We start from the raw sequence: 71,534 nt of genomic DNA on the forward strand, positions 1-71,534 counted from the left end.
TGTCAAGATAAATAACATCCGGGGTACAATAAATGACACAACCTAATTTGCATAACAAATCTTTGCCCAATAGATTAACTGGTGCGGATGGGCTGGGCAAAAAGGCATGCTGCTCAGAAATAGGTCCAATAGTAACTGACAAGGGTTGAGACACAGGGTGAGGGATAGACTGACCATTTTTTACCTATCGCATTCACAATTTCTGTGGAAACAGGAACATGGGAGAATTCTGAAACCCTTAAAGTAGAGTGGCAGGCACTGGTATCAACTAGGCAAGATACAGTTTTACAATTAACAAGGCACTGCAGGATGGGTCCAGACTGATCTAGGGGAATTAAGGGAGCGATGATGTCACAACCCTCCACTGTCCTATGTGGGGTTACTATACTGGTTTAGAGTTGGGGTTTGGTTGGGGAGAGTGGGAAGGAAAACGGCGGGGTTTGGGTCCGACCTGGTCGGTTGGGACACGTGGATTTCCAGTGACCAGTTTGTTTGCAATAATGGCACTCGTTTCCGTAGACCCATTGACCATGTTGCCGAGGTTGGGTATTTGTACTTGTCCCTTATTCGGTTGTCTTCCACCTCTGCCTCTTCCTCTCCCCCTGCCCCTGCCCCTTCCCCTTTGATTCCCGCTATGGTTTTGTAATTGTTGAATCTGAAGGACCATTAACTTGGTCTCGCTATCTTCTTTTGATTTTTCTAATTTCTTCTGGAAATGTTGTGCGGCAGCTAATAGTTCTGTCAAAGATTTTTCCTCCCAGCCGATCACTACCCATTGAATTTCACTTGAAATCTTGGGTGAAAGTCCTTGCCACAAGCCGTGGCTGCAGCCTTTGTTCGAGTTTTGCTCAGAATCGTTCATACCCGAGTGGAGTTCAAACACCTGCTTTAATCTCTGGAGGTAATCAGCTGGTTCTTCCCCTTTGTTTTGTTTGCACGCATTAATTTTGGTCCAATCAGCTATCCGTAGGCAAATTTTAAGTACTGTGTCTAGTAGTTGATTACGAGCGTCGGCTAACACTTTGTGGGTATCAGGCTCTTGGGCTGGCCAGCGGGCTGAGGTATGAGGTCTTTGAATGGTTTCTCGGGGAAGGATGGTACGCAAGCGTTGATTTAAATCTGCCCAAGTAGGGTCATAACAAGTTATAATAGTTTGGAGCTCTTTCTGGAATTTTACGGGATCTTCCCTGATTTTTGGAAATGCTCGAGCTAGCTTAAATAAGTCTGTCAGGGACCATGAGACATGCACAGTTACTAGGTCTGTCCCTTGTCCTGGAGGTTGCCGGAGCAGGAATAGTTTAGTCGGATCTGCAGTTAGTCGCAGCCCGAGGTCATATCCGGAGGAGTCGGGACTATGTTGAGGTTGACTAGTAATCACAAAAGTGGGTCCCGGGCTGGCAATCTGGGCAGATATACCCAAGTCAGGGCTGGTAGTAGAGTCAGGCAGACCTTCTTGTTCTTTATAAGCTGGTGGCTGTCTGAGTTGATTAGAACTAGCTGGCTGACCTGGGGTGCAGTAGGGATTGGGGACCATAGATCTAGAAGGTCCTCAGTTGTTTCTTGAAGATGCGGTACCCCTTCTAATGCTGGATACAGATTTCTAGGGCCCGAATTTGGGGGAGAGGCCAATTTCTCCTGTACCTCTTTCAATTGTTGTTTTAATTTTTCCTGGGAATCTTTAAGACTCTGAATTTGTGACTTATTATGTCTTTTTGAAGCTTCATCATTCCAGTCAAAAAATACATCCCATACATCCCAATGCCCTTCTCAAATACATTATTTTGTCTAGCTCAAAGGTTCCTGCCTCGGGGAATTGTTTGCTGGGACCATCTCTAGTGAAAAAATTCCATTTACCCAGAAACTTGCAAGTTTTGGGAGAATAGTGTATATACATATAACAGGCTGGGATTCCTTTAGAGGGAACTGGCACTTGTTTAGACTGTCCTGTTCCCATATTCACTCACACAAGACGCAGGAATGGCTTATTGAGGGATCTGTACCGCTTCGCTCTCAGCCCGCAATCTCCACTGCCGAGGTGAGGACGAATCCGATATTGGAACTCTTATTTAGCAGGAGGGGTTCGGGAAGGAGACAAGACACAAAAGGGGTCCTCCAAAGTCACAGGAGTCCAAACCCTAGGCCCGTCTAGTGACCGAAGCTAAGGAGTCTTGGACAACGGATCTAAGGAGGCTCATGATCCAGAAAAGGGGAGGGGGTGCCTTGTGGCTGCAAACTCTCCACCTATCCGTTGGGTCACTGGGTTCAGGCAAGTCCCCCTTGAAATTGACTCTCACCAGTCGGCGCCAACAAGGCTCACAGTGGAATCAAGGTGGCTGGAACTTGCCTTAGTCCAAGACCTGGTCAATGGCTCATTTTGTCAAACACAATCATTCGGGACTCACCCATTCGTCTTAGCACCCCTTAATGTGCTGCTGGGTGTAATGCTTCAGAACTGCCGAGGTGAGGACCTGATAGTGTCCTCAGCCCACGGTACGAACTACTAGATTCTCCATGCGTGCTTTTCAGAGACGGACGGACGGACGGACAGACATGCAGTTTTAAAGCTCACCTCGACCCTTAACAAGGTTCGGATCTTGCTCGGCTGTTCTCGCATAGGAAGACTACGGGTAGCCCTCCTCCAAAACCCCAAATAGAGATTTAAAAGGTCTCTTACCTTTTGAGCGGTGCCTGGGGTTCAGCAGGGAGCGGTTCACTGTCCTTCCTGGACGATACCAGCACTTGGAGATCCTAGTCACGGCACCAAATTGTCGTGGAAAGATCAAGATCACACAGCTTCTCTTTTAGGTCAAATCGAGCAGAGCTTTATTCTGACAGACACACACAGAGCTATGGCCATAGGGGAATCCTGGACAGCACAGGGTTTCTGTGCTGCTATCAGGAGTCTCCGTACAGATTTGAATGCCTGTGGCTTATATAGGATAGTTCTTCACATATTGATCACATAGTGGAGTTTTCTATTGCAAAACAAGTCTGACACACACTTCCTCATCTATTACACAAGTCTAACGGCTACCCCCTTAGCTGTTACAAGAATAGCTAGAAGCGATTACAAGAGCAGATAGTTGCAAAAACAGCTTTCAAAAAACAGCTTAAAGCGCAATCAACAGTTTTCAGTGGTTTTTTTCCATCCATAGGCATACTAACTTACATTTCCATCATTCATTTCAGTATAAGGCCCACCAGGCCTTGCTTTTGTGCTTCCACAGGATATTTACCTTGTGTATTTGAAGAATGTGATGTTGTCAATTTGTGTTTTAAGGGTTATAAACCTTTAACCTTTTTGAAACTAACACCTAATCTCGTTAAACAATTATTGTCTGACCTACTCTGCTGTCTCACCCCCCCATCATTTCCTACAGATCTGAACATTTAAATCGATAAAAATCAGAAAAAAAACTGACACATACAACTAATAACTTTGCACAACTTTGAACGCATAAATGATAAAAATCAGGGAAAAGGCTGACAAGTCAGGACTGATGTTATGAGTCAAAATGTTTAAAAAATAAAAATTGAATTCTGCCAAGTCTCACTGAAAGATCTCCCTCCCCTGCCCCTTGCACTCCCGGAGGTGCTGGCAGGATCCCGGAGTGCGTTCACAGGCATAGCTTGGGCCTCATCGGTGCACAGGCTGTGACCCTTTAAAACTCCTCCAGAGCACAGCTGACTCCCACTCCAGCTCCAGGACAGGCTTTGGCTGAAACCTTCAGCTTGCAGCATGAGCTGGGTGGCAGCTTTCTTCCAGTGTTCCTAGGGGAGGCCAGGATGTGTGTGAAAACAGCTTCCCCCTCCAAGTGGGATGGGGTGGGAGGGGGTGAAACAGTGCCCTTGGCTTAGAGGGACAGCGCAGACCCCAGACTGTATCTGCTCTGCCCAGCATTTGCTTTGCTCTTCCCCGTTCCTCTCCCTCACACTGCTGCCTGCTTGCTGACAGTACTTCTGGTTTCACAAGGTTTTTGGTTGATGGGTCAGTTGGTGTAACTGGTTTTAAAGCAAAATGTTTTCATTGAAAATCTTGTTTGGTTTTCATCTTAAATTTACACTTTTCAGCTGAAAGTTTTCAGTTGCCTAAAGGAGAAAATAAACGGGTTTGTGGTTTCTGATGAAAAGTTGACATTTTCGAAAAGAGAAATTTTTGTTTCTTCTGACTGTCTGTAGTTATTTGTGTAACTTAACAGTGAAATCCTTACCGAGTGCTGACAGCAATTCTGATTCATGTTCTTTAAATTTCCCTTGTATGCTAATCCCCACACATATATTTAATGGACATAGCACACTTACTGTACTGGCCTCTGTGGATTTTTCCCCAAGAGGTGATGAATCCGGTCGTCCAGCTCCAGGATTCTTCGGTCATTATCTATCTATCTATCTAGACACCAAGGACACAAGTGTGTAAGAGTCATCTCACCCCTCACTCTGAGCATGACTTGACAGAACTAGACTCAGCCCGGTTGCTCTCTGCAGCTGAGCAATGTGTAGCTGGCTTTGAGCGTCACTGGAATTAAAGGAGCGATGCTGCAGGAAGGTGATTTACCCATGTCTATTTCCTAAGGGCTTGTGGGACTCACTCCTGACAGACCTGAACAGCTCAGAAGCAGAGGCCCAGAGGCAAAACCTCATGGACTCATCCATTTTAAAGCCAAAAGGGATCGTTCTGCTCCCCTAGTCTGACCCCCTGCCTAGCACAGGCTCTAGGATTTCCCCCAGGGTTTCCCTGACTCCAGCCCAGATTCTGTGCTTTTTTGTGGGCCGGGATTACCAAGGGATTTGGGCACCAAAAGGTGGGACAGGTATATACTGGGATTTCCCAAAGCTCCTAAGTCTGCCAGGTAGCTAAATCCCATGGGCATCCAATGGGATTTAGGCATCTAACTTTCTGAGGTGTTACTGCAAATCTCACAAGGCAACTGTCAGCTTCTTTAGATGCCTAAACCCCTTTGTAATTCTGGCCCCAGGTCTCTCTTGGCATCTTCCAAGGCTTGGGCTTCTCTTGACTTTCAGAACTATGAAGACTGGGATTTGCAAAGGAACCTAAGGGAGAGTAAGGCATGCATGTGTCGGGGGCCTAACTCCCTTAGACCGCCTTGACAATCCCAGCCTACAACTATAACAAGGGCAGCCAGGCAAGAGGGGTTATAGAGAGGAGGTCAAGTCACCTGGAGCTGTTGTGATCTAAGCCCAGCTACGCAACTGAATCAGCTCAGCTCTCCGTGCCTCAGTTGCCCCAACTGTAGCCTGGAGGAGAAGACCTGGCACTGGAGGAATAATTCATGATGTATGGTGTAAATAAGGCCTTATGCAAAACTTAGTTTTATTTGAACTCTGATTGGGGTCTCCTAGCCCCCGTACAACCAGAGCAAGAGCCTTGTGTCCGGCAAGTGTAAATGGGAGTGGTTCACCCTTGGGCTTTGTCTGTGGGTCTGGGAGCCCAGGAGGGGGCCGGCCCTCACTCCCAGGCTGGGGTGGCCGCATGGCCAGAGTGAGACTGCTGTTAGCCCTGCCCTGGGGGACAGAGAGTGGGGGGCAATCGGAAGCTTTTAAAGTTTTAAAGTGTATTTTATATGCTTTGAAACATTTTATAAATTTCTTTATATTCTGGCCCAGCCCCTCCTGACAGGCCCGTGGCCTCCCCCTCCCTCCCCACAACCAGACAGCCCCTCCAATCATATCTCTGACCCCCCACTCTCTAGACCGACCCCTCCAGCCAGCCCCATCCTCACCCCCCTAGTCAGGTCAGACCAGCCCGCCTACCCAGGCTCCTCTCTCCACTCTGGCCAGCTACTCCAGCCAGCCCCTGTGCCCCCCCTCCCTCCACTTTGTCAGCTCCTGTAGCTAGTATCCTTGCCTCCCTTCTCTCACCAGCCCCTACGACCTGACCCCTTGCCTCCAATTCTGGCCAGCCTGCAGAGCTGGGCCCCTCACTCCCCCGCTCACTCCAGCCAGACCTGTTTGCCCCCTACTCTGTTCTGCCTCCCCAGTCACTTCAGCCCCTCCATTCTGGGCAGTAACCCCCCAGCTGGATCCCTTCCCTTCCACTTTGGCCAGACTTCCCAACCAGTCCCCTTGTCCCCCCAACACTCTGGCCACTCCCTCTAGCAAGTCCACTCACCCCAAGATCCCACTGCATCCAGCATCTACCTGCACGCCCCAGCCTCACACTATTGAACAGGTCTAGAGTCCTTTTCTTTCTTTCTTTCTTTCTTCTTGCCAAATGATTCTTTCCTCCTTTATCCACAGTGGAACAGGAAGCCTCTGTCTTTTCTGCAGGGTTTTTCTTTATATCGTATAAAAGCAAATGGAGGAAGAACAGAGCAAATGCACCTTTCACACACATCAACACACAGCACCTAGACAAACAAGTGCTAACGATGTATCTGGAGCTCTCCATTTGTGACCGGCTGCAACATGGCCTGTAAGGAGCAGCAGCTGGTGTAGTAGTAAGTCAGAACTGAAGACATGAGGCTAGGATAACAGGCCAGATAGGGGGCCTGAGGCCCAGCTCAAGTAGTTGGGCACTGCTGTTATAAAGCAAAGTTAGCAGAAGTCAGGCTAGGAACCTTGCGCGCACACACAGCCAACATCTGCTGGCTTGCAGCGGGACTTGGGGTAGAGATGGCAATAGCCACTTTTTCATGTGCAACGCACTTTCTATGCTTAAGTTCACATACAAGTTGCACCCAGAGGCTGTCATTTTTGTTTCCTTGCTTTGTTTTCACCCCAAACATTTATTTTGATGAAAAATTGATTATTCTTTGTCTTAAAAGATAAATAAAAATATTGTGGAGCATTGTCCTTTCTTTTGATTAAACGAATGAAACTGTTTAGGGTTTGGGTTTTTGTTTGTTTTTGTTTGTTTTAAAAAACTGGAGGGAAAGATAGCTTGGAGCTTTTACTTTATCTACTCCTTTTCCGGTGAAAAAGTGTTTAAAAAAGAAACCAAAAACAAACAAACAAAAAAAAAAAAAAAACAGAAAAATTCCATGAAGAAATTTCTAACAAAATGAAATGTTTTTTTGTGGGTGGATGGAACAACTTTCTTTAATGAAAACTTTTTTTAAGTTTTAGAAATGAAAATTAAATCAGGATTTTTGTTGAGGGGGTGTTCTCCTTTTTCCTCCACCATTCTACTTTTGCAGCAAAATGGGAAAAATTGGGGGGAAAGCCTCAAAATGCAAACATCAAAAGAAAGAAATTGAAAATATGTTATTTTTAAAGAAGATTTTTAAAGAAGATTTCATTTGAAATTTTTATAGCAAAAACATAGCAATTTTCACCAGATCTAGATGCAGCTATTTGAACCTTCCTTGGCTGTCAATCCTTTTGGAGTAAAACTCCCACCCTGGCATTCCCAGCTAGCCAAGTTCATCTGGACATTAATGACTTGAACTCCAATGGTGCTTTCCTTTCCAAATGCATTTAGAAGCACAACATTAAAATGTACAGGTGCACTGTTTATGAAAAGGAAGACCATTATGTTCATCCTTTTTATTTAATATTAAGAATTTGGTAATAGAGAAATAACAACATATGACAGGAATAATTCACAGAACTGTCCTTTGGATTTAAGGATCCCTGACATTGTGCCTATACCATTATATCACATTGATTTGAAAGTGCTCAGAATGTATGTGTGTTCTCTAAAATTGCGTGTCACCGTTTGAATTTCCAAACACCACCAAGAAAAAAGAATAGAAAATTAGACAGTAATTATAAGTCTTATAGCTGGAGGTGTTTGGAAAATGGTAAAGAATTGAGGATGACATTTTTTAAATAAGTTTCATTTGGTAACTTTCCACAAGGAGCGATTTTCATGTATTTGAAACATTTTGGCATTTTTCTGCATTTTTGTTTTTTTCATGGTTTTTTGTTTGTTTTTCCACCTCTGCTTCCCCATTTCCCCTCCCTCACCTTTTCTTTCCAGTTATGTCCTCTTTCCATTTTGCCACCAAAATCGTGGGGGGAAATGGGAAAAGAAAAGAAGAAACCTCAACAATTAAAAAACAGTAACTGAAAAACTTTCATTTGGGGGTATCATCACATAGGATGGAAAAATAATGAAAAAATACACAATTTATACAAAATTCAAAAAATAGCTTACCTTTCCATGAACAAAAAAATCACATTAAAAACTGCCATCTGCTCTGCCAAAATGTGAGAGGAAGTCAGTCAGACATTCTCAGTATGTCATCTCTTTCTCACATGCTGTTTCAACTGGCCAGAGACATGGGGTGAAATCCAGCCTCTGTTGAAGCCAAGGGGAGATTTACCACTGATGTCAAGGGGGCCAAGATTTCATCTCATCAACCCTGTGTCCATCAAAATTGATAAACCAAAACATCTCATTTGCCATGTTGGGGCACTCGGCACTTGGGTCAGATCACAGTGCCCCAGGCACCCACAGAGATTTCCCTTTGTAGTGTTAATTCATCAGCAAGTAACACATGTAGGCCCAGTGCTGGTAACACTGAAGCCACTGAGAACTTGGCCTGTGATCTCAGTGGCATCTGGCTGAGAGCCCATTCCTTATGATTGCAATGTCTTTTTAGGTAGCTGAACGATGCCAAACATGGCAGAGTCTGAGCACTCCACAACCAACGATAAATGTAACCTTCCATCAGCCCTATGAAGTAGGGAGAGGGCTTGATCCTCTTGTTAAATAGAGGGAAACTGAGGCCCTGAAGGTTAGATCCCCAGATGCTGCAAATCCACCTATCTGTATTTCCTAGGTATTTACACAGGCCTCTTCACTGTGTTATCTGAGCATTCCTCAGTCATGAACAGACTTAAACATCACAATGCCCCAGTCAGGTTGAGAGGTGTTGTTATCCCTATTTTACAGGGGGGAAACCGAGGCAAAGGGACACTTAAGTAATCCACTTACTGGTGGATTCTCTGTACTGTGAAGTCTTTAACCCCTGATTTGAGCACTTCAATAACTGAGTCATAGACTAGGGGTCTATTACAGGAGTGGGTGGGTGCTGTTCTGTGGTCTGTGTTGTGCAGGAGGTCTGACTAGATGATCATATTGGTCCCTTTTGACCTTAAAATCTGCAAGTCTAATTTATGCAAAGTCAGACAAGGAGTTTGTGACTCCAGTGGAGTCACAGCTGATTTACGCCAGGTGGGGCTCTGGCTCCAAAAGAGTGACAGCTGGGTTCTACCAGCTGAAGATCCAATCCACAGTGTTTAAGATTGAAGTTTCCAACCTGCTTGGGGGATTTGGACACATAACTCCCACTCACTTTGGTTTGTGAACTTTAACCTAAGTGACCTACTTAGTGCCTCATACAGCGTCCATGGCAAAGACAGGAATTAAACATAGTTTTTAGCACAAGTGCATTAAACCCAAGATCAACCTCAATTTCTAGGCAGGAATCACTGTGTGTCGGTATCAACATCGTCATTAATGATCTGGACGATGGAATGGATTGCACCCTCAACAAGTTTGTGGATGACCCTAAGTTAGGGGGAGTGGTAGATACGCTGGAAGGTAGAGAGAGGATACAGAGTGACCTAGACAAATTGGAGGATTGGGCCAAAAAAAATCAGATGAGGTTCAACAAGGACAAGTGCAGAGTCCTGCATCTAGAACAGAAGAATCCCATGGACTGCTTCAGACTGGGGAAGGACTGGCTGGGCATCAGTTCTGCAGAAAAGGACCTGAGGGTTACAGTGAACAAGAAGCTGGACATGAGTCAAAAGTGCATCCTTGTTGCCAAGAAGACTAATGGCATATTGGGTTGCATTAGTAGAAGCATTGCCAGCAGATCGAGGGAAGTGGTTATTCCCTTCATTCGGCACTGTTGAGGCCTCATTTGGAGTATTGTGCTCAATTTTGTGTTTCCTTAAAAAATTAACCCCCACAATTTATAACGAACAGGAAGGATGTGGACAAATTGGCAAGAGTCCAGTGGAGGGCAACAAAAATGATTAGGGGGCTGGAGCACATGACTTATGAGGAGAGACTGAGGGAACTGGGCTTGTTTAGTCTGCAGAAGAGAAGAACGAAGGGGGATTTGATATCAGCCATTAACTACCTGAAAGGGGGTTCCAGGGAGGATGGAGCTAGGCTGTTTTCAGTGGCATTAGATGGCAGAACAAGGAGAAATGGTCTCAAGTTGCAGTGGGGGAGGTCTAGGTTGGATATTAGGAAAATATTTTTCACTAGGAGGGTGGTGAAGCACTGGAATGGGTTATCTAGGGAGGTGGTGGAATCTCCATCCTTAGAGGTTTTAAGACCTGGCTTGACAAATCCCTGGTTGGGGTGATTTAGTTGGGGTTGGTCCTGCTTTGAGCAGGGGAGTGGGACTAGATGACCTCTTGAGGTCCCTTCCAACCCTCATCTTCTGTGATTCTGTGAAAATGAATATCAAAGTTTTGTGTAATGCAGAAGGTGTTGGAAGGTGATTGGGTTGCCAATGGAGATAAGTTTTGTTGTTCCATATGCCTGTGTAAGTGAAGTGATGCTATGGGCTGTTACCAGTGTACTTTGGTGCAGCTAGATGGGGTCCAGGACTATCACCACAGAGTGAACATGTGCCTAGGGGGTGGGAGGCATAAGTTGCTTTGTGATGCAGTGAGAATGCTCAGCTCCATCCCGGGGCTGGCTTGGCAGGAGGTGCTGTGAGTCAGAACCCAGCAGAAATACCAGAGCTCTGCGGATGCGGTGCCTGGCCAGCAAGGGCAGCGTCAGGACCGTGTGCAGACACAGCACGGGAATGCCCTGGGGCGCTGCAGGTCACACCCACGGGAATAACAGGAGTAATTGATGTAAATCAGGACTGAGGCACAGAAGCAGCGCTGGGAAAGGAGCCAAGCCTGGGACAGCAGCGGGATTGTGGGTCAGGCTGGAGGGGCATCATCAGAGGTAAGTGGGTATAAATCCAGAGCTGGAATAATGGACGGGGCTGTGGGTTAGGGGCAGGACAGGACGTGGGCAGAGCTGAGGTGTGTGAGCAGAAAATCAGAGCCTGTCACAAGGCAGGTTCCCTGGCTCAGCTCTGTCCCTCAGGCCTGCAAACCTGGAATTGCCTTTTGCTCCCTGCCAAGGGATGTGCTGCCTCTGCTAAGCAAGTGGGAACCTGAGGTTTGTTTACATGTCAGTTTTACTGCAGCCCCTTCTCCCCCTGGCCTTGCCTCCGGAGGTGTGACTCTGATGGAATGTGTGAAGGCAGGGACGACCTTTCACAGGGCTGGGAATGAATTGGTTGACCCCTTACATGACCCCCATCAGGGGAGTATATGACAGGGACAAGCCCAGCCCCTCCTCTGTCTAATTTGAATCAATGCCTCGGCCTTTCCTTTCTAAGCAGCCCGGATGGGACTGCCACTGAGCCCTGCGTTTCCAGACAACATTTGCAGTCTAATGGCCCTCGCGGGACCCATTACAGTGAAGAGCAACTTTGTTTCTGCCACTGGCCTGGTAATTTCCAGAGAAGTTTGTCAGATCTCCAGGCAAGGCCCAGGTCTCAGCAGGGTTGAAGACTTCTCAGCATCTCATTAAGGCCTATGACATTATAACTCTTTGTGTTTGCTACTGTAAATCTCTACAGTGTCACAGGGGCTAATTGGAGAGATTTCACTTTACTAGCTATGTTGCTAATGGGATGGCTTTAACCAGCACATAACGAAGCAAGGTTTTGTTTCAGTTTTTTAAATTATTTTCTTCTAAGCAAAGCATCAGTGAGATGAACATGTTCCAGATGAAACTGATCAGGGCTCCTTCCCGCTGGGGATCTGTCACTGCAGATCTGTGATCAGACACATAGAAACAGCTGCATTCTTAAGGTCCAGCAGCTCCCACGCTATGGACAGACGGTTGATTGCCGCTTCTCTGCTCAGCCACCAGGGACAGAGACAGATCTTGTTAAAGTTTATCCCCTTGTCACGGCTGCAGGTAGCAGCGTGTTGCATTCACATTGCAATACCTTTATCGGCTCCAATTCCCACCGGCTTTGCCTGTGAAATTAGCTGCACACAGAGTGAGACGGGATGTTCCTTAGTTACCCAAAGTCAGGCTATAGCTTTACATTGAATTTAGCGCCTGTGACTGTGACGTGTTGCCACTCAGCAGCCCCTGCCCACTGACGTCCACTTGCCACAGAGATGGGTGTGTTCTGATGGGTAGCTAAGGGGAATGCAAACACATTTAGCCAGGTGGACAAAGAGATGTTTGAATAGATGGACAGTTTGTGAGGCAGATTCACACAGGGACAGGCAGATAGGCAGACCAACGGGTAGCATGGACAAACAGCAGAAGGAGGAAAAAATGGACAGACATCCTCATGGACAGAGACAACAAAAAAGACAATGAGGTGCCTGGCCAGATTATTATACAGAAGGAAGGTTTACTAGGAGGATGGTGAAGGATTTACTAGGAGGGCGGTGAAGCACTGGAATGGGTTACCTAGGGAGGTGGTGGAATCTCCATCCTTTGGGGTTTTAAGGCCCAGCTTGACCAAGCCCTGTCTGGGATGATTTAGTTGGGGTTGGTCCTGCTTTGAGCAGGGGGCTGGACTAGATACCTCCTGAGGCCCCTTCCAACCCTCACCTTCTATGAGTATGGAGGGATAGCTAGATAAAGAGCTGAATAGATCGATCGGTAAGGACACAAGCTCTCTGTCTCCCAGAAGGCAATGTACTTTAAAAGTGCCCCAAGGGGATCATTTCTATAGGTCAGAAGCCAGAAGTTTGTTCACACTCCGCATCTAACTTCCCTTGATGTGGCTTCTGAGCCAGCCAGTGGCGTGTTCCACAGGATTGTGGTTTGCATGTGCTGCTTGTCCAGCTAATAACAGACGAATGACCAGGGCTGTGAAATTGAGTCCTGGCTCCTGGGACTAACCAACTTTATTGGCAGTGTTCGGATCTGATTTTTTTTCTCGTGTCCTGAAGTCCAGGTAGCTTCATTCGGACCCATTGCAGCTACCAATTAAATTGTGACTGTGAAACAATTCACAGTGGCCTGGATACTGGCAATGCACAACTGCTGCCAGTGGTGCAGATGACCCCAGAGATATAACAGGCAGGGGTGCTTGAAACTCTACACTGCAATTCTTCAGTCCCGAAGCCCGAGACCTGTGATCCAATGTTAGCTGACCCAGGCCGGCCGCGGGTATTTTATTCCTGGGTAAATACATCCTAAAAGTGAGAAGATCTCTTAAAGTAAGGCACCATAATGGAATATGGAAAACACCCAACGGCCTCAACCCAAGAACTTCCCCATCAGTCGGTCCCCATATGCCTATATTCTTGTTGCCAGTGATCACTAACGGCGTGCCAGGCCAGAGGTCCTTGATTGACTTTGCTGCTCACCCATTTGCCGAAAGGCATCGTTAGCAATTTTAGAAAGTGACTGGGGACACCCCCAGGGGAGTTGGTCTCGTGAGCTGCATCTGAGCAGCAGTGACGCTAGTTCTGGGCACTTTAAAGTTACAGGGGCTGAATTCAGAAATGAGAAGAACCTGCCCCGAGAACCAGAACTGAGCGTGACGCTCCCGGGGTGGTGCCGTGGGGCTGAAATTCTAAGGTGAGGGCACTGTGTATGATGAACGTGGAGGTTCCTTATAGTTGTACATGACGGGAAACCACTTTGAGTGGGTCCATGGGGAGCCGTGGTCTGGGTCAATCACAGTCTCTACAGGACAGGTAACACTGTGTTCACACGGGCAGGGAGCGTATGTGGTCCTGACTCAACAAGACATTCAATGTGTGCCAAAACCTTAGCATGGGAGCGGGCCCGTTGATGTCAATGAGCCCAGTTATATGCTGAGCCTAGGCACATGCTTGGATTCTGTAATGACGCAGGGTCTGTCTCTCTTAGATACAGCATATGAATTGCATGCACATTCTCTGCGCTCTGTGTAGGGACAAACAATGGAGATCCTAATGTCACAGCTGTCCTTCCTTCCCTCTGTCTTGGGAGAAGATGAGAATCTAGTTCAGAGCCCCTCAGAATTTGCAGGTAACGCTCCAAGTCCAGGCTGCGCTGTCTGGGCTCAGACCTAGAACTGTTCTGAATTTTTGTGTTTTCTGGTTTGTCATGGAAAATTTTGACAAAAATATTTTTGCCATAAAAAATGTCAGCAGAACATGTTGTTTTTCTGTCAATCCCTCCTCAATCCCCACTTGAAAAAACAACCTTGAAAACAAAAACTATTTCCATTTCCTCTTGAACCTACCCCCACACTTCCCCCCACAAGGCAGATTGGAAAATCTTATTCTCCATGTCTTGGGGTTTGTGTAGACAAACACTTAGGACTTGTCAACGCCGCACAATTAAGTCGACCTATGTTAAGTCAGCCTGCAACCACCGCAATAATCATTGCATGTCCACGCTACCCTTCTTCTGCCGGTGGTGCGCATCCTCCCCAGGAGGGCTTGCACTGACTTCAGTGGGGCAGTCTTGGGGGATGACAGCATGAACTGCCAGCCCAGCTGCAGGGTTCAATTTCACAGCAGGGAGCCTACCAGCAGTGACATTGACATTCTTGTCAGTTTTGTGGCAGGGGCTGTGAGCCAGGGGGCACCAGGGGCTCCAGCTGCCAGCACGGCGGGGCCCACAGCTGGACCGCCCCTGCCCTGGGGCATGAATTTAAACATAGGGACCCTACCAGCAGTGAACTGACATGTTGTCAGTTTCACGACTGTGGCTGTCAGCCCATGCTGACATCCAACAAAGCATGCAAGTAACGCAGTGTCTATACAGATACTGCATTGCCCGAACTACATTGACCTAAGCCTTACGCCTCTCGCCGAAGTGGATTTATTAGATGGGCCTAATGGGTGACTTACAGGAGCGGGAGGAACACTGTAGTGTGTCCGGTTACACAGTTAGGTTGACATAAGACATCTTACATCAAGCTATCTCTGCAGTATAGGGTAGGGCTTAGTTTGCAGCAAGCCAGGGTGTAAATCTACCCCTCACTAGCATGCCACACATTACATGTCCCTGTAGACTGAGCGGCTGTGCACTAAAATTCCCTAGTGCTCTTACATCTACTCCTGCTTCAAAGTGCAGTGAACGGGTGAATAAAAATGCATTAAGGAGTTTGATTCATTCAGCAACCTCTCATTAAAAACAAAAAGCAGGGATGGCTGTGGGCGTGGGGGGGGGGATAGAAAGAGAAGAAAAGAAAAAAAGAGAAAATAATGGAAAAGATAGAAAAAAATAAAAAAATGCAGAAAATGAAAAAGAGAGGGAATGGGCAAACAAGTAAGAAGGTAGAGAGAAAAGAAAAGAATTGTTTTGCTTCAGGGTGAGATGTCCCTCTGTCCTTCTCTGGGTCTCACTGAATGGACCCAGATGATTTATCAGGGTTGGTCCTGCTTTGATTAGGGGGTTGCAGTAGATGACCTCCTGAAGTCCCTGCCAACCCAACAGTCCGTGATTCCATGGTTGTCTGACCCACCTCCAGGTGTCAGGCCAGGAGCCTTCACATCGCTGGTGTGGAATCCTGGGATTCTCCCACTTCCAGACCAGGTTCTTGGGTTACAGCAGGATTGTTCAGCAGGTCCGACTGGACTCGGTACAAGTGCATTTCCCCCCTGGGAGCCATGACCTGTGGTGATAACAGTGACGCAAAACAGCCATCTTCAAACAAAGTATTGTTTAATCTTAACAGTAGGACAAGAGACAAGTATTAAAACCGCTCATGCAGGCTAAGCTTCCTCTAGGAATTGCCTCTGGAGGTCAGGAGGCAATTTCACCCCCTAAACCACCTCAGCAAACCAGGCTCTCCTCTCTTTGGGAAGTGGCTTTCTTGAAATCCCCCTCAGTCTTTTGAGTTCCCTCTCTTCAGAGGGGGAGGGATTCATTCCTGGGAAAGCTGCTCTACCAGGCTCGCTACGGGTGGGCAGAGGCAGCATATCACTGTTAATTGTCCTTGGTGTTTGCAGAGAAGCTCTCATCTGAACTATTGTCCATCTTCCTGGGTAGTTTCCTGAACACGCGGCTGTTGAACTAACTCCATAGGTGCATAAAAACAATCTTTTCACTATTCAGACAAACATACAGTATTCGTAGATTGCTACAGTGTACCCACAGAGATCGCTTTTGCCCTTATTTTATTCAGCAGTAATGCCAGGAGGCTACAGGCCTGTAGCCTGTGCAATGTATTATAAAAGTTGATACCCAGCACGTGGGCAGGAGGAGAGAGAGACATCACCCATGGGAGGTGCCAAGATGATGGTCAGTGTTGACGAGGAGGAAGGTGATGGTGATGAGGGAGATGATGGCTAACATTTCCGGTTGTTCTGGAAGGAACAGTGTGAGTCAATGGACATTCTGTAGTATCTCTATCTGCCTTGCTGGGTTAGAGTGTCAGTGCAATATATTATGAACTATTACAAATACAGAAGGTTTCCGACAGTGTGAGTGTTGCAACTGTGCCCATCGGCAGTCCCAACTGAACAGTAATTTTAATGATGAGCTTGAGAGAAGAACATGTCAATACCTCAGGGTGATAACTGAGAATTCTTAAGTAATGAATATAATTGCCATACAATTCGTAGATCGAGCTACTACAGGCAACTCCAAATCCATCACAAGAATACAAAAACAATCAATCCCCCATACCAGTTTTCAAACCAATATTTTTCTGGCCATCACCCGTCTTAGGGCTTCCTTCACCTCCTTATTCCTCAGGCTGTAGATCAAAGGGTTGAGAACTGGAGACATCACGGAGAAGAACAGGGAAAGCAGTTTGTCCGTGCTGAGTGAGTAGCTGGATTTGGGCCTTAGATACGTCACGAAGGCAGACCCATAGAACAAGGACACCATGATGAGGTGGGAGGAGCAGGTGGAGAAGGTTTTGCTCTGGCCCGCGGCAGACGCAATGCTGAGGATAGCCTGTAGGATATGGACCTAGGACAAAAGGATGAGCAGCAAGGGCACTATGACGAAGGTGACAGCAATGGTGTACACAGCTATTTCAATCTTGTAGGTATCCACGTAGGCCAGCTTCAGCAGTGGGGGCAGGTCACAGAAGAAGTGGTTGATCCTGTTCGGCCCACAGTAGGTCAGAGTGAATATGAAAGTTGTCTGCCCGACGCCCACCAGTAACCCGATGAGCCAGCACACCTCTGAGAGCTGGAGATACACAGCTCTGCTCATCATGGCCGTGTAGTGCAGAGGGTGACATATGGCCACGTAATGGTCATAGGACATGGCGGCCAGTAGGCAGCACTCTGTGATCCCCAAGAAGGAGAAGAAATACATCTGTGTGGCACAGCCCAGGAAGGAGATGCTCTTGTTCTTGGAGAGGAAGTTCACCAGCATCTTGGGAATGGTGGACGAGGTGTAACCGATTTCCAGGAAGGACAAGTTCTGGAGGAAGAAATACATGGAGGAGCGAAGGGCAGGGTCCACTACCGAGCGTGTGATGATGAGCATAATCCCCACAATGGTGAGGAGGTACATCAGCATCACCAAGAAAAAAAGGAAAACGCGGATCACCAGGATGTTGGAGAAAGTCATGAAGAAGAACTGTGTCACCACTGTGTGGTTCCTGCTAGCCATGGCCTACGGCTGTTTCATATCTGTGGAGACAATAAAATTCTTCAGGAACTGGATTAGTTGGGTGAATGCTATAAGAAATACATAGATATTATCTCTGATACACCAATTTTCGGTGGTGCGTCCATTTGTAAGACATCTGGTGGTTGAAGCTCAGTGCCAATAAGAACCCACAGATCCCATAGACGTCAGTTACAAAGCCAGGCGTGAGGTATCACAACTTGGACACCCAGAACAGTGGCCAGTTGTGAGAATGTCAGCCTGGATCTCCCTGGTCTTTAAAATGAGGACACGATGGGGCTTCATTTCCTGTTTGCTAGGTCCAGTTACAGAGGTGGATATCCCTGGCTCCCATTACAAGCCAGACCACATTCGGTGTGTCTTCACAGCACTTTAGCGCAGACAGGAGAGAGCCTCCCAGCCTGGCTTTGCAGACACCTGCTACTGTGGCTTGTCTTAGCCCACCCACTTCCCTAGTCTTCAGATCCTAAGCTTCAGCCTCCACCACCCCTTCAAAGTGGCGTCTTCACAGCTATTCTGCAAGCACTAGCGTGAATCCAGCTAGCCCAACGCTGCCAACCTGGGCTGGGAAGCTCACATCTGCTCTGTCCAAAGTGCTGTGTAGACAGACCCACCAGGGCTTGATCTTACAAACCTTCAAGTAGTCCTGGCTCAACTGATTAGTCCAAAATTTGAAGTGGCTCCGCTTTGCTACCTTGCTCTAGGTTTTACTCCATAGGGGGTTTTATGTAGGGACACAGACACATACTGCATGCACAAAAACACACCAGCCAGACCTGTCTACACAGCCCCCACATTTCTATGGAGCCACAGCTGCAGTCTGGGGAACAATTTACTCAGAGAAGGTGGAAATGTCAGACAGCATTTCAGTGGGATTCTCCCTTCAGTTCACTGCTCCAGTGCCGCAGTGCAGTGAAACTATACTCCCCTTTGTCTATTGCAGAGGTTTGATTCTCCCTTCAGTTCAGTTTTACACAATTGTAAATCAACTGTCTTCAGTAAAGTTACTCCTAATTTTCATCTGTTGAAGTGAGAGGAGAATTAAACCCATGGATAATCAATCAAGTGGTCTCTCTATCTATCCATCCTTTCATATGTAATATCTATTCATCCATTCATCCTCATCATGTTTCTATCTGTGCAGTCACATGCAATATCTATTGATCTATCTATGCAAGAATTTATATTGGTGCTCCTCACTACAGAATCTGAGCGTATATCCCATCTCATGCATACTTATCTATCTCTACTTTCATATGCATTATCCTCTCTACCTATGCACCCAGTCACCTACCTACCTACCGGACGAGGTTGGGGAGGTAATGTCTTTGACTGGACCAACTTCAGCTGGTGAAAGAGCCAGGCGTACAGGTTTACAGAGCTCTTCTTCGGCAGCGCTCTGAGTACGTTTCCCAGACCTGAAGAAGAGCTTTGTGTAAGCTCAAAAGCTTGTCTCTCGTGCCAACAGAAGCTGGTCCAATAAAAGATACAACCTCCCATACCATGTCTCTCTAATATCCCGGGACCAACATGGCTACAACAACACTGCGTCCATCCGTCTCTTTTCATACAGCACCCATTAGAAGTGTACTTAGCAGCCAACATCCTGATTACATTTTTAGGCACAGAATTACCCTCTTGTACTGGCAGGTGTGTTTCCACACCCAGGCGGCACTCACATTGCTCACACGTAAATGACTACACAAAGGTACAAAGCAGTGGAGAAAAAGGACCAAAGGATGGTGGAAAATTTTCCATCAAAACTTTGTCCACTAGAAAACTGGGTTTTTAATAAGCTAATGCTTCACGGAATGTGTCTGCTTTGGAAGCTGGGCTCACCCAAAACCTTTTAAAAATGAGACTAAAGTCCTTAAATGGCTGATTTTGAACGTATTACCCATAAGGACCCTCACTATTTCTCTCTCTCTAAGGTGCTTATCTAGCCTGTGTAGGAGTAAGTGCCTCACACCATTTCTTTAGCTTCACAACCCACCCATGATGTAGGGAAGTGCGACTGTCCCCATTTTGCAAACAGATGCACACAGAGACTGGGGGCCATCTTTTCAAAGGTGGCCAAGAGCCAAAACATTCAGAGAAGCACCTACTGGGATTTGCAAAATTGCCTAAGCAGGGAAGGGCCCAAATCTAAGATTTACAAAGGCATGTAGGTTCCTCTCTTTCTGCATCTGGGCATGTGCTCTGCAGCCCCACACCAGCCAGCCCCAGAGCCACTCACAGGCTGGGGGGAGCTAGCCGGTCATCCCCCTAACCTCCCTGCGGGGCTCAATTTGGTAAGCGTGCTCAGATCTCACCTATCAGATTGGGCCCTTATAGGTGAACTTACACAAAGTGAGGCTGGGCTGGAGAGGGGGAAGAGGAGGACCTCCCTCATGACTTTTAGCCCAGTGGTTAGGATCTGGAGTTGGGGTGTGGGATACTCTGGTTCAAGTCTGCCTCAGGGGGATCAGTGATTTCGACCGCAATCTGCCATCTCTCAGATTTCATAGATTCCAAGGCCTGAAGGGACCACTGTGATCGTCTAGTCCAGGGGTTCTCAAACTTTTCTTTCTGGGACCCTCTTTGAAAATATTTCAGGCTGTGATGATGCTCTCCAACCACTCGGCTCTGACGGACTCTGGCTGTCAGCCACGCGCAGGGTGACAGCCTCATCCATGGCATGTGAGGGGCCTGGCAGCTTGCAAACCCCCTCTAATAACCTTGTGACCCCTTGAGGGGTCCGGATCCCCAGTCTGAGAACCCCTGTTCTAGATTGGCCTCCTGTGAGAGAGAGGCCAAGGAACTGCTCCAAAAAAGGTTCTCAAGGAGCAGGAGCCGGTCCTCATGGAATCCATTTTAAGGCACTTGGAAGAGAGGAAGGTAATCAGAAACAGTCAACATGGATTCACTAAGGGCAAGTCATGCCTGATCAACCTGATTGCCTTCTATGAAGAGGTGACTGGCTCTATGGATGTGTCGACGTGATATACCTTGACTTTAGCAAGCTTTTGTTACAGTCTCCCACATAATTCTTCTCAGCAATTTAAAGAAGTATGGGTTGGATGAATGGACTATAAAATGGATAGAGAGCTGGCTAGATCATCAGGCTCAACGGGTAGTGATCAATGGCCCCATGTATAGCTGGCAGTTGGTCACAAGCGGAGTGCCCCAGGGGTCGGTCCTGGGGCTAGTTTCATTCAATATCTTCATTAATGATCTAGAGTATGGGGTAGATTGCACGCTCAGCAAGTTTGCAGATGACACTAAGCTAGGGAGAGTGGTAGATACCCTGGAAGGTAGGGATAGGATACAGAGTGACATAGAAAAATTGGAGGATTGGGCCAAAAGAAATTTGATGAGGTTCAACAAGGACAAGTGCAGAGTCCTGCACTTAGGACGGAAGAATTCCATGCACAGCTACAGACTGGGGACCGATGGGCTAGGCAGCAGTTCTGCAGAAAAGGACCTGGGGGTAACAGCAGATAAGAAGCTGGATATGAGTCAGCAGTGTGCCCTGGTTATCAAGAAAGCTAATAGTATATTGGGCTGCATTAGGAGGGGCATTGCCAGCAGGTCACGGGAAGTGATTATTCCCCTCTATTTGGCATTGATGAGGCTGCATTTGGAGTATTCTGTCCAGTTTTGGGTCCCCCACTACAAAAAGGATGTGAACAAGTTGGAGAGAGTCCAGCAGAGGGCAACAAAAACTATTAGGGGGCTGGAGCACAAGGCTAATGAGGAGAGGCTAAGGGAACTAGGTTTGTTTAGACTGCAGAAGAGAAAAATGAGAGGGGATTTGATAGCAGCCTTTAACTGCCTGAAAGGGGGTTCCAGGGAGAATGGAGCTAGGCTGTTCTCACTGGCAGTAGATGACAGAACATGGAGCAATGGTCTCAAGTTGCAGTGGGGAAGGTCTAGGTTGGATATTAGGAAAAGGTTTTTCACTAGGAGAGTGGTAAAGCACTGGAATGGGTTACCTAGGGAGGTGGTGGAATCTCCATCTTTAGAGGTTTTTAAGACCTGGCTTGACAAATCCCTGGCTGGGATGATATAGCTGAGGTTAGTCCTGCTTTGAGCAGTAGGTTGGACTAGATGACCTCCTGAGTTCCCTTCCAACTCTGATCTTCTATGATTCTATGATCTAATATCTTTAGCCTTCTTTGACACTAATAGTCAATGTGCGAACCCCTAGAAGTAAGTGCAGCAGCAGCAAATATTAGCTCTGTGTTACCCACATCATCTCACCAGCTCTCTCAGTACCACAGGGAAGAGGATGTCGCTCTTAGAGTACAATCTTCAGTTACTAAGGCATAGCACCTTGTCTCACTGAAAGTCAATGGGGCTTTGGAGCCTAAATCACTTTTGAACTTTGCCTGTGCTTTTCAAAATGTGACCCTTAGATCAAGACCTGCTGGTCAGACGTTCCTGAAAAGAGCAAATGAACTTTGTAGCTCAGATAAAATGCAGGTGCAACAAGGTGCTTTACACATCTTGGTGGGGATTTTCAAAGCGGGGTAATGTATACAAGCAGCACCCAGCTCCCACTGAATTGCTAGCAAGCTGAGGTTACAAAAGGACAAATGGTTTCTTCACATATCCCGGAAAAGTTTCAGCGATCTTCAGTGCCCCGGCAATTATAGGAATGGGATAATCTTGTACCAGAACTATAGGCCCCTGCGTTGGTCTGTTGGACTGTATGATAATCATGAGAACTTCTTGATTACTCTCCTCTACAGGGTTGGTTAGATATTCACACTAACCAGTTCAGGGTCCTGTCTGGGCACAGTGAATGTGATCATTTCATTTCTGTGTATTACAGCAGGTTCTGTAACTTGATTCAAAACCTGTGCTTTTTCAGCACAAAGTTTGTGACCTATAATCCCTTCTTCCCCTGAAGGAAAGATTTGTTCCAGCTTTTACGGAAGAATACAAATATCCACTTAGTTCTGAATGCAAAACAAACTAGAAGATTGTTAGTCCCAGTCCTCTGGTAGCATCATTTGCTCCCTAGCAATGTAATGAGGTCTCAGTCCTTTATCACCCGTGGGGATAATTTTCTGTCGCCAAAGCTTTGTTTTCATAACAGCCATTATTGAATATTTGGGTCTCCTATAATTGCATTTTTAAAAGCAGGCGGGTTTTTGTTTGGTTTTTTAATTGATCTCTGGCAAACATATTGCAGATAAAGATGAAATCTCTTTGCTTAACTCTTTGAAGGAGACAGATCTAAACTGAAAATGGGCTATAACCCCAGGATGGACCTGAATTGTCACACTGTGGCTTTCATTTTTAATTCTGAGTTTATTGACTATTAATCACTTAATTTTTGTTACTGAAATCATGGTTTAATATTTATTACTGTCCATTTGTCATTCCTGTGGTCAGCTGCCATCCAGAGATTGTTAGAAGAGACACACAAAATCCTGGCCACATTAACCTTCTCTTCCCCATAGTGCCCGTTCTACACCCTAATCACGCCTCTCCAGACTTCACCCTCCATTATCCACCATACCCCCGGCGGCAGCGTAGACGCATCCAAGTGTCCAGCTGTGGGTTATTCATATGACCTCTCTTTCCATCAGTCGGCCCTTTTTGACTTGGGAGATTATCAGCACTCCATGTTAATGCAAAGCCCCTTTCCTTGGATTATCGGAGTTCATTTCAACGCCAGGAACGTCCTGACGTATTTTCACAGGGGCTCACTTATTGGGAGAGGTCTCCACCCAGATTTTGCACCAGTATCACTATTCTGCTTAATGGTGTGGCTTTGTTATGTCAGTACAATCGCTAGTGCGGCCACAGTTTCCCAATGTGGAGGTCACTAGCATTGGTCTGGTTTATTGCCATTCCTGTATGCGAATGAACTCTATCGATATAAGCGCCTTTACATCACTATGATTACATCCGCTCGCTGTGGATGAGTGGGTCCTGCATGGCACCTCCTGAAGGCCTCAGAATAGCCTAAAATTCAGCCCCTCACCTCAGTTTCCCTTCTTTGTTCCCCAGTAAACTCCACACAGGCTTTCTCCAGTGCAAATCACAACAGCCCTCCCATTGGTGTCATACATTAACTTCAAGTTCAGAACTAAACCCAGAAGTCTTACCTGCAGCTGCAAACACCCTAAACTGCCCTCTGGTCAGAATCCTTCCTGCCATAGCAGGCTACCCCCAGCTCTTCCGGGCTGGAGCAATTCACCCACTCAAATTGCCAGGATAGCTAAAGTGGTGCAACGTCTACATGTAGACAAACCTTTACATATTGATACGAAGGGGACAGACAATGGGAGATCTGACAACAAAGATGACAGAAAGAGACATTTTTAGCTTCGTTTAGTTTTTATTGATCTAGACTTTTGGTAACAGATGCAGAGTTCTTGGTGTCTCCTAGATAATGGCAAAACATGAGAAGGAGCTGGTGGAAAACATCCCCTGGGCGTGAGGGGAATTCTCAGGATACTGGTTTGGCTGTAAATGTACAGGCTGGGTTTTCCCATAAGAGGTGATGTTTGGCACCTAAATCCCACAGCCAGTGAATGGGAGTTGTGCACCTAACACCCTTAGGTGCCATTATCAATGACAAGTGGACATGGTGGAGCAGACATTTCTCTGAACTAAGACTCTGGACGGCTGGTTTCTAGGCTATTCTCTGCCACTCGCCCACTCAGCTACTCCTGGCAGGTAACTGCACCTCGCTCTGCCTTAGTTTCCCCAGCTGTAACACGAGGATGAGAATGTGGGCCTAGGGCTGGAGTCACAAAGCTTCCACTTAAGGCACTTAAGCCCCAGAATCTGGCCTCCCAGGATTCATAAAACCCCTGCTCAGCTGCCTGCAACCCTGTAGGTGCCTAAGTGTTTGCAGCAAAAGGGCCACAGGCCCCTGTGTTTTTGCCTCTAGCCATGCACTCCGCAGCCTCACACCGGGCAGCTGGGCGCCGAGGACCCAGAGCGATGCAGGGACCTGGGGCAGGGAGACATTCCCCACCCTGACTCACCTGCAGGGCCTGATCCAGCAGGTGAAGTGCCCAGATGCTTTTGAAAAATCCCACTGGGCACCCAAGGATCTTGAGAAACTGGCCCTATGTCACTGCTGAGAATGAGCTAGTAATAGGTCTGAGCTGGGCCTTGAGGAACAGGTTAGATGGTTTCCTTTAGATTCCTGTCCCTTTGGAAAGAAACCTGGGGTTGAAATACACTACAAAAATCAAATATTAATTGCACAATTTCCTAACGCCTCTGGCATATCTATTTTATTTTAACTTAAGGCACCTGGTTGGCTACCATTGTCCTAACATGAATTTCCTGAAAGCTTTCCTCAGGGCCCCCTTCACCTCTTTGTTTCTCAGGGTGTAGATGAGGGGATTGACCAGGGGAGTCAGGACTGTGTAGATGACAGAGAGAACTTTCTTGAAGTCGCTCAGCTTGTGGGCTGTGGGGAACATGTAGACAAGAAGCAGAGTTCCATAATAAATGGACACCACGATGAGGTGGGAGGAGCAGGTGGAAAAGGCCTTTTGCCGCCCGGTGGTGGAAGGGATTCTCAGGATGGTGGAGATGATGGACATGTAAGACATCACGGTCACTAGGAATGGGACCAGTAAAAAAGGGAAGCTGAGTGTGAGAGACAACGTTCCCATCAGCTTAGGATCATTGCAGGAGAGTTTTAGAAGGGGGATAAAATCGCAAAAGAAATGGTCAATGCTATTGGGGCCACAGAAAGTTAACTGTGATATTGACACTGTTGCTATGCTACTAGCTAGGAAGCCACCTACCCAAGAGCCAGCTGTGAGTTGCAGACAAGCCCTGCCACTCATATGGGCTACATAGTGAAGTGGTTTGACTATGGCTAAATACCGATCGTAAGACATCACCGACAGGAGCAGGCATTCTGTACATACCAGAGAACTAAAGAAATAATATTGTGTGATGCACCCACTCACTGAGATGGTTCCGTCTCTTGTCAGGAGACTGGCCAGCAGCCTGGGCAGGATGGTGGTGGTGTAGCAGGTCTCCAAGCAGGACAAGTTCCCCAGGAAGAAGTACATGGGGGTGTGAAGATGCTGATCAGTCACAACTAGCACCATGATGAGGATGTTCCCCGCCATGGTTGAGAAGTAGATCACTAGAAACAGCAGGAAGAGAAGGATTTGCAGTTCAAGGAGAGTCCCGAATCCCAGGAGGATGAATTCTGTGATGGACGTTTGATTTCCCTGTTCTGGGGTTGCCATGGGGTGTGTCTACAGGAAAGAAATTCACACTGACATAAACAAACAACATTCACTCTGAAATATGTCAACCTTATTTTCATTGTTTACCTCTGTTGGCTACCAAAAAAATAGCTGAATGAAATATGGAGGCTAGGGGAGGGGAAATGCCATCTCTTGATCTCTGGAACAGATTTCGTATCTGGGCAGGCTGCAGGTTCAATACAACATTAGTTTCTCGGCAAACACAAGTAGTAACTTCACAGAGGGCACCCATGCGACATGATTTGGGCTCCAGTACAAGAGTATACAAACTCAGATGTTGGTTCAAATAGTCACACCTTTCACAGCCCGGTGTATGAAAGCAGAACCATGTATTCGCAGATCAGGGTTTCACTGGCGAAATGGGTCAGGATTTTATATTTTAGAGCAAGCTGCCATAAAAGAAAAAACCAAGCAACTAAGGCTCAGATATGCATTCATTGGGCAGCCAACTCCAAGTGAATTGCAGTGGAGATGGGCCCACAAACTCTTTTAAAGCTATTTGAAAAATTTTATCTGACAAATACCTGAGCTTCCCTAGGACAATATTTCTTTGTCCTGCAATGGGACACACCACATAGAGAGACAACCTTAACTAAAACTGAACACAACAAGCACTCCAGCTAGAAAGCACCAGTTTGGCTAGAAATGTATCCCCTGTTGCAAGATAACTTTTTCTATGTAATTTGAAATTTATACAAACTGGGCTATTTTCATAAAATGAGAGCGGTGTGGAACTCAAATATCCATGATTTCAAATGTTGCTTTTCATTCCAAATCTGACTTTTTAAAAATGTATTTATCTATGTTCATTTTATTTTTAGGTTATTTTTATTTTATATGACATTGTATTTTAGAGAAACATTTTTAAATTTTGTTTTGTGCTGTTTCATAAATCCACAGACAATAACTTGCTTCGTAAACAAAATGTTGTCAAAATTGCTATGTTCCTATGGAACATTTTGATCTCAGTCAGGAAAACATTTCTCCCGCAAAAATGCCAGTCAACTTTATTTCAGCTCTACATTTTCTTCTGTTTTTGGATTAAATAATATTAAATCTCAGTTTTGTGGCTGTCTTCTCTGCCATGCCTCATCCTGATTAGTCGCTGAATAAGGACGTGATCCCATAAAGAGTGATGCACAGAGTTAATGTTACACTCTTGGAGTAACTCAGTGCTGTCTGAGCCTTCACTCACTGAAGCCAAAGCTAAACTTTCCACTGACTTCAAGGATAGGAGCCTCTGATTTCAATGGCATTTGCACAGCTAACACCTGGAGCCTGTTTTGAAACTTACAGTTCGGCTCGGCAGGATGCGATTTCAATCATTAACATCGGTAAACGTTGCTGTCAGCTGAAACACCGAAACCAGCAACAAAAATGGTCAGTAACACCGGGCGTTAGTGCAGCCTCCTCCCGCGCCTTGAGCCTGCAGGGATGGTCTCACCGGCCTCGCTGCCGTGCAAGGAGTAAAAATTAAAATAGTTAATAACTGACCCCCCCCCCAAATCAATATTAGTTGTCAAAAGAGCAAACCCTCCCCCAATTTGGCCAGGCCTACTCATAGGCAATGTCTCTGCCCTTCACACTCAGCACAGCAGCAAATATCAGCTCTGCTTCACCCACATCAGCTCTCTGGACCTCTCGAAGCTCCTTGTGTGACTTTCAGGTGAATTATCAAAGGCTGGTAGGTTCCTAAATATGCGGACGCATGCCTGAGTAGGGTCGGTAGCTAACCATTGATTTCAAATCCCAGCAGAGGGGTCTGTGTCTTTAGGTGCAGAAATCTCTCTACCCATCAATCCCTCTGTGCTCCAGGCCCCCACCTGTAAAGCAGGGAGAACAGCCCTGCAGCAGGGTGCTGGCAGGATAGACCCATGCAAGACAGAGAGGTGCCTGGATACCATGGTGATGGAGCCAGGTAAGGCTCTAGGACAGCAGTGACCTGGCAGCTGTTGTCTTTTTCCAAATTCAGTCATTTTGCTTTGGGTTGGGAGTTTGAGAGAGATCATTGCCCTATTCCCCTTGGATTGCCATGGATTAGTTACCTGACACACTGACATTGCAAAAAATACTGAAGCTGCAGGTGTAGAGGAAAAGGCTGATGTACCTTAAAGGAGTATCTGCCAGCAGCTGGAGTCTCTGTTGTCACCTCCTCACTCAGCTGTTCAGGGCTCAGGATCCAGGCTACTCAGTCCATCTTCTCTCTCCACCAGATTCACGTACATCCATGTCAACCGTAAATAGAAGGACAATGTAGAAAAGCTGCCCTGTCTGACAACGTGACCCATCCCTCATATCCTCAGTCAAACGGGGAAACGTCTTTTCTGGTTCGTTTTATAGCCTTCTGTGGTAAGGTGCAGTCTCCTGAGACACGTCTGCTGTGGGGAACGTAACAGGCAAGGGAAAGCTGGGATTTACTCAACAGTTTTGCAAAAATAAGCCAGAGTCAAACTTCTAGTCTGAAAGAGAAAGGCCTGGAGAGGGAAGAAGCTTCTAATCCAGATACAAATTTCTTTTTATTGGATGCACACTGCAGTGTCTGTCAAGAAATATCTCACCAATCCTAGATTTTACAGCTGAAATTTTCAGCAATACCTAAGTGATTTAGATGCTGAATTCCCATCCAAATCCCATAGAAGGTTTTGAAAATCTCAGCAGAGTTCACTGATCTTACATTTTCTCCAGCCAAACCTCCTCTTACCCTCCAAGGCAAGTGTGCATGTATCCAATCCCCCTTCAGTAATCTCACTCAGTCACGACAGGTAACATTTGTAAAGGAGCCTAAGTGGTTTAGGAGTCTAAGGAGCCCTTCCCCCGCCCCAAAATGACTTAGTAGCCTGGATCTCACTGAGAGGTGATGAGATTTAGGCTCCTCTATCACTTTTGATGTTTGCTTAAGTTTTTTGACCATGTTACCCTTAGCTCAGTGCCTGGCTCAGTCATTTCTGAAAGGAGGCAGCGCCAGTTGCTCCTGAGATCCAATGCAGATGCAGCCAGGTGCTTTACACGTTTCAGTTGGGATTCCCCAGGTGGAGCAATGTACACCAGAAACACCCAACTACCATGACATAGCTATGAGAACTTGGCATCTAACTCCCTTAGGCTTCTTGGAAAGGCCCAGACTGTGGAAGCATGGAGGTTAGAGACCAGAGATTATAAAGTATACACTTTTTGCCACCTCCCAGGAAAGTTTGTGTCACAGGGATCTTCAGTTCCACAGCAATTATAGAAATTATATCCTCTTGTACCAGAACTACAGGCTCTGACTGGTCTGTTTGAGAGTTTCATAACCAACCGAGCAATACTGACTCCATCCTGTGAAGGATGACGTCACACATTCCCACAAACCGATTCATGTTCCGATTCGGATACAGTCAATATCATCTTTGCAGTTGTGTGCATTGCAATATAGTCTGCAACTTGACTCCAAAACTGCTCTGTCACTATAGAAGTTCAATTACATTTTTTGACAATGTTACCGTTAGCTCAGTGCCCTGCTCAACCATTTCCGAAACGAGGCAGTGCAGGCTGCTGCTTAGATCAGATGCACCGAGATGCTTTACATATTTTGGGTGGGATCCTCAAAGGGGGGTAATGTACACTATAAACACCCAGCTGCCATGACATTGCTAAGAGAATTTAGCACCTAACTTGTGGCGGGAAAAGCCTGAGATGGAAAATGTCTTTCTAGCAGTTATTTAATCTTAGAATGTTCAGAAGTAATAAAGTAGTTATGAAGCCTAGGCGCCAGCAGGGATGGAATGCAGAGAAAGACCTTGTAACTTAGGCCTTGTCTAAAGTGACAGCGGCAAATTGGCCGCCACCAGATCGAGCTTTCTGGATCGATTGAGTGGTCAGTGTAGACCTGCTCAATCGATCAGGAAGTCGACGCTGGTAAACCAGCCCCTCAAGTAGCGTAGCGCTGCGTCGATGGGAACGCTGTTCCCGTTGGCACAGCACAGTGTAGACAGCACGCAGAAGGGAAGCAGAGCAGTCAACGTGAGTTACGCAAGCTAGTCTGCGTAGTTTGCATAACTCCCGTCGATTGCTGCCGAATCTCCAGGTAAGTGTAGACCAGGGCAGGGATAAGAAAGTTGAAAATACTGAACAAAAAATTCCTAGATAAGCAGTTTTTTTTATATGTATGGCCATGGAAACTGACTTAAAAAGACTAGTTTGTGTAAGGCTATAAAAGCTTTTAGAATTCTATGTTAAGGGTCGTCCCTAGCATATAGGGACCACCTTCTTTACATAAAGAATAAACTTTGACTTTGACGTGTTAGTAAGGACCCCTGATTTTGGGTTCTTCCACAAACTACGGTAGGATTCTTGGAAAGGCCCAGACCATGGATGGTTTCTTCCAGCCTTTAGGGAAGAATACAAGCATTGAATTATTTCTGAATGCAAAACTGTCTAGAAGATTGTTGTTCCCAGTCCTCTCATAGCATGAGTGGCTCCCTCAGCATGTAATAAAGTCTCCTTCCAAGTTAACATCAGTGTGAATCATTTTGCATCACCAAAGCTTTGTTGTTCATGAAGACCAAATGTTGAATACTTGGGGCTCACATAATTGTATTTTGGAAAAAGACTTTTTTGGTTTTGTTTTTCAATTGATGCCTGGCAAAAATATTGCCACAGGGATGTAATCACATTGCTCAACGCTTTGAAGGATAACTGTCTAATCCGAAACCTGACTGTACCAGAGAGATAGACCTCAATCTTATACTGCGGTTTGACTCTGAATTACTTCAGGAACATTAGTAACTGAAATCACAGGTTTAATAATTATTACTGTCTATTTGCTGCTCTCTGTGATCAGCTGCCATCTAGAGATCATGAGGAAGGATACATATAACATTGGCCACATTAAGCTTTGCTTCCCACAGTGCCCAGTTTACAGTATAGCCACCCCGAAGCATTCCTGAGGCTCTGCTGCCTCGCATGTCTCTTCACCGCAGGAACATTGTTGCCTGTGCAGCTGGCACTGTGCAAAACAAACAGAACACCATTGAGAAAAACCAACCCCCAAAACATCTTTGTAGGATGTATTAGCAGGAGCGTTGTGAGCAAGACACAGGAAGCAATTATTTCACTCTACACCACGCTGAACAGCCTCAGCTGGGGTCGTGTGTCCAGTTCTGGGCGCATATTTGATGGAAGAAGTGGACGAATTGGGGAAAGTCCAGAGGAGAGCAACACATGCAATTAAATGTCTAGGCAGCCTGAGCTATGCGGGGAAGTTGAACAATCAGGGATTATTTAGTCTGCAGCAGAGAAGACTGGCGGGCTAAGGGATGTGGGAAGAGGTTTCAAGCACATAAAAGGTTGTTACAAGGAGGAGGGTGAAAAGCTGTTCTTCACCTTGGGGGACAGACAAGCAGCAATGTGCTGAGGTTGCAGCAAGGGTGGTTTAGGTTGGACATTGAGGAAAACTTCCTGAGTGTCAGGGCAGTGAAGCACTGGAATCAATTGCCTAGGGAGACTGTACAATCTCCGTCACTGGTGGTTGCTAAGAACAGGTTAGAGCAACGCCCATCAGGGATGGTCTAGTCAATAATTAGTCCTGCCTTGAGTGCAGGGCATGGAATAGATGACCTACTAAGGTCTCTGCCAGTCCTTCCTGCAGTGTCTAGTGCGGACACAGATTGCCGATATTTCACTTGTTCCCTTTCTCGTGTGGGAATGCACTACACTGCCAAAAGCACCTTTGACTCAGTACAATTGCATCCACTTGGAGGACTCATGGGAGCCCCTCACCTCAGTTTCCCTCCTTTGTTCCCTCTATAAAGGAGGAATTTCCCCCGTCTCCAGGTTTTTCCTACAGGTGCCTCTCTCACTCTCCCACGTTTCACTTCAGCCTCCCACCTTTCCTCTCACCCTGGCTATATCTGCCCTTGACTAGAGAGTGCCTGATTCCCCTCAGCTATGGCTCCTTCTCTAATCAGGGCTGGCGTGGCACCGGGAATTCCAGCCCCAGGGCCCCACGGCCCTGTCACAGGCAAACGTAGGCCGGTACAGTTAAATGGGTACAACATTTCTGTCTCAAGGCTGGTGTGCACTGGTATTCCTCACACGAGACATGAACTGAGCAGATAATGGAAGGTCTGACGACAAAGATGACAGAAAGAAGACTTAGTTTAGTTCTTTTATTGTGCTAGGCTTTTGGTAACACACACAGTTATGAGGGTCTCTTAGACAATGGTAAAACATGAGGAGGAGCTGGTGGAAAACATCCCGTGGGAGTGGGGGGAATTCTCAGGATATTGGTTTGGCTATAAATGTACAGGCTGGCTTTTCCCCATGAGAGGTGATGTTAGGCATCTAAATCCCACAGCCAGTGAATGGGAGTTGGGCATGCAAGACACTCAGGTGCCATAGTCCATCACAAGTGGACATGGTGCAGGAGACATTGTACTGGACTAGGACTCTGGAGGTTTGGTTTCTAGGCTATTTTCTGCCACTAGCCCACTGAGTCACACCGAGCAGGTAACTGCGCCACAACTGTCTTAGTTTCCCCAGCTGTAACACGAGGATGAGGATGTGGGCCTAGGGCTGGAGTCACAAAGATTCCCCTTTAGACATCTGAACCCCAGAATCCAGCCCTCCCAGGATTCACAAAACCCCTGCTCAGCTGCCTGCGACCCTGTAGGTGCCTAAGTGGTTACAACAAAAGGGCCACAGGCCCCTGTGTTTCTGTCTCTAGCCATGACCTCTGCAGCCTCACCCCAGGCAGCAGAGGCCACAGAGAAATACTGGGACCTGGGAAAGGGAGACGTTCCCCTGCCTGACTCGCCTGCAGGGCCCGATCTGGCAGGCGAGGTGCACAGATGCTTTGGAAAAAATCTCTCTGAGCACCCAAGATTCTTGAGCAACTAGTACGATGTCGTTGTTGAGAATGGACCAGTAATCATATCATATCTTCTGCACAAGATCTAGGCCAAAAGAAAGCTGATGAGGTTCAACAAGGACAAGTGCACAGTCCTGGCCTTAGGACGGAAGAATCCCATGCACAGCTACAGACTGGGGACAGACTGGTTAGGCAGCAGTTGTGCAGAAATGGACCTCAGGATTACAGTGGATAAGAAGCTGGATATGAGTCAACAGTGTGCCCTGGTTGTCAAGAAGGCTAGTAGCATATTGGGCTGCATTAGTAGGAGCATTGCCAAGAGATCGAGGGAAGTGATTATTCCCCTCTATTTGGCACTGGTGATGCTTCATTTGGGGTATTGTGTCTAGTTTTGGGCCCCTCACTACACGAAGTATGGGGACAAATTGGAGAGAGACCAGTGCAGGGCAACAAAAATGATGAGGAGGCTGGAGGACATGACTCATGAGGAGAGGCAGAGGGACCTGGGCTTTTTTAAGCCTGTAGAAGAGAAGAATGAGGGGGATCTGATAGCAGCCTTTAAATCTCTACCATTGAAGTACTGTAGGAGCCGGCCTACCTGCCAGAGAACAGACACACAGCAGCCTCACTCTAGGCAGACATCTCACTTCTCCTTGCCTCAGGATCCTCACGCTACGCTGCCGATCTCACCTGCTGGATTGAGCCCTGGAGCATGCTCAGAACACACCCATCCCTACCCCCCGCCTCCACTTGAACCCTAAGCCCCGTGGCCAGGGCATTCAGACAGAACACAAGGGCCAATTCCCGTCCCCTACCCCATGCAGAGCAGCATTTCAACTGGTTTCTTCCCACTTCTCAGGTGAGTGCCCTGAGCACCAGTGAGGCGGGCATCTGGGTGTGGGCTCCCTCGGAGTCTTTTGTTCCACTGTGTTTGGTAACGGCAAACGCCATCCGCTACGTATCACTGCAGTAGAAATTTATTATTTCCACTGATTCACACAACAAGTTGTCACTTTCATTGGGAGCACAGACAGTGAATTGTATCATTAGAAATGCTATTATGGGAAGAGTCAAAAACCCACTTACCCAAGAAGCACTTGCTAGCCGGAGGCATAAGCTGCTCTTCATAAGGGCTGCATAGTGCATTGGTTTGCATATTGCTACAGACCAAACATGAGATATTGCAGGTAGGAGACACCACTCTGTGGCTCCCAAGAAACCAAACAAATATTGTGTGAGGCAGCCCCAGACAGAAGTGATTCTGTCCCACGTCAGAAGTGATTCTGTCTGGGCAGGATGACGGAGGTGTCGCAGGTCTCCAAGCAGGACAAGTTCCCCAGGAAGAAGCACCTCGGGGTGGGAAGGTGCTGATCAGCCACAACTAGCACCACAATGAGGATGTTCCCAGCCAGGGTCACCAAGTAGATGGTTAGAAAGAGCAGGAAGAGAAAAACCTGCAGTTTAGGGAGATCCCCAAATGGCAGGAGGATGAATTCTGAGAATTCATTTCTCCTCTCTGGAGCTGCCATGAGATGTGTCTGGGGGAATGACATGAACTGTACGCCACAATGAGAATCAAATTCCACAAACGTCAATCACTAGATTAAAGTTTAATATTCAAATGAGCTCTCTCCTGGAGGTCCCAGCCCAAATGGTGGGTTGAGAACGCAGGCGGGGGTGGTGGGATCCACACAGGGAAGGTTGATGAAAAGGACCAGGTTGTAGAGTTCTCCTCACCCTGTTTCCCTAGCCCCATGCAGTACCCATGCTCATCATGGCTGACTATTCGTTGCCATTATGAATGACAATGAATGAGTGGTACGGTGATTCTATAACCTCCCTAGGATGTGGGAGGTCCACACTGAAGTCAGACGCCACAGCTGGAAGGTCCCCCTCCCCAGCAACTGAATATTGGCTTGTTTTGGACTTGAAAAGCCTCCCTGGTCTCCAGAAGAACCAAATGCCCCTGGAAGGGGGGTTTTCCAGTCCAAAACCGGAACTCGAAGCCTTTTCCAGGCAGGCATGTGTCTGATTTTGTGTGTTCTGTACCAAGTAGATCAGTTTTATGCTGCTATGGGACTATCATTGTGACGCTGTGGGAATCACACAGACCAGGAAGGAGTCCCTCCATCCCACCCTCCCTGTACTTTGGGTGCCCTAATGCTTTGCCACGATGGCGCAGAGCTCTAACCCCAGTAATGATCCTGCGAGAATAAGGGTCTTGCCCTGGTTTCCAGCCACTAGTTACTGCTTGCAGGGTTCACCCGGCAAGTGACCACCCCAAACCCAGAGATTAAGAGGCACCTTTTCCCCTTCTTGACAACTACACATCTCAGTTTGTATAACAGCGACCTGCTGTGATAAAAACCAACATGATGTTTATTTAGGAGAAAGATTGTGGATTCATAGAGGAAATAGCAAGGGACGCAAATGCATACAAGCCACGGGAAACAAAACATCAAGCTTTATACTTGCAAATTAGATCAAACTCCCTCTTCTAATGAAAGTTTCTCAGCATATTATCTAAACATAGGGGATGCAACATTTCACAGACAGCACCAAACCATCAGCTGTCCCTCAGTTACTGGACAGATTTCACTTCAAACCCCTTCCCTTTTAAACAGGATTGGCGGGTTGATACCTCATCCTTTTATCTCAGGCTACTGTGATTTGTGGCTATTTTAGAGCAGGGGACATTCTGTCTCTACTTGATCACCAGGATGTGTCACAGTGTCTTCCCTTTAACTGTAACGGCCCAGCATTCCCTGGGCTGTCCAGCGCTAGGGGCTTGGATCTAGTCTCCCCTGGTGATGGTGAGCAGCACTGCCCTTCCAGGCTGGCCACTGCGAGGTGGGGCTGACTTTGTAATAAACTGTGTTCATAACCTGGATCTGTATCCACAGCCACAAGGACAGTCTGTCTGCACAGCTCAATCAACTATGGAGCATTACAAGATTTCAGAAGAGAATTTACTCAACAGATTTTTAGATACACAACAAAACAACGTGCAATCAGCTAGTTTGAGGGCTTGTTTTAAACTTGCTATTTTGCCCTTGAGGTGTCTGGCCCCTCATTGTCACACAAGGCTATGTGCGCTTTGGGATTTCTCTGCCAACGGCTATTGTTGATTCAGATGGCTTAGTGAGATTCTGAAACTGAATGATAAAAATCTCCATTAAAATCTCCACTAGCAAAGTTAAACACTTACAAGGGACATAAACTCCCATGACTGAGAAAACACACCAGCTATCATGTCTAAGGTTTGCTCACCATTTGGTCCTGTTTGGTCACAATGCCTTGTTATTTTCCACCCCAACCTGAACTTCTACAGGTTTGAGGAAGGTACAGAGGGATAACAGGAAAAATGAAAGTGTTGCTTTGCTACATGGTAATTTTTCAAGGTCAGAGGAAGTTTTGGAAAGGACACTATTTATTTTACTGCACACAAGTTTAAAAACAAAAATCAACATAAGCTTGAAAAATATGTAAAACTTCTTCCTGAGTCATGTAAAGTAACTTTCAGATGCCAGCATTTTTAATGAAACTGGTTTTCCATTTTCCAATCAATTTTAGTGACCATTAAGCAGGGAAAGAGAACAACCTGATTGCCTGGGCAGCTGCTTGTCAGTCTACTGCTGAAGCAGAGGAATCTCAAATCAGCAACTATTCTGTGCCTCTAGTAGCTAACCCAGCCTGCCCTGCCCTGCCGCCTTTTATCTCTGCAGCTGTTGGGTGGCCACCAATCAGCCCAGCTGAGCAGGCAGGCAGTCAGGCAGTTTCCCCATTAATACTTTAGTGATATCCCCTGACAGACAGGCTGTGTCTCAGTGCATGGTGGCGCTATGAGGGAGACTGCAGGGTATTCAGCATCCAGGAGATGAGCTTGGATCTCTCACGGCTGGTGAGCAGGAGTCAGGTTCTTCTCTCACTTCTCTCTAGGAATTGGATTCTCTCAGTAAAGACCTACGTGTCCCTGAAGAGAGAAGCAGGTGCCAAGATCTACCCGGGAGCCTGTCCACTTCTATTGACAGAGGGCACTCGCCTCCTCACAGCTGCAGCCTCTGTGGGATAAGGTCGTGTCCCCCTGATGCTACTTCTGAGCAGCTGAGTCTGGGGAGGTGTGCGACGCAGACGGCACGGAACACCCCTCCTGATGAAATCAGCCGGCTTGGCGCTACGTACTCTCCTCTTGGGACGCGTCTTCCAGCCTAAACAGTAACCGCAGCCAGTCAGGGTGAGAGTCCTGCCTCCCTGTGCATTCACCCCCCACACAGCCCAGTCACCCAAACCAGTTACTGGGGCCCCACCAGCCATTTACTGGGACAAGACCAGGTTCACGGAGCAAGGATCTTCCACCATAAACTAGCTTCAGCTGGGGACACTGCCCGGTTTGTCTACACAGGGAATACAGCCAGTGTAAATGCACCGCTGTAGCTAGACTGGGAAAACTCCCCATGTGGAAACACTTATTCTGGACCCAGAGTGCCATTTTCTGCTTCAGCTTATATTGCTTTGAAAGGGATGCCGGCTACACTGGGAAAAAGCCAGCTTCATCCAGCATGGGAGGGTCCAGATGGGGCATTACACCGGTGTAACCGCTGCGGTGTCAGGATGCTGGTATCATTCCCCGTGTAGACAAGCCCTTGACTAGGAGAAGGGCTGTGTTTAGGTCAGGCTCACCCAAACCAGATCACTTCCCCCAACTCTGCCATCACTGCTGAATGAGACCGGGCCAGGCAGGGCAGGGCTCTCATTGGTCGTTGTTAGACGGCCCCACCTGAGTGTCTCTTCATCTTCTTCACTGCCTCATTCCCCCACTTTTATTTCTGCTCCACTTCACTGAACAGATTGAGCTCTGTGCGGCTATCGCCAACAGGCAGGTTTTCCATCCTTTAATCACCTTCATGGCTCTTCGCTGACCCCTCTCCGGATTATCAACATCCTTCGTGAATTGTGGGCACCAGACCTGGACACAGGGTTCCAGCGGTGGTCAGCACCAGTGTCAGATACAGGTAAAATAGCCGCTCTACTCCGGGTTACCCTGTTCATATAGCCAAGTGTCACATTAACTCTGTTAGCCACAGGCTGTCTGTTTATCCCCTCCACAGTCCCTTCATTCATGGTTCCTGCACAAATGTCCCCCTGGTGTTTTGAGAAGGGCACTTGAACCTGACCTCACTGGTTCATGACGTGTAGTAGCTGAAAGCTTGTCTCTCTCAGTGAAAGATATCACCTCACCCCCTTTGTCTCTCTAATACATTTCATCCAAGGGAGTTTGCCCAGCACTATCCTTTCAAGCACAAGCCTGTTGAGTTCTCTATAGCAACCAGGGCTTTCTGGAGAATTTATTCTTACCTTTTAGCAAGCGATACCACAGTCACCCCAAATGGCTGTAATTATCAGCAGGACTTGAACTCAGGCCTGTGGGGTGGCATAGGGAGATAACACCAGCACACAGCAAGTGAGTCTCTACACCCCCTGATCTGCAGTGGCTGTATGTCACAGTAATTTCCACCGCATGTGATCAGCCTGAGGTTGGTCTGGGCTCCTGGACCCTGTATATTCCCATGGGGCACACCAGGAAGAGTCCTGGGAACCAGGCAGATCCCAGGTAGCTGCTGCGACCACCCTGCCTCTCTGTGCCTGAACCCCCGGTACCGACCTCAGCTCTGACTTGGATGCTGACCCCTGGGATCCCAGCTGGGACGCCAATGCCTGCTTTTGACCCTCGGCCCAATCCCCGGCTCCGTCTTCAGCTCTGACCCTGGGTTTCACTCTGATTCTGATATGGGCTCTGACCGCCAGTCTCCTGCCACTAGTCCCGGCTACCTTTGCCCAGCACCCTGACAGCTTGCCTGGACCACCCCTAACACTTGTTGAAGGCCGGCCCTTTGGAGTAAGGAGGCAGAGGGTTGCCCCCTAATATGCATGTTTTGTGGGGCACGAGACACTTCTGACACAGATTGACAGCCCCCAAAGGGACCTTCCCATGTGGCGAACGCAAGCGGGGCAGCTTCGACCAGCACTGCATGAAGGAGTCAGGTTGCGTCTTGTCCCCTGAAGGCCTCCGAATGGACCCCAGGAAGGTGAACGCTGTTTGGAACAGAGAAACACCTCCTGGGGCATCGAGGAGCTGCAGCGCTTCCTTGGGTTTGCTAATTTTTATAGGCGCTTCATGCCTGGCTTTTCAGACCAGGTAGCCTCATTGACAACGCTCCTCCACCAGCATGTCCTTCTTCACCTGCTCTCCAGAGGCTCAAGGGGTGTTCAACCAACTCTAGATTCTCCAGTCCTGTGCTCCAGGCCTGACCCATCCTGAGCCAGCACAGGCCTTTGTCGGTGAGACCGGTGCATGTAGTGTTGCAATTTGGACCAAGGATCTGGTCCCCGACAGCACCTGCTCTCTTGTGGCTATTATTCTCGGACACACACCTCAACAAAGGAGCTTCTGGCAATCAAAGCTGCCTTTGGGGAATGGCGCCAGCACCTTGAAGGTGCCCGACACCCAATACAGGTATACACAGATCATAAATGCTTGGAGTATCTCTGCAGGGCAAAGGTGCTGAACCAAAGACAGCTTTGATGGCCCCGCTGTTCAAACACTTTAATTTTACCAGCACCGATCAGCCAGGAGCCCAGACCAAGGCACCCAACGCCCTGTTCCAAAAAGGGGAACACTCCTGACCTTCACCACACTCAGCTGATGTGCATCCTCAAGCCCAATAATCTCCTGTCCTTTATCTAATTGGTTACAAAGAAGGGGCCCCTCAACCCCCTAACAGCTTCAGCAGGTCCCTGGGTGGCCATTAGGTTGGATTTTAAAATCAAACCTCTCTTATCAGCCAAGCACACAATCATCCTCACAGAGGCACCTGCCTGGGGAACAGCATTGAAAGGGCTAATGTAAGGCAAGGGGGGATTTGAACCTAGGTCTATAGAGTAAACAAGCTACCCACATACCACCATAGCCACTGGTAATCTGTCTACATCAGCTAACCCACAAGCTGCAGTGGTTGAACACCAGGGGCTGTTCTGCCTCAAGTGATCTGACTGACAGTGCTCTTAGCGATCCCTGATTGGCTCCCTGACCCTATATAAGTCCAGGGGGTGTAACAGGAAGTGTTTGGAGGCCCAAGAGAGGCTGTCTCAGCAGTGATTTTGGGCTGAGAGAGAGGGACTGCTGGTTAGGCAGGGTGAGATGGAAGAGAGAAAGGAAACTGAAGCCAGGCTACAGTATGAGGCTAGGGAAAGCACCGAGGAAGGCCAGATGCAAGCAAGGAAAAAGAACAGGGTAGATTCCCTGGAACCAGATGAGGGACCAGCACACAGGAGGGCAGGAAAGGGACAGGCGGGATAATGACCTACTAGTAAAATCCCTAGATAAGGCCCTAAAGCTGGGGGCTATCAAACCTCTGAGAATGGCAGAGTGGGTCAAAAAGTGCTGGGGCTACAGCAAGAGCTCAGACACTGTCTGCTGGAGACCAGAAGTGGGATGTAAAAGCAAAGAGCAGGTAGAGAAACTCCTTCAGACAAAGGTGGCAGGTAAAATAAAAATAGGCTGTCAGCTCCCCAAATTCCTCCCAGAAACAAGAGGGGTCGTGTGTGGGGTGTCACCTGAACTGTCAGGACATACAGAAGGAATAGGGGGAGATAAGGTCATTACCTAGGGAGGCTAATTAGCAGAAGAGGTGAGAGCAAGTGCTCAACACCTGTGCTGGCTACACTTTAAGGGCGGGGTGTGATCAGTATCTTCAGGGTTTGGGATATTCTGGACCAAGTCCTACATTCCTCTTTCTGTGACATGCTGGAGCTGCCAGAGATTTGGTTGTGCAGCAAATAATTCCAAAGGAAACACACAGCCCAGGAAGTGCAGAGGTGACCATTCCTGTGTTGATTGGGAGGAAGGGACAGAACAAAACTGTTGTAGCTGTGGAGCAAAGCGCAGCTCAGCGTATGGAGGGTGCACTGAGGCCAAGTGAGCCAGAGAAATACAAAAAAAACCAAAAACAAGTTACCAATAACATCTCCAGTGCATAAGCTGTTAGGAGATGCCTTTCCCCACATCAGGTCTGTCTTGGGTATTAGCCTGCAACAAATTAATGGGAGGTAATCGGTGACATGGGGCTGAAAGGGGATAACACACTAATAGACACAGATTCATTGCATTAATGATCAAAGTACTAACAGACAACAAGAATTATAATTAAAGCTGCTGTAAAGTACCTGCAGGCTAGTAACCTGTTAGTAGAACAGCTTCATACTTTCCTCAGTGAAGGAAACAGGACAGTTAAAGAACAGCAGTGACTATTTTCAGCTGGAATACCCACAGCTTAATAGCAGATGGACAGGAACTAAAGATACATATTCATGTGAAAAAAAAGGCTAAGATAATATACATGGAGACTTGACTACCAGAAAAACTAGACTATAAAAATCCCCGTGTATGCTCTATCTAGACATGATAGAGAAATAGGAAAGGGTGGACGTGCCTGCACCTTTACAAAGGAGAAACTGGACTATCTTGACGCATAGATTAAAAAGCTAAATATCGAGTATAATGCTACTGAGATACCAATACACAACAATTCTGCATCTCTAAGGCTTTATAATGTGCATAACCCATGCAGGAAACTAGAGGCTGTGGACCTTAAAGAATGAATTGCAGATGTCACATGCCCATTCATTCTCTGTACTGAGCTGAGAAGTCTCAACAGATTGTGGGGAAGTAAGAAAAAAAATGGAAACTGTCAAGAGCAAATCTTTGAAGAGAACAATTTAGTAATATGAAATGATGGTGCACCTACTGGCTTCAATACGGCTGATGGAAGTGTCTCATGTCTGGATCTTGGACTAGCTTCTAGCATCATAGGGAGCAAATGCAGGTGGGAAATTGACAAGGGCAGGGAATGGGTAGTGACCACTTCCTGAGATTAACAACAGATCAAGGAGAATGAAATACTGAAGATGAGGATAATAGCTCCAGTTGGAATCTTAAAATAAATCAATAAAAGCCAAAGGAGAAATCTTTGGAACCAGAAGTGTGGAATTAGTGAATGAGCAATGTCTCAATGGAAATATTGGGGACTTGTAGAGTTATATTAATAAGGGAATCCTAAAGACAGCCAGCCTAGCTATTCTGGATACCAACGCTGCCCAAAGATAGGAAAAGTGTACCATGGTGTGATAAAGAATGTGAAATGGTAGCCAGGGAAAGGAATAAGGAGTTTTTTGTCTGACATGGCTTAGATAGTGAACTGAAAGAAATATAAAGTCGGGTAGTTTCACAAAGGGCAAAAAGAGAGAGCCAGAGAATGTAATACAGGAAAGCTTCTCCTGCTGTAATATGTGGGGATCCCACCTTTGGGCAGCAGCTGGGCCGGGACTAGGGTTTAAGTCAGGACTGTGTAACTCTGGGTGCAGCGGGCAGCCCCTATCCCATCGTCTCCATGGCTGCGGGAATGGGAAGCTCGGTGGCCAGCGGGATTTCTTTCCATACCCCTGGATCAACTATCCCCCCCCACCTTCCAGGGGCATGAGTGATTCTGTGCAGCCAAGTTGGAGGCAGGGGGGGGCTTTCCCCTTCTCCCACTCCCCTCTGTGTGTAGGCTCTGGAGAGGAGGTGGAGGGAGGAGGAAGAGGAAGATGAGGCAATGCAATGAGCCTAACAAGGGATGGGTGGCAGCAACTTTAGTCCCGTACTGACATTTCTCCCCTCTTTCTCCCTCGCCAGCCCTGAAGGGGGAAGCCGGGGAGTCCAGCTCAGGGAAGCGTAGAGTGTACTGTTTTTTGTTTTTTGTTTTAATTTGGTGCTTAACAAATAGACTGATTTTATGATGATGACATTTAGCTGCTTCTTCCTCAGAGTGTAGCTGGGAACAGCTGTGAAAGTCGCTAGGTTTGTCAATTTGATGCTTTTGTCACCAAGTAAATTAAAAAAATAGTCCAATCTAGCTATGCAGTCGCCAAGTTGGCAAGGTGCACTGATCTGCCTTTGGAAGAGGGGCTTCTCTTTGATTTACCAAGTGTAATTGCGCCCTCAGATTTGTATTGGATCTTCTCACTTTTCAGTGCGGTCCCACTCCAGCCTTTCTCCCACTTGGTTCATGTTGTCTCTCTAAAACGTTGTAGCAAACAGCGCCCAGTGGGACTTGCCCGAGGTGACTTGCATAATTGCATCTTTTTTTTTTTAAGTCTAACTATCCCACGTGGAAAATATTTGAGATCATGATTAAACTACAGCTGACACTTGTGGGAGTTGCCTGTCCAAGGGGATAGGGCGTTATAATGTACTTTCATTGCCCCTTCATTAGTATTCAACAGATGTTGCCGCCTCGTGGTCATTTCTGAAAATAGCTGCCCATATTTCAGCCTTTCAGTGCACTGCCACTTAGTGGCCATTTTACAGTCTAGCTTTCCCATTATTGTAGTGGCTGCGGAAATCTATTGTCCACTAGTCAGTATTTCTGACCTCCCACCCCCCGTTGTCGCTCCTCTGATTACATCTAGTGTTGATTTCCCAGCATGAAAACCTGCTGCTCTGCTCTTCTCTAATGGATTTCTTTTTCCCAATCTTAGCTCTTATCTCACATAGTGGCCATTATTTAGTATAAGAGCCTATTTCTCACTGCTTAACACCTGCTACTCTCTGCAGGTCATTACATAGCATAGCACAGTGGTTCTCAACCAGGGGTATGTGTGCCTCTGGGGGTACACAGAGGTCTCCCAGGAGGTACATCAACTCATCTAGATATTTGCTTATTTCAGTGTTTCTCAACCATCATGAGACACATTATTTGGGGGGTCACAAGTGCAGGGCCATCATTAGGGGATGGCAAGCAGGGCAATTGTCTGGGACCCTACACCATAGGGGCCCTGTGAAGCTAAATTACATGCTTCAAACCCAGGTGGCGGGGCTCAGGCTTTACCTTAAGGAGGGCTTGGATTTCAGGTACGCTGAAATGTAAGTGCAATTTTTATATTCCAGTTGATTTATTCTGTAACTCTATGGGAACAAGGAGAAAGTGAGCAATTATTCAGTAGGAACGGGCTGTTAAAAATAGAGAAATGTATGTGTGAATTTGCAAGCAAGTAGTTTTAATTGAGATGAAACTTGGGGTATGCAAGAAAAGTCAGCCTCCTGGAAGGGGCACAGTAGTTTGGAAAGGTTGAGACCCGCTAGCGTAGAGGTCCTTTTCCCTTCTATGCTCTGTCTTCAGCTCTTCAATCACCCAGGCAACTTTGAAAGGCTCAGTTTAAGTTATTATCTCAGAGTTTCTGCATGATTTTGTGAAAGCCACATTTACGGACGGCTTCTCTCAAGGCTGCCTTGACCTCCGTGTTTCTCAGGCTGTAGATGAGGGGGTTTAGCAGAGGAGTCAGGACCATGTAGCAAAGAGAGAACACTTTGTTCAGCTCTCGCAGTGACTCATGTTTCGGTAGCAGGTGGACGATCATTAAGGCTCCATAGAAAACTGTCACCACGATGAGATGAGAGCAGCAGGTGGAAAAGGCTTTTTTCCTCCCAGTGGTGGAAGGGATTCTCAAGATGGTGGTGATGATAGACACATAGGATGTCAGGGTTAGCAGGAATGGAGGCAGCATGAATACACAGATTAGGAAGAAATCCATCAGTATAGTCACATCTATCATTGCCTACTGTCTATACGCAGAACAAAACAGGCTGAAGTGCCACGGCTGAAATGGGTCACAATTTTACATTCGAGGGGAAGCCACAAAAAATAAACAAACCAAGCAAAGACAGCTGAGAATTGCAGAGGGGGAGTGTGCAGGGGGCAGGAAGCTGCAAGTGAATTGTAAGGAAAAACGGGTGATTGAATCCTAGAAGGTTCAGGTTGGAAGGGACATCAGGAGGTCTGTAGTCTAACTCTCTGCTCAAAATAGGACTGACCCCGACTAAATCATCCAAGCCAGGACTTTGCCAAGCCAGGTCTTAAAGACCTCTCGGCTGTGCAGGGAGCCACCTGTATCTCCCAGGTCAAAGCTGGGATTCCTCTGCAGCCTTGCTGTCAGCACTGCCCTAACCCTCACACCAACCCTGCCCCCTGCCAAATTTCCTGCAGATATAAAAATTGAAATTGTTAAAAATTGAAGGAAAAAACCAACACAAATCAGAATTAGTCCCCAAAAGTGCAGCCAGCCCCCCTCCACCCATGAATTCTGCCAAGCCAGCTTATGGCCAGTGTCTCCTCCCTTAGCATCCAGCACAGAAGCAAATATCAGCTCCATTGTCCCACATCATCTCGCTCACCCCCTTGGCACCCCGGCGAGGTCAGTGCCAGAAAGAAAAGTAAAGCCTTTGCGCTTCACAAAGGGAAGGTGAAAGGGGAATCAAGGATGCTCCAGTGTTTGAAGAGCTCACTTTAGACTTGGCAGACGTTGGTTGAATTCCCTCCTTTGTCATGAGCTCCGTGTGGGACTTGAGGTCGGATTTCCAAAGGCCGGTGGGTACCCAAAATTGCACCCGGGTGCCTGAGTAAGGTCAGTAGCTAACACCCGTCGATTTCAATTCCCTGTAAGGGTATCATCATCTGAAATACCTCTCTCAATTTGTCCCTCTGTGAGCCAGGTACCCCACTGGTAAAGCACGGATAAAGCACCATATCGAGGTGCTGAGAGGATAGATCCATGCAAGACAGTGAGGTGCCCAGATACCATGGTGATGGAGCCAGATAGGGAGCTAGGACAGCAGTGATCTGACAGGTGTTGTCTTTTTCCAAATTCAGTCAATTTGCTCTGGGTTGGGAGTTTGAGAGAGATCATTGCCCCATTCCCCTTGGATTGCCATGGGATTAGTTACCTAGCAAACTTACATGCCTTCAAAAACCTGCAGACTCAAGGACCAGGAAGGGAAAAGGTAGATTTACCTTTAAGGTGGGTCTGTGAGCATCTGGAGTCTGATGTCACCTCCTCACTCAGCATTTCAGAGCCCAGGACCCTGGTTATTCATTCCATCTTATTTCCCCACTGCAGTCACGTACTTCCCTGTTCTCAGTAAATAGAACGACGTAACAAAGTTGGGCTCCCGGGGCTCTGTTACGCCTGGTAACATGCCCTGTGCATCGTATTCTGCGCCAAATATGGAACGTCTTTTCTGATTCATTATATAACTTTCTGCGGGAAGGGCTGTCTCCTGTGGCAAGTCTGCTAATGGAATGTAACAGGCAAGGGAAAGTGACGGTTTATTTTAAGACAGTGTTGGTACTGTCAAACTTGCAGTCTCAAAGGAAAAGTCATGGAGAGAAAAAAATATTTCATTCTAAAACAAATCTGTTTACTGGGTGAATGTTATTTTGATTGTGAAGCAATAACTCACTAGTTCTATGAATAAAGTTTACAGCTGATATTTTCACAACAGTCTAAGTGATTTAGACACTGAGTTGCCATTCAATTCCCTGAGGCAGATTTGAAAGTCTCAGCATAGGTAGCTGAGCTTGCACTTTCCCAAAAAGAACCTCCTGCTGCTATGAATACCCAACATCAGGTAATCAGCTCAATAACATTTGAAAAGGTGTCAAAGTGATTTAGGTGCCTAAGTCCATTTCTCAAAAGTGTCTTCGGCTGCTGAGTTTTAGTAACTAAGTCTCACTGAAAGTCAACAGGACTCAGGCACCTAAGTCACTTTGGATATTCACTTCAGTGTTTTTGAAAATGTTACCCAATTGTTGCTCAGATAAAAGGCAGGTAGGACAAGGAGCTTTACACATTTTGGTCGGACTTTTCAAAAGGGAGGTAATGTACACAACACACACAGTCAACTGCCACTGAATTGCTATGAGAGCTTGGCACCTAGCTCCCTTAGACTCCTTGGAAAAGCCCAGACCATGCAAGCATCCAAGTCCAGGAACTTGAAACTAGAAAACTGCAAATAGTTCCTTTCCACGACCCTGAAAAGTTTCAGTCACGTGGATCTTCAGTGCTACAGCAATAATAAAAATGAGATAATCCTGTGGGCCACTAGCTGGTCTATTGGAGTGTTTGATAACCAACAGCACAGGACTGATTCCCTCCTGTAAAGGTCAGCGCCACACATTCCACTAGCCAGTTCACAGGCATATATGGGTACAGGGAATAATAATTTCATTTGGGGCATTAGAATATATTCTACAACCTGAGTCTAAAAGTGCCTTTTTCAACATGAAGTTTGACACACGGTCACTTCTTGCCAGGAAGGAAATGTTTGTTGCAGGCTTTACAGACATTGCAAATTTCCACTTAATTCTGAATGCAAAACAAACTTGTTTATTGCCAGTCCTTTTCTAGCAGAATTATCTCCCTAACCACTTAATAAGGGCTCAGTTTATTTTATCACCAGTGTGAATAACGGTCTCCAAAGATTTGTTTTTCATAACACCAAATGTCGAATATCTGTGGCTCCCATAATCGCGTTTTTTTATTTTTTAATTAATCTGAGCAAAATAGCAAATAGGATGAAATCTTATTGCTTAGCTGTTTGAAGGATGCTGGCTGAAAATAGGGCTAGAATATATACAGTACGGGATATAATATAGGGATAGACCTGAATCTTTAAGATTTGAGATTTTTAATTCCAAATTTTAATTCCTAATTTATCCACTCTTAATCACTTAAACATTTTTAATTAAAACCATGGTTTTAATATTCAGCACTGGCCATTTGTTATTCCCCATGATCAACTGCCATCTAGAGATCATAAGAATGGACACAAAACATTGGCTAGAAAACCCTGGCCTGCCCGCCACTGCCCATTACACAATATTGCCGCCTCCACCCGCTAATACCCCCGCGCCCCTTACACAATATAGCTGCCAGTTGTGTCATATTTTTACCCTCGATTGTTTGCTAGGGGCTATAAAAGACCGGAGGGGGGAGGGGGAGGAGGGCAGAAGGGGGAAAATGTGGGGCATTTCTGCACTGCTTATGTGATTTAGGAGTGAGATTTGTTCCCACGTGCCTCACTTCCTTTTGAATAGGAGATTTAGGGGCTAGATCCACCAGAGGACGGAGGTGTTTGTCACTCCAACTGCTTAAATCCAACCTTGTGATGGCACAGAGGACCTCAAAAGCCCTGCTCAGCTGCTGCCTAACCTCCCACTGAGCCTCAGGGAAATCTCCTCAGCCTCGGAATTTCCACCATTAAGTTTCCTTCTCTGCCTACGTCCGTGGCAACTGGCAAGGGCCAGACCCCCCTTCCTCTCCATGCCAAAGCTTCGCTCTCATACGAAGCTGCAGGGAAGCTGCAGGCTAGGCACTGCCCCACCTTTTCCCATCTATGGGCCTGACCCAGTTGATGTGCTCAGAGCAGCCCTAACCCCAAGCCCCAGGCCAGGGGATCAGCAGCACCCCCTTGCGGCCATTACCCCCATGGTTTGGGCGCTCAGCCAGGACGTGGGAGATGCACATGGAACTCCCCCTTCTGCCAGTCATAGAAAAGGTGTTAGAACTTGGGTCTCCCGCTTTGGAGGTTGTGGTCTGACCACTAGGCTATGGGCTAGTCTGATCATGGGGGACACATTACGTGTAGGGCTAACTCATCATGCATTGGGCCAAAGAGAGGAGGAATGACGCTACAGCCAGGGAGTCAGATCCTGTTCAACCCCTGCTGCACGGCAGGAGGAGGGGGAAGAGAACCCTGGTTTCCCACTTTCACGGCAATTGCCCCTGCTGAGGGGGTCACAGATGAGAACCCCCCACTCAGACACGGTCCTCCTTCTGGAGGAGATTTAGGCACCTTATTCCCACATTGGAGCAGGGCTTCGGTCAAGTCCCTCTTCTCAGTGTTCCCTGTGGGCTCCCTGCTCAGCAAGCTGGCTTCTGGGGCTCCCTTTCTTTGGTCCCACTACTCAAAAGGGACGTGGGCTCCTAGCTCCCACTGAAATCCATGGGAGTTAGGGTCTTAGAGCATCTCAGACCCCAATTCTCCCCACACAGATTAGCCACCAGCCTGAACGGTGGAACTTCTGCCTGGCAAGGTGCCTAGAAGCTGGGTAACACCCTGCTTAAGTCCCTTTGTGGATCAAGGGATAAAGGGTGTGAGCGAGAAGTTTACATCTTGGCAAAGAAGCAGCTGGAGATTCTTGTCCCTCCAAACTGTCTGTCTCCTGAACCTCAGCTGGGGAGGATTTTCACAGAAAAAGATCTATAAGTAATGGGAACAGAGGGCCCCATCTATCGCCCTTCACCTCTATAAACACCATCAACTCCACCCTGCTATGAACTCTGAGGGGTCCTGGCTGAAAGTCATCCAGCACATAAGACTGCTAAAGCATGTCTTGAGAGAGACCTTTGCTTTGAAATCACTTAGCTTGTTAAGTTAGGTATTAGTTTGGGTTTTACCTTTTATTGCTTTCTAACCAGTTCTGACATTTATGCCTCATTACTTCAAATCTCTTTTGTTAATAAGCTTGTTTTATCTAAATCAGTGTATGTTTGGATGGAACGGTTGGGGAGCTCCATTTGAGATAAGATCTGTGCATATCATATCTTCTGCATAAGATCTGGTCCCAAAGAAAGTTGATGAGTTCAACAAGGACAAGTGCAGAGTCCTGCACTTAGGACAGAAGAATCCCATGCACTGCTACAGACTGGGGACCAAGTGGCTAGGCAGCAGTTCTGCAGGAAAGGACCTGGGGTTATAGTGGGTAAGAAGCTGGATATGAGTCAGGGTGCCCTTGTTGCCAAGAAGGCTAATAGCATATTGGGCTGCATTAGTAGGAGCATTGCCAGAAGATTAAGGGAACTGATTATTCCCCTCTATTCGGCACTGATGAGGCTTCATTTGGAGTATTGTGTCCAGTTTTGGGCCCCCCACTCCAGAAAGGATGTGGACAAATTGGAGAGAGTCCAGCACAGAGCAACAAAAATGGTTAGGGGGCTGAAGCACAACTTATGTGGAGAAGCTGAGGGACCTGGGGTTTTTTAGTCTGCAGAAGAGATGAGTGAGGGTGGTGAAGCACTGGAACGGGTTACGTAGGATGTGGAGATTCCACCACATCCCTAGGTTTTTAAGATGTGGCCTGACAAAGCCATGGGTGGGATGATTTAGTTGGGGTTGGTCCTACTGTGAGCAGCGGGATGGACTAGATACCTCCTGAGCTCCCTTCCAACCCTCATTTTCTATGACACTTATTTTCTATTATGAAATGACAGACTTTATATGGGCTCGTGCTGACCAGCCCTTTCTGGCCAACACAAGACACATTTCTGGGGGAAGTCTGGGGCCTGGAGGCTGCTGGTGTTACCCTGCAATGTAATTCATGAGTGGCTGGCTATGGCCCTACTACAGTATAGCTCGGCCCGTACTAGCTGACTGGGAGCAGCAGCTCTCACAGGAAAGCTGTGTAAAGAGGCACCCCAGGTTGGTGAATTGAGGGAACACAGCTGTCCATCAGTCCAGTTTGTACCCTGATTAAACCACTGACGTTGGTGGAGCTATACCAGCCGTCTTCCTACTGTAGGCATGGCTTTTACCAGGAAAAAAAGTGCTTCTGCTTGTACAGCTTATCTGGGTGGGTTCCCAGAATGAAGTAAGCGACATTAGAAAGAGCACTTTTTCAGTTAGTGTACCCATATCTATACTAGGGATTTTGCTGGGGTAGAAGAGTCATAAAAAAAGCCTATCCAATCTTACTAGACTGGTAAAAATTCCTGTCTCCACCTGACCAAAGATACCCAGTAGCCCTTCTATAATACAGTTGTACCAGCAGATGGTAATGAAAGGAGAAAGGGCCATTTCACTTTAGGACCATCCCTAGATGAGAGGGGAAAAGGAAAAGTCTGTTATACTGTGCAATGACTGCTAGATGAGAGTGGAAGATACAACCTATGAAAAAGGGCAGCTGTACTCTACATTTGCTGCCATTATTTGAATGAGAGCATCTCTGCTGTGTTATTGGCACAAGCTGAGAGCAATACAATAGAAAAGAGCACCTATAGAACCACATCCCCTGGATAGGAACAAGGGGAGGAAGCAGCAGTGGTGCTGTGGCTACTAGATATCATGTGGTACTAGATAGCAGCACTGTGTAAGGGAGACATCTGGGGAGCCTTGGGGAAAATAGATACTGAGCAAGATGCCAGAAGCCAGCAGGGAGAGCTGGGAGGATTCTGCAGAGGGTATTAAAAAGAGAAAAGGATCACCTGCATTTAGGCTTGGAAGAATTAGATTTTTATCAGTAAGCGTTGATTTCACCCAACACACACTGATGACAAAAATATTTCCAGTGACGATCATTGAAATTTAGAGGTAGGCAAAGAAAGAAAAATGCTGCTTGAGAACTTCCTTGGATTTAAGGATATTTACTGGATATAGTTTGACACGTGATGTTGACAATTTGTGTTTTAAGTTACTCAGCTTTGAAGTTTTGAAGCTCAACATCTGCCATTAAATAATGAATACATAATCTTTATTATAAGCTCTCATTTCTGTTTCTCTCTCAAATTTTGCAGTCTCTTAACTTGCACTTGGCATATCCTGTAGATGTAGGACTCACAGCAGAGGCCTACAATACACAAATGGCCAGGCAGAGAGATAAGATCCGGTTCTCTCCTGCCTGAAAAAAGCATCTCAGGGGTATAGAACCAAAAGGTTAGAAAGGATGCCAGGTCACCTAGTCTAACCCCCTGCCAAGAGGCAGGATTGGATGGTTTAGACCCAACCAAGTCAGGTGGTTTCCAGCCTTTTTTATGAAAGCCTCCAGGGAAGGAGTTTCCATGGCCTCCCAAGGGCAGTCTGTTCCACTGTTCTTACCGTCAGGAAGTTTTTTCTGTGGTACGTCCCCTCCTGGCGACCTGGCTTAACGCCATAACCACATTTTCAGTGTAGATACGCAACCCCTTAAATGTTATCCAGCCACACATTTCACAATGATTATGACAACCAGATCTTCCAGATCTTTGCGTATTCAAGGGTTATAAATGCATGTGACCAAAAAATGGAGTGAGAAATAAGGCCTACACAGCGGCCGCACATTGAACAGTAAACCAGGAAGATGAATTCTGTGATGGACATTTCATTGTTCTTCTCTGTCTGCCATGAGATGTGTCTGGGGGAACGACATGAACCGTACGCTACAATGAGAATCAAATTCCACAAATGTCAATAACTAGAATAAAGTTTAATATTCACATGCTCCTTCTCTCCTGGAGGTCCCAGCCCAAATGGTGGGTTGAGAACACAGGCGGGGGTTGTGGGATCTGCACAGGGGAGGTTGATGAAAAGGACCAGGCTGTAGGGTTATTCTCACTCTGCTTCCCTAGCCCCATGCAGTATCCATGCTCATCATGGATGGCTATGAGTTGCCATTCTGAATGACAGCGGGTAGTCATTGGGATGGGGAGGGAGTGGGACAGTGATTCTATAACCTCCCTAGGATTTGAGAGGTCAACTCTCTAGTGAGATGCCACAGCCAGAAGGGGTCCAACAGCTGAATATCAGTTTGTTTTGGACATGAAAAGCCTCCCTGGTCTCCAGCAGAACCAAACACCCCTGGAAGGGGGTTTTTCCAGTCCAAAACAGGAACTCTGAAGCCTTTTTTAGGCAGGCATGTGTCTGATTTCATGTGTGCTGTACCAGGCAGATCAGTTGTTATGCTGCTGTGGGACTATCATCATGACACTGTGGGGATCACACAGACCAGGAAGGAGTCCCTCCATCCCACCCTCCCTGTAACTTTGGGTGCCTTAAAGCTTCGCAGCAATGGCGCAGAGCCCTAACCCCAGTAACGAACCTGTGACAATAAGGGTCTTGCCTGGTTTCCAGCCATCTAGTTACTGCTTGCAGGGTTCATCCTGCAAGTGACCATCCCAAACCCAGAGATTAAGAGGCACCTTTCCCCCTGGACAGCTACATTTCCCTCCCTTTGCACAACAGTGACCTGCTGGGGTAAAAACAAACATGATGTTTATTTAGCAGAAAGACTGTGGATTCAGAGAGGAAATAGGAAGGGAAACAAACACATACAAGCGACGGAAAACAGAAAAACAACATCAAGTTTTATACTCACCAATTAGATCAAACTCCCTTTTCTAAGGACAGTTTCCCAGCATATCACCTAAACACCCCTCTGCTTTCCGGTGGCTTGGCCTGCAGGGCCTGTTTCTGTACAATAGGGAATTCACAACCCTTCCTCTGGCCCAGTCTTGGAGGAAGGCCACAGCGCCTTGTTACAGGATCTCAATGAAAACCAGGATTTGAAAGAAACTAAAATTTATAGCTAGGGGAAAACAGTCACGTAGAAGGTCCCTGCTAGGGGTCGGCGCCGGGGACTCACCCTCTGAGTCAATCTCAGAGGGAGGACACACCTCCCGGTACCTATGGCTCTGGGGAGTCCAGCTTAGAGGGGATTGTCTCTCACCCTTTGGGGCGCGCTATCAGTTTAGGGTCTGGCCTGCCATCAGGGACAGGCCAGCTGCGGGAAACAGAATCACCCCCTCAGACCAGGCGAGGAAGCAGTCTCTTGCCTAGCCCTCGGGAGGGCATGAAAGCAAACCCAGGTAGGCTCGAGCCCTTGGTAGGGCGAGCGGCAGTCTATGGCCGGCCCTTTGGCAAGGCAGGGCAGGGCAGGGCAGAGGACAGCCAGCTCTAGTCCTTAGCTGGGGGAGTCAGTAGTCTATGGTCTGCCGGTCGGGGAGGGCAGGCAGAAGCAGACCCATCCGCTCGAGCCCTTGGCAGGGTGAGCTGCAGTCTGTGCCCAGCCCTTACGCAGGACAGAACAGGCAGTAAGGGACAAGCTCTGGCGCTAGCCGGCATCCACCCCAGGTCAGGGGAAGGAAGGGGGGAGGGGGACACAGGCCCACCCGTCTCCACTGTGTCCCAGCCCAGGGCCCTGACAGTGACGGGGTGTCCCGTCCTGGCACTGGGTTGGCAGGGCTCCAGCCGAAACGCGCCGACTCACTGCGAGCCGCAGCTCTGCTGCACCACAGCCGGCTTCCCTGGACTCCTTCCTCCCGCCCTACGTCTAAAGTACCTGGGCCTCATCACCTCCCTCTGGGGTGCTGGGTTCGAGGGCGTGTGGGAGTCCCATGAATCCCTCCACGTCAACCGGCGGCAGCTCCGGAAACTGCACAGGGTCCTCTGCAGAGGGCAGCTCCTCCAAGTCCTCAGTGCCGGCAGGTTCTCGTGGTCCCCGGCAGCTCGGGCAGGCCTTCCTCTGGGTCCCAGGCAGCAACTCCGGACCGGCAGGGCCCCACACCATGGGTAGGTGCGGCAGCTTCCCCTCCGCGTGGGCCTCTGGTACGGGCCTTGGCTCAAGCCCCAAGGGAGAGGTGTCCTTCTCCCTTGGTCACCGGGGCCTAACTTAGCTAGCAGGCCTGGGTTTTAAAGGCCTGGCCCCGCCCACCTGCTTCTGGTTAGGTGGTGTCCTTCTGGGCTCAAACTCCCAGGGTGGGTTTGGCTCTCCCTCTGAGTCAATCTCTGAAGGAGGCCACACCTCCTGGCTACAATGCTAATGAATTACTTTGGGATTTTACCCTTGACTACATTCCATTCTCACCATGCTCATTGGAGTCTTGAAAACAACATTTGATGATAGGAGGGGCGGTGTGAAAATATGCCCCTTGGCAGTGAAAAAGTGTACCCCCAGACATGTAAGGTGTGAAGGGAAAAGAAGATGGGGTCTCTGTTTCTGCTGAGAACTGATTTTAGTAATGGCTGTAAAAGCCTGAGATGGAAAGTGTGTTTCTAGCAGAAGTTTAAATCTTAGAATGTTAAGGGTTAACAAAATAGTTAAGAGGCCTAGACGCCAGCAGGGATGGAATGCAGAGAAAGACCTTGTAACCTGGATAAGAAAAGTTGCAAGTACTGAGCTAAGAAAATTCCTAGATAAGTAGGTTTTTTAGTGTGTATGACCATGGAAGCTGTGATGTATAAAGATTTGTGTGGGACTATATAAACTGTTAGAATTTAGTTTTAAGCTGTCGCCCCTTACGTTTGAAGGGACTACCTTCTTTATGTAAAGAATAAACTCGGATTTTGCTAATCTGTTGTTTGGCTAATTCTGGACCATCCGCTAAGGCAATGGACATGTTAGTAAGGACCCCTGAGTTTGGGTTCTTCCACAAAGGATAACTTGTTCCCATTACCTTTATTTATGTACAGCTGCAAGCAGACATGTTGTGTTTTTCGTTTTGTTATGTGCCCTATTATGCAAAAACTAAACCTCTGCAATGTTATTCAGTAGTTCTATTGGTTTTTGCCAACCAAAAAATGTCCTGCTACAGGTCAAAATAGCCAAGCAAGCAGTGAAAGTGATGCTAGGCCTTTAAAACAGTGGTCAGGCAACTCAAATAGCACTGGCCCTCCAACGATCATGAACTCTCTGCTGTACTATGTGTAGATATGTTGGGATGGTGACTGCCCATGTCTGGATTTGCAGACAGGCAGCCTTTTGTTTTGTACTCCTGGAAGCTGACCTGTCCATTATGGTGTCTGACATGTTGCTGGAGGACCAACACAGAGAGCCATCCAGACTGCAGCTGGGGCCATAGATTTTGTCTCTCAACTACAGGCCACTGCCATCATGGGAAAACAGGTTTTCTGTGCACAGGGCCTACAAGGAGGCCACCCATCTCCATGTGTGTGAAGGATGTGAAAGATAGAGTGAGGTTGGGAAGAACTCTGCCCAGGTTTCCAAGCTGACAAAGCTCAGACTTACAAGGCATGAGCTCAGACTAGGGAGAGGTGCAGCTTAGGTGTGATTATTCAAAGATCTGTAACTCTTAAGGAGTTTGTGTCTGTGGTTAAGAAATCCTTTTGCTGAGCCAGCGATCCTTGCTTTCCTGCCACGTTGCATGTGTAAGTGACTGGGAGGCACAGGAGAACTCAGGCCCTGGTTTTGAGGTCTAGGGCACCTAGAGGGTGGCCTTCCATGGCCAAAGCAAGGGACGTCAGACAAGAGATCTGAGCTTGGGTCTTTGACCTGGGGCCCAAGGTCTACAAACAAAGATTAGCTTCTCCCCAAAGCTGCTTGACTGGGAAGAATGTAGGACCCAATGATTGGGCCCACTCAGAGCAGAGGGATGACTGTAGATCTGAATGTTACCCCAGCCTATAACAGCTCGCTTGTTTGGTTTTTATTGTGTTTTGTTTGATAAGCTGGCTGATTTTTTCCCCCTCAGGTTTATTTGTGGGGGTGGAGGGAGGGAAGTATGAAGGATGTTTGGTTCAATGGAGGTGTCAATGTTCTGTGATGTATTCAGGAAGTCAGTGTATCGTCTCCGTAATGGTGTTTTCCGAAAGAAGTGACCGTTTGCCCTCCACCAAGAGGAAGGGGTGGGAAAGAGTTCTGGTAGATGTCTGGGTGCTGAGATCATGATGAAATGATTATTTCAATGCTGCTGGGATTGTATGGAATTCGTAACGATGTGTTAGGGCATCTAGAGCCTCCGATGGGCATCTCTCTATTATTTTATATCAAACTAATTAAATACAATATGTGCTGTGCTTACTATGGCGACGACGCTTTTTGAAGAAAAATGTCTTCCACTGTTTCCCAAAAGAAAATCTGACCCTGTATAATGAGGCCTAATATTGACCCACTGAAGTCACTGGGAACACTTCAAAGGGGTCAGGATTTGGCTCAATACACAGAAGGATCCGAATGTGGCTAAAGGCACCTGGAGATAGTGAGTGCAATAGGGAGATAAGGTTGGAATTCCTCTCTCTGCTAGGCCAGGGCACATGCTGAGTAGCTCCACTGACGTCTCTGGTTTAACTCTGATGAGGTTCTTGCTGAAAGAGGCCGGACTAAATTCAGGAAGGATTGCACTTAATTTGTAATGAAAGAGGTGCCAGGACTCAAGCAATTGCGTGTGGGGCTCAAGCAATTTTTTTACTTCCATAACTGACTCGGCAAGCTCAGAGGTGCCAGTGCTATGAACTGCCAAGCTTAGAAGAGCCAAGGCTGAGTAAGGCACTTATGTTCTGGAATAGGCTGCCACAGGAGGTTGTGAAATCTCCATCATTGGAGGTTTTAAAGAACAACTTGGACAAACACCCATCAGGGAAGGTTGAGGTTTACGTGGCCCCAATTCAGTGCAGAGGGCTGGACCTGAGAACTTCTTGAGGTTCCTTTCAGTCCTACATTTCTATGAGCTCTGACTGATAAAAATACTGGTGAAAATTTCTGGTCTGAAGTTATTCTGGTCTAACCTTGGTGGACAAGTGCATTTGTAAATCTGGTCACATCCCAGATGAAAAAGGATCACAGAATTTAGCTGATTATTATTATTATATTCATTCTGCACACGGCTGTGTACACTACATATCTGATAGATAACAGGAGTGTACGTGATTAGATGTACAGACAGACTGATCTCCTCCGAGCACACAAGCTTATTTTGTCATGATAGATAGATAGATAGAATTGCTATGACCTTTTAGGTTCGTGGATGTCTATGTGCAGATCACGATTTTCTTACAAGTATTAATTAAACATTATTCACCAAAGCATGTCTATGAGCATTTCTTACTCCACAGCTCACTGACAAGCAACTCACCATAAATACTCTGTGTCTGAACTTTGAGATCTTTTGACTGGACACATTTTTAACAGCTCCGTTTCTTTTCTCTGATTGGTTAAATTGTAACATTGGAACGCTTAAAAGAGACGGGGCCATAATCTCACAGGGTGTCAATTGTTACAGCTCTGTGGCTGTCAATAGATCTCTGAGAGTTTGCACCACCTGTGTCTCGTCCCTGAACACTCAGGAGAATTCAACCCCTCCTCCCTTGAATATTCTGTACTCAGGCCCTGATACAGGAAAACACTTAAGCATGTGCTTAACTTTAACCATGTGACTAGTCCTAGTGAAGACTTGAAGTTAAACTCATGTGCTTTGTTGGATTAGGGGCAGGGGCAGGCTCCAAGTTAGAGCCAAAGGCTGCATGGGACAGGGTCTTATCCAAACCGCTGTCACGGCCATCATTCCTCTCCTACCTCAGTCAAACGTCCCACTGCAGCCGGGGCACTGGGATCACTCTCCCTCTGGGGTTTGGTTTGTTAACAGAGAATAACGGTTGGAAGTCAGAATCTCCAGGCTGCTACTCCAGGATCACCAGGCCATTCTGCCCATCCTGGGCTCCTAATTCCCTCTGCTGGGCACTGTTCCTGCCCAGCAGTGCAGGTCCTTCCAGCCGGGCCTCCTTTCTGGCTGCTGTGGAGAGCTTCTTCCAAGTCCTTCCTGACCCTGGGTTCCCTCTGGATCCCCTGCAGGAGTCTCCTGAGAAACAGAATTCTTCTGCTCTTTACCCTTGGATTGACACACCAGGCCCAGCTTTCTGTTCCTCAGATCTCTCTGAGCAGTGGGCGCGCTCACAGGCCACCCCAGACCCTGGGCATTTCCAGAGAGATGTGCCCTAGATCAGATTTACCCACTGGTCCCCCTGGCTGGGATGGATCAGCCTCCCTCCTTTGATGCCTGGTCACCTGACCCAACCACAGCCTGCAGCCCAAATCCTCACCTGGGAACAGATGACCAGGCACAGGTGTGGATGAGCTCATCCCCAATTAAAGGGCCAGCCCGCCCTGAGACAGTGGGAATTTAAATTGGGGCTAAGGCATTTAGGCACCCCAGTGCCATACAGTGGGAATGCTTCCTGTGATACAGCCTGTAATCCAGACTGGGAGCCAAGGGAATCAGGTGCAGAAATCTCAGTCTCTTTTGGGCTCCTAACTCCTTCAGGCTTGATTGAAAATGCCCGTCATTATCTGTAATGACAACAATATGTGTTATTCTCAAGGATTATAATGTGGCCTTATCTTTACCGGCTCTGTATATGAAACACTATAGTAATTTTTGCTTTCCCAGTGACATGCAGTAACATGTACAAGCCCCTTTGACTGCGCTCCTTTGGATCTGCATTATGATAAAACCTTTAATTACATGAGAACAACCGTTGACTAAAAGGTCACCTGCGATTTCTCAAAGAATTTCCAAGGAGTGCCCAGTTCCCGATTTAATGGGAGGTAAGCACTTAACTCCTGTAAGCCTCTCTGAATATTCCCTCCTTAGTGACTGTAACATTAACAGGTACCCTTAACTCTACCCTCTTGTGCAGACATCTGCAAAACACTCGATAGTGGGTGAGCAGCTGGAGTGTTGAGACCACTGCTTATTATGGTCACCCCACTGTTGTCATTCTGCTGGTCTCTCATATCCATATGTTTTCTCTCCCCTTATACAGCCATTATAAGGTCTATAATGAAAGACACCATCTTTTTGTCATGGGTGTGTACAGCACCTAGCACAGCGGGATTGGCACTTAGTGAGTCTTGAATGCAAATAAAAAACAGTAATTAACACACATTATGCTACAATCGTTAATGAGATAATCATGCCCGGTTCTTTCCCATGTTATACAACAGAATCTGACTGGGCAGTTTTAAGTCTGCTGCAGGTCAGATTAGTCACTAAAAGCTGACACCAAACCAATGTGTCCCAAGGCCCAAGGTGATGGAAACCCATTGACATCCGTTATCATTCTTGCAAAACAAGTATATTGCGGTAGCCCCTAAAAACCACAGCCCTGGTGCAAGGCGCTGTACAAAGATATTGTAACAGAGTGGCTTGCCCCTTTAAGGGCTAGTGGCCCTGTGACAGTTGGGAAGGAGCCAAGGGTCCCTCTAAAGGGGTCTGTGGAGAAGAGCTGTAGGAAGCAGAGTGGCCCCTGCCCTGGAGCAGCGAGATGAAAATATACACTAGAGCAGCATTACAAAGGGGTGCAGGCATCTGAAGAAGTTGATTGGCGCCTAGTGGAATTTACAGTAGCACCTAAGCAGGGTAAGTGCCTAACTCCCCTTGGATAGCAACAGGACTTTCCCATAAGCTTTGATAAATCCCAGTAGGCGCCCGTCTCCATCTTTAGGTGCCAAAATCCCTTTGTAATCCTGGCCCACAGATAACACAGAAACTGGTCTGGAGCCAGGGAACTCTGGGGGAGATCCCAGGGCCTGTGGCAGGCCGGGGGGTCAGACTAGAGGATCGTAATGACTTTAAAATCAAGCCATTGATGAACTTTTGCCTCTGGGCCCCTGCTTCTGAGCCGTGCAGGGCTCCAGGGAGTGAGTCCCACTAGCCCTTAGCAAACAGACATGGATAAATTGCCTTCCTGCAGCATCGCTCTTTTAATGTCAGTGCAGCTCAGAGCCAGCTACACACAGCTCATCTGTGGAGAGTGGCAGATCTGAGTCTGGTTCTGCCAGGACACTCTTAGAATGAGGGGGGAAAGGATTCTCAGATAGCTATGCCTTCAGTTTCTAGATTCTGGTATAGAGATAGATATTGATCAAAGAATCCTGGTGCTGGATGACTGGATGCATCACCTGATGGAGAAATATCCATAAAGACCTGTACAGTAAGTTTGCTATTTCAATTAAATATGTTGGGGGTTCAAAATACAGGGGGAAATTAAGATGATAAATATGAATTGCTATGTGAACTCATTAAGAGTTTTACTCTCAGTTTAATCAGATACCTGTTGCTGATTGGAATTTTTCCACCCTTCAGGAAAACTTTGACTTCTCCTTGAGAACCCCAAATCCTTTCCTTTTTCTGTTAAGTTTTGGCAACTGAAAACTTTCTGCCGAAAACTGGAGGGTTTTTAAATCACAAAACCAAAAACGTTTTTTTTTTTTTTTTGAGTTTTCCATTTCTTTACAAAACAATCCCAAAATGTTGGAGAAAAACAGTCAGATTCTGAGATTTGTTGTTTAGCTGAAAACCCAATCTCCATTAAGAACAATGCAGTGAAAATTTTCACCCAGCCTTAAACTTTAAATAAAATTGGGGAACATTAAGTTTTCTTGATTTCAAACCCATTTATTCTATTGCATCTGTGTGATTTCTCTTTCAAAGGGATAGTTGCCAGGCAGCAGGCCATCTAGGCACAGAGCTAGGGGGAGAAAAGCTGCCACTTACCATGCTGTGCTGGAGGAGTCCACATCATGTTGCCCTGCTGCGTGGGAATCAGGTGGTGCTAGCGTTTTAATCTATCAGCTTCATGGCCAAGGTGTGAGGTTGCTGACGGTCACGATGGAAGGCCCTTCTTTGCGAGGATTGTTGGATTTGGATTTTACTTTGTTCCATCCTTCACTCTGCATTTGAACAAGCCACTTCTTGAGATGCAGCCTCAGATGAGGTCAAGTAACAAAGCTCCATTGATTTTAAAGGAGCTGATCCAATGTACACCAGTGTGATAACACGCTTGATTGACTGTCAACGTGAGGAGCACTGACAACACCTAGTCATTGTAAACGATGAGTGCTCTGCACCTTTGACATTCATACAATCAGATCTCAGGGAAAGGGGAATCCGGGCTATTCCCTTTGTAGTTCTAATCCTAACCATCACCAGTCTCATTCCCTCCACAGCCATCAGACAATGGACTGAGAAAAAAAATGTCCAACCGAACCACCGTGACCGAGTTCCTTCTCCTGGGATTCTCCGATGTTCGGGAGCTGCAGATTTTACACTTTGTGGTGTTTCTCGTGCTTTACCTGGCATCCTTGGTGGGGAATCTTCTCATCATCACAGCCATAGCCCTCGACCATCATCTTCACACCCCCATGTACTTCTTCTTGATGAACCTGTCCATCCTAGACCTTGGCTCCATCTCCGTCATCATCCCCAAATCCATGGTCAATTCCCTCATGAACACCAGGTCCATTTCTTACTCCGGATGTGTCGCCCAAGTCTTTTTTTTCTTATTCTTTACTTCAGCAAATGTTGCCTTATTGACCATCATGGCGTACGACCGATACGTCGCCATCTGCCAACCACTGCACTACGAGATGGTGATGAACAGGGAAGCTTGTGTCCAAATGGCCACCATTGCCTGGATCAGTGGCATTCTCAACTCTGCGCTACACACCGGGAAAACATTCACAATCTCCTTCTGTGGGGGCAACACGGTGGATCAGTTCTTCTGTGAAGTCCCCCAGCTCCTCAAGCTGGCCTGCTCTGACTCTTACCTCAGTGAAACTGGAGTTATTATCTTTAGTCTGTGCTTAGTCTTCAGCTGCTTTGTTTACATAACTATGTCGTATGTTCAGATCTTCACCACGGTGCTGAGAATCCCCTGTGAGCAGGGCCGGCATAAAGCTTTCTCCACCTGCCTCCCTCACCTCACTGTGGTCTCCTTGTTTGTTTTCACTGGCTCCTTTGCCTTCCTGAAGCCCACCTCCAGCTCAGCCTCTGGTCTGAATCTCATAGTGGCTGTTCTCTATTCCGTGTTGCCACCGATAATGAATCCCATCATCTACAGCATGAGGAACAAGGAAATCAATGGTTCAGTGAGTAAATGGATGTGCTGGAGATTATTCAAAAGAATAAAATGTCCATAGGTCTCCTTCAGTAGCAATTTCATTCGATGTTTCTTTATAAATATAATCATCTGATGACATTATTGCCTCCATCAGCGCATACTGTGCAATCTGTTTATGAACACTAGTAAAAATCCAGGAAAACATAACTCAAGAAAAAAAGTAATTACTATAGGTTTACATTAATGCAGTTAAGACTGGAATCTATCTATCTATCTAACTATCTATCTACCTATCATGTACTGCTACCCATCACCATAGTATCTGATCTCCTTGCTCATACTAATCATAGCAAAATTCTTTGCGTGGTCTGTGGCTCTTCTAAATTTTAAGGATAAAAACTCTGACAGAGATATGAGCACATTTATTCTTTCTGATTTTTGTTTATTAGTCACAATTTTAATTTATCTTTCCTTAGTTGTTTGTTAGTTTTCTTTGTATCTGTGTTCCAGGTGGGTTTGGAAGGGGGAAGGCCTGGAGAGATGGTAAGTGTTTGGTTAGACAGGATTTTCAATATTTGACTTCTCTTGAGAGTGCCCATATGTCTTCTCTTTAATGGGGTTTTCTGAGAGAGTTGTAGGTTTTCTCCCCATAATGATAAAATGGTGCAAATTCCTTGTGAAATGATTATACTGTTGGGATATTATTGAGTTATACAGCTTTTACATATTCATTGAATCTCCCTCAGTCCCAGGATATTAGCGTGACAAGGTGGGGGTGGTAATATCTTTTATTGAACCAACTTCTGCTGATGAGAGATATTAGCTTTCGAGCTACACAGAACTCTTCTTTCACAAACCTGACCAGCTCTGTGTGACTCAAAAGCTAATCTCTCTCATCAACAGAAACTGGTTCAATAAAAGATTTTACTTCACCCACATTCTCTATGTAAATCTGTGTCAATCTGGCTATGGTGGGAAGACTGCTTTGAAGAGAAACTTTTCCCAGTGTTCTCTAAAGAAACACTAACTCATAGAATCATGGATTCATAGAAGATGAGGGTTGGAAGGGACCTCAGGAGGTATCTAGTCCTGCCCCCTGCTCAAAGCAGGACCAATCCCAACTAAATTATCCCAGCCAGGGCTTTGTCAAGCCGGGCTTTAAAAACCTCTAAGGATGGAGACTCCACCACTTGGCGTAATGAGACCAAATTTGGATTCCATGGAAATCACTTCAAAGTGATTAGGATTTGGCCAATAGCCTATATACACGATCATCCAGATTTGGCTAAGAGCTCCCTGGAGAAAGTGAGTGTGATGGAGATGTAAGGGTCTGATTTCCCAACTCATCTAGATCACCACTCACGTAGACTAGACCCCCTGCAATCATCAGTTTAACACCGATGAGGTTCTGGCCCAAAGTCTCCGCACTCAGTAAAGACCTAAACACTGGTGTAAGTTACTTGACTGGGGTCATTTTGTTCTAACCTGGGTACACGTGGAAAAGTGCCATCACACGCTCTGATCTGTTATTCCATACACCATTGCGAGTCGATCTACTCACTTCCAAGCTGAGAAAAGGTCTTAGAGATTGGTCTGTTAGTAGTATTAGGATACCATCTTTGTGCATGGTTGTGTACATTACATATATGACAGAGAAAGCATGTGATTCTATAGAGATACGGGCAGATTGGACCATTCCTTGTCCTAACACACAACCTCATAATGATAGATTTCTATTTGATTGTGGATTATGTTAGCTAGGTAGCTAGATAACAATTATTCTATGCAAATTATTGTGCTTCTTTTCCTGTTAATGATTGTCTATGTTCAGATCATGATTTTCTTAAAAGTACTCCTTATTAAATATTACTTAACGAGGATTTTTATGACTATATCTTACTCCATCACTCATTTAGAAAGAGCTCATCATAAGGACTCGGTGTTTGAACTTTGAGATGTTTACACTGGATACATTTTAAATATGCTCTGGTTTGCTTCTCTAAATAAATGGAAGTATCACACTCAGGTTACTGAAAAATCAAGGTGCCAATTCTCAACGGGTTTAATTTGTCCTGGCTCTATTGACGTCAATAGATCTCTGAGAATTTACACGTAATTTGGACAATGTGGTCCAAGGACCTGTGATTATGAATTTAACAATCACTTTGAGTATTCTGTGCAAAGGCCCTGATCCCACAAGCCACTTCAGCCCATTCTTCACTTCAAACATCAGATTGGCCCCAGTCAAGGTTTAAAGATGAACTCCTGCTTAAATTCCAGCTGGTTACGGGTTAGGGTTGTGGATAGGGTTTAAGGCTTACACCAAACTGGTATCAGAAGCTGACACTGTCCCCATTTCTCTCCTTTCCCAGTCAAATAAAACTACAATTGTTGCACTGGAATTACTCTCTCCTTCTGGGGTCTGAATTCTTTACATAAAAAAACAAGCTTATCTCAAAGCCAGAATCTCTGGGCCTTCTTCTGCAGACTCACAAGCCTGTTATGTCCCTTTATCCCCAACTTCCTGCAGGTCCCGCTCACCAGCAATGGCATCTCCAAGATGTTGACCATGTGGCAAGCAATCAGAGGACCAGTTCCTTCCTAGTTTCCACACCCAACCCTACTTCTGTTTCCTGGTGGGCTTCATGGACTTCTTCCACCTCCTTGTCATGTCCTTCAACTGCTATGTGATCATCTGAGACCTGCTGCAATACGCCTCTGGCTGCTGGTTGTCACATAGTGAGGACCACCTTTTGCAAAAGCACATCAACGACTAAGCCCTGGTCTACACTTACTTGGAAATTCAGCAGCAGGCGATGGGAGTTACGCAAGCTACGCAGAATAGTAGTAGCTTGCGTAACTTGCGTCGACTGCTGTGCTTCCCTTCTGTGCGCCATCTTCACTGCACTGAACCGATGGGAACCGCGTTCCCGTCAACTCAGTGCTATTGCACTTGAGGGGATGGATTTACTGCCTTGACTTCCTGATCGGTTGAGCGGGTCTACACTGACCGCTCAATCCATCCAGAAAGATCGATCTGATGGCGGCGACTTTGCTGCCATCAGTATAGACGTACCCTTAGAGAATCGAGGTTCCATTTTCAAAATGCCTTGTGCAGTTTTAAAGGAAAAACCTAGGCACCATGGATTTCAATGGGTTTTAAGCACCTGGGTGCTTTCAATAATCTCCCTTATGCACCTAAATACCTATAAAAATCTGGGCGTTTTATATTTATATTTGCCAAAGTCACATTTGAAAATTAGATTTAGGTACCTAAATCACTTGGGAAGTTAATAATTTTACCCAATGGCAGTAAATGGGGGAGAATATGTGTGTGATGTGCGTGTGTTTATATGAGAGCAAGAGAGAGAGAATGTATAACCAGACAATGAATAGCCACGTCTACCCTAGAAAAGCTTTCCTGATATTGCAATACAAACAAACTCTCCCAGTGTATATGTACTAGTCGTTCTGCTGGTATAGCTTACACTGGTTCTCTGAGATAAACAAGCCACACCACAGAAGCACTTTTAAGCTACTTTAACCACAATTCCACTAAGGGTTTCACCAGGATAGAAATGTAGCAAAAAAAAAAATCACACTTCCTAACCGAGAAGGCTCTGCTGAAGAAAGTTTCCAGTGTGGGTCTGCCTTACGTGTTTCTTTTTGTGAGATTACATTGTAAATAGTGAGTTTTACAGGCCTGTGTGCATCCTTCGATACCTACCTACCTGATGCAAATGTCCAATATCATGTGTTTGTTACTGAAAAACAGTGTGTGAGTTTTGTGTGATTGTCAGCGTTTGTTCCAGAGAGGGAGTGTGTTTCTGAGTGTGCATTACTGTGCGTGTTTGTGAATACACAACGTTGTGTGTTTATTAGTGAAAAGTATTGTGTAACAGCATGTGTGTTGTGAATATGATTATTAGATTGCACTTAGACTGGCCTCATTTAAACAGAGGATTGCTCTGGGTTACTCCATGCTTCAAAGAGAGCCGCTGGTCTCAAAATGCACAGCATGTTACTGCAGGTTTACTCAAGGTTTACTCTGCGTCAATCAGAGCCATTGCTCTCAATGCACACAGCATGTAACTCCAGGTTTACACCAGATTTACTCTGTGCTTCAGATGGAGCTGCTACCCTCAATAACACAGCATGTTACTCCAGGTTTGCTCCAGATCTACTGCAAGCTTCAATTAAAGCAACTGGTCTCAGTACACACAGCGTGTTACTCCAGTTTTACTCCAGGTCTACTGCATGCTTCAATCAAAGCAGCTGCTCTCAACACACAGCACGTTACTCCAGGTTTACTCCAGGTCTACTGCGTGCTTCAATTAAAGCAATGCTCTCCATACACACAACGTGTAACTCCAGGTTTACGCCAGATTTACTCTGTGCTTCAAATGGTGCCGCTACCCTCAATAACACAGCATGTTATTCCAGGTTTACTCCAGGTCTACTGCATGCTTCAATCAAAGCAACTGCTCTCAGTACACACAGTGTGTTACTCCAGGTTTACTCCATGCTTCAAATAGAGCTGCTCTGCTCTTGAGCCACATGACATGTTACTCCAGGTTTACTCCATATTTCAAACAGAGCAGTTGCTCTCAATACACACAGCAGGTTACTTCAGGTTTGCTCCAGGTCTACTGCATGCTTCAATTAAAGCAACTGCTCTTCATACACACAGCGTGTTACTCCAGGTTTACTCCATGCTTCAAATGGAACTGCTGTGCTCGATTCATGTGGTGGCTTACTTCAGGTTTATTCCAGGTTTACTCCTACCATTTATATGGGGAATTACGTCGTCTTCCACGGGGATGCATCCTCCCATTTTTTCCACACCTGGCTCAACTGCGTTGCAAACATGGGGAGTTTCCCATAGCTCTGTGTTGGCACGTACCCGGCCCCAACTCCTCCAGCAAGGAGTATCTACACTCAGGCCCAGTGGGAAGGGGTCCCAGTGTGGGGGTCGCCCCTGGGTGATCCAGGCCATGCCTCGTACCTGGCTTAAACTTCAGTAAGGCTTTCTTGTTAGAGCAGGTCCCCTCGGGGAAGAAGAGCACCTGGAGCAGAGCAAAGGGAGAGTCAGATAGCGGAGTGGGGGCGGGTCCAGAGGCGAATTGTGGGGCAGAGGAGCAATCTCACCAGTAGCCATTTCCCCTGGGACGTGGAGTGTCTCTTCACTTCCTCCACCACCTTCTTGCGGGAGGTGGGGTCATGGCGGGACACTAGGATGGCTTGGTTGAACCGGAGCAGGGCTGGGGCAGGCAGGGGGAGAAACGGGTGAGGAGGGCGGGCCGTGGGGCAGAGGATGGACCCATCCAAATGCCCCTCACTCCCCGTCCCCTCTCCTGCACTCCGCTGCCTCCCACACATCCCTCTTTCGCCACCCCAATCTCCTTTCACGACCCTTCCCCCTCCTGCCCCATCCTCAGGGCACTGTCCCCGTCGGGGGCCAGAACCACCAGAACGGGGATGATGGGATGTCCCTGGGCCCAGCTCTGTGCCCCACCTCCTGTCCCCTTCCCCCGTAGCTGGAGGCCCATGGACCCTGCACCCCAGCACCCCCAAACTGGGATGCCCCTGCTGGAAGGGTTGCACCAGGGGAACCATCTAATGGGCAGGCCATGCAATGGAAGGACCCATCGCCCCATCCCACGGGCCTGTCCATCTGATGACCCCAACACCAACCACTGGCACCATCCAATGGGCAGAACAAGCAATGGAAGCGTCCATTTCCCATCCCGCCTCATGGGTCCGTCCATCCGATGACCTCCACATTCCCTACCGACACCATCCAATGGGCAGAACAAGCATCTCCCACCCCACGGGCCTGTCCAGCCGATGACCCCAACACCCCACATGGGCACCATTTGACACGGAGACCATGCAATCGAAGGGCCAGTCCCTCACTGCCGATGACGGGCACATGGAGGTTCTCCGTGCGGGAGACCACTGTGGGGAGGTCACACAGCAGCAGGATGATGGGGTCGAAGAAGGTGCAGTGGGGGGCAGCCACCAGGATTGGGGCCTCCAACCGCGCCGTCTGCCGGCCCCACACCCAGATCTGCAGGAAGCCCAGGAAGAAGAACACCAGGTGGCTCAGGAAGTAGACGGAGCGATGGGAGACGGAGCTGAAATGGGCAAGATGGAGACGGTGGGTGTGGGGTTGGGACGGCAGGGGGGCTGTGGGTTGGGAGCGAGGGGCACCGGCAGAGCCGGCTCTTACCTCCTCCACCCCATGAGCTGCTCCTTCAGTTCTTCCTTGGACCGCCCCATCACCTGGAGCAGCATGAAGGGCCAGATGAGGCAGAGGATGATGAAGGCCAGGGCCACTCAGAGCGTTGCCCTGAGAAGTTGAACTGCGAAGCAATGGGAGAGACGTTACCCCTACCCCCAGCACCAAGCAGCCCCCGGAAGATCCCATCAGGCCAGCACTGCAGCGGGGGGCAGCAGGAACACACACACCCATCACCACCGGAGGGCTCCCCACACCATAACACGCAGCGCGTCTTGCCCTTTGTGAGTATAGTCTGGAGGCAGCTGCCCACAGGACAGAGAGGGGGAGCCCCATGGAGGTGAGACAGGCCCAGGACGGCAGCCAAGTGCCCCCCTCAGCAGTGGCTGGGGTTGAGATCAAGAGGCAGGGAGATCTACAGATCAGTGTGCACGTAAGACAGCCACGGTGATTCGGAGCTGTGCTACGTTCCATTGTCTACACACGTTGTTCTGCCTCTCTGTGTGAGCGTAGTGTGTGTGCCCTATGCTGTTTTCTGTGGCGGTGTTTAGTTATTTTGTGCACGGTGCATGTTTTTTGCATCTTGCAGATGCTTTGTGTTGTTATCTTTGTTGTGTTTAATCATCATTGTGTGTTTGTGTATATTTTGTACGTACTGCGCTACTTGCTGTTTATTTAATTGTTGTGTGTACATGTTGCATGCTGGTGTATATTTTGTGCCTAGTGTGCTACTTGCTGCTTGTTTGCTGTGTGTGCATGTCGTGTCTTTGGTGTCATTGGCTGATTTTGTAGCTGTGTGTGTATGTGGTGTGATTGCGTGTGCACAAAATGAAAAAATTGCACAAATATTAAACCTATTTATTAATCACAAGGAATTCCCAACTAACGGCAAATGGAAAGAACATGGCCTAGGACGACCATTCATAGGGACACTCCGGGAGGCGCCTTGTTTGCAACGGCTGCAAACTGGTGTCAGAAAACGGAGGACAAAGGCAACTGTTATTAATGTAGGCTTTTGGCCAGGGTCCGTCGCAGGCTGCGCCCTGAGGGTCCTGGGAAAACTCAAACGGTTTCTGGCCCGGCTCTCAGAAAAGGAACGAATTTCCTCGCTAAACTATTTTTTTCGGGACCAGCCTTGATCGGTTGCTGGTAACCACCTACGATGATTGATTGCCCGTAGGATTTCTCCAGAATAGGGGCCAGTGACTCCCGGAAGATATAACCCAGGTCCCGTGGCGCCTAAACCCCTTGGGCCCTGGAGTGACACTCCCAGCCCTAGATATGAAGGCTGATAATGCCGAATGCATTGTCCCTGGCATGTACTCCTCCCATCCCCCCTCCAGCACTGACTGACAGACAGACAGACGGCCACGGACCGGGCGGGGATCCGGCCCCCAGAGCTGAGGCCCGGCCTGGCGGAGCTGTGTGTGTGGGGGGGGGGAGGGGTCACAGGGGCTGCGGGTCCGGAGTGCGGTGCACGGCGGGGGGCGGGAGGGGAGGAAACCGGATGCAAACCCGGAAGCGGAGAAGGCCCCGGCCCCTCCCCCCACAGCGACACCCCCGCGCAGCGCCGCGCCGCAAGGCGCCGGCCTGGGCAGGGCCCCGCATCAGCAGCGGAGAGGGGTCCTGCGCTGCCCACACCTTGGCTCGCTGCGCCCCCGCCAGCCGCAGCTCGGGCACGAAGGGGTTGGGGGCCCCCCGGGGCCCCTCCATCGCCCCCCCGGGCCGGGCCAGGGCCGCAGTGAAGGGCGGGATCGCGGCACAAGAGGCGGGGCCGGGCTGGGCGTCTCCGCGCCCTGCCGCCCCGTCCCCGTCCGTCTGTCAGTCTGTCTGTTTGTCTGGAAGAAGGAAGCGAGACCCTCCCCCCCCAGCTCTGCCGGGGCCCCTCACTCCCGACCCGCAGCCCCCGTGTACGCCCCTCCCCCCCGGGCTGGCCACCCACCGACACTGCTGCAGGGGCGTTCACCACCCCCTTTCCCTCTCCCCCATAATCCCACCCCTCCCCTCGCGCGCCCCCTCGGGGGCCTTCCTCCACCCCCCCCCCCCCCCCCCCGCCAGGGCTCCCCTGCCCTGGTTTCCACCCTGTACAGGACAAAAGCTGCTGGGGCTGGGGAACCACTAGCCCCCCATCCCAGAGCCGGGGAGAGAAACCAGGCGTCTTGGCTCCCAGCCCCTCCCCCCCCGCTCTAACCACTAGCCTCCACTCTCTGCCCCACACACCAAGGCCGCCCCACAGGTGACATGCCGTGAGGCCGCGCTGTTCCGAGCTGTGGGATGCTCTCACGTTTCTCTTGCGCCAAAACTCAATGACAGAGGCCAGCGAATTCATCGAGCGTCAACTTTTATTGTTTGGGGTTTTTTTTTTTTTGCTTTTTCGGGGGCTTGGGGCCCTGCCTTTCCTGTCGGCCTTTCAAGGGCGGTGGGGATGGGGCACTGGATGGCCTGGTGGCCGAGAGGTGAGCGTGGCCGTCGGCAGGCCAGAGGCACAGACGGGGGGAAGCTGGCAGCGTTGAGCGGGTTAACGGGAAAGCCCCGGGCAGAGGAACAGGCTGGTTTGGCGAAGGAACCGGGCCCGGTTTGTGGGATCGGGAGAGCAGCTTTGCATCTTGATGCACCCCCCGCAAAAGCCGCGCGGAAGCGGGGCCGCTGAGAACGCAGGTGGGCGGCAGCTCGGGTCGTGCCAAGGCCGCCGGGGAGCAGAGGCTAGGCTACTCCGCTTTGCAGTCCTTGGCGCTGACATCCCTTTCCAGCGGGCACGGCAGCGATTCGTGCTGGGCCACGCAGGTGTAGCGGGCGCCTGAGCTCCACTCGCTGGCCGGCACCGTCAGGTAGCTGCTGATCACGTAGGTTTGGTCCTCCGCCAACGCCGCCTGCCCTGTGCGCACGCCCTGCTCCTGGCTCTGCCCGTCTTTCCTCCACTGCACCTCGATGTAGCCGGGGAAAAAGCCACTCACCAGGCAGGTCAGGGTGGCGGAGCTGGTGGCCAGTTCCTCCCGGGCGGGCGGGAACAGCTGCATTCGGGGCTGGGGGAGGTTGGTCCCTGGAAAGGCAGGGGGAGAGTTGTTGGAGACGGCGCTGGGCATCCTCTGCTCTAACCACTAGACCCCACTCCCCTCCCTGAGCTGGGGAAGAACCCAGGAGTCCTGGCTTCCAGCCCCCCCACTATAACCACTAGACCCCACTCTCTTCCCTGAGCCAGGGAAGAACCCAGGAGTCCTGGTTCCCAGCCCCCAACCACCAATATCAGCACCCCACCATGTAACGGACAGGTCCCTGACAGGCCACCCTCACCCTGTTATCTGAGTATCCCCAATTGACATGACCCCTGGGAGGTGGGGAAGGGCGGGTTCCCTCTTGCAGAGAGGAGGAACCGAGGTGCACAGACGCTG

The 71,534-nt window shown here is 47.8% G+C and overlaps 3 protein-coding genes and 1 pseudogene across 3 annotated transcripts in view; 1 reads left to right on the forward strand and 3 right to left on the reverse strand.

Moving 5' to 3' along the window:
- Positions 1–16,603: 16,603 nt before the first annotated feature.
- Positions 16,604–17,539, reverse strand: LOC137146709 (olfactory receptor 10A4-like; annotated as a pseudogene).
- A 7,289-nt stretch (positions 17,540–24,828) lies between these two features.
- LOC137146710 (olfactory receptor 6F1-like) lies at positions 24,829–25,779 on the reverse strand. The gene has a single exon (XM_067538195.1). It carries the CDS (start codon positions 25,777–25,779, stop codon positions 24,829–24,831), a length of 951 nt encoding a protein of 316 aa, XP_067394296.1.
- A 35,259-nt stretch (positions 25,780–61,038) lies between these two features.
- LOC137146711 (olfactory receptor 14A16-like) lies at positions 61,039–61,983 on the forward strand. Its single transcript, XM_067538196.1, has one exon. The coding sequence runs from the start codon at positions 61,039–61,041 to the stop codon at positions 61,981–61,983; it is 945 nt and encodes a 314-aa protein (XP_067394297.1).
- An 8,870-nt stretch (positions 61,984–70,853) lies between these two features.
- The window catches only part of LOC137146713 (immunoglobulin lambda-1 light chain-like), a 1,773-nt gene continuing 1,092 nt past the window's right edge, over positions 70,854–71,534 (reverse strand). The window contains exon 3 of the mRNA XM_067538198.1: positions 70,854–71,185. Within this exon, the coding sequence (XP_067394299.1) occupies positions 70,854–71,185 (332 nt within the window). The remainder of the gene's footprint in view (positions 71,186–71,534) is intronic.

This window comes from Emydura macquarii, unplaced genomic scaffold (genome assembly GCF_026122565.2).
Source record: "Emydura macquarii macquarii isolate MOO-44397 ecotype Brisbane River unplaced genomic scaffold, CSIRO-AGI_Emac_v2 contig_470, whole genome shotgun sequence".
Taxonomy (NCBI): domain Eukaryota; kingdom Metazoa; phylum Chordata; order Testudines; family Chelidae; genus Emydura; species Emydura macquarii.

What these genes read in the sequence shown, in the direction of transcription:
- LOC137146710 (XM_067538195.1), bottom strand. Translation starts at nt 25,779, where the DNA reads ATGGCAACCCCAGAACAGGGAAATCAAACGTCCATCACAGAATTCATC.
- LOC137146711 (XM_067538196.1), top strand. Translation starts at nt 61,039, where the DNA reads ATGTCCAACCGAACCACCGTGACCGAGTTCCTTCTCCTGGGATTCTCC.